Source organism: Triticum urartu, chromosome 3A (genome assembly GCF_056163025.1).
Source record: "Triticum urartu cultivar PI428250 chromosome 3A, HENAU_Tu73, whole genome shotgun sequence".
Taxonomy (NCBI): domain Eukaryota; kingdom Viridiplantae; phylum Streptophyta; class Magnoliopsida; order Poales; family Poaceae; genus Triticum; species Triticum urartu.
The window spans coordinates 206,501,998-206,572,998 of NC_141875.1; the positions used below are offsets into that span (position 1 = coordinate 206,501,998).

Sequence of the window (71,001 nt, forward strand, 5' to 3'; positions counted from 1 at the left end):
TCTTTCTTTAACTTAGCATGATCAATGTTGTGTGACTCCTCAAGAGCCGATGAAGACCACGCTCTTCCTCAAGAGCATTGGAAAGATCCAAGATCTCATCGGCATAGTCACGACTATGCCCCTCCATCTTGGAGATAGTATCTTCATGAGACTCGATCATGTCATTGGCTTCACCGAGTTGTTCCAAGAGGGCAATAAAATGCTTCTTGGATTTACCCTTGAGTTTACCCATAAAGGACTCAAGCTCATTTTCCTCCACATTAGATCCCCCACATTCATCAATGCAATCCGTCAAGGAAGGATTATTAATGATGGTAGTTTTGATGTTGGGAGTTACCTTGTGGGTGGCTTTAGCCATGAGACACTTGGCGGTGATGTTCTCATTGGGTGAGTCTAAGAGAGATACTCGTGGAGTTTTTGCAATGGCAACGGATGCCATGGCCACCGACTCACCATCTTCATCATCATCATCATCCTCATGGTACTCTTCTTGAACCACCAACGCCTTGTGAGGGATTTTCTTGGTGAAGTTGTTCTTGTTGGGGAAAGACTTGGCTTTGTCCTTTCGAATGAGCTTGCCACCATTGTCTTCCCTCTTCTCATACGGGCACTCCGCAACAAAGTGAGTCACATTGCCACAATTGTAGCAAGTCCTTACACGTTGCTTGCTCTTCGTGCCACTTGAGTTGTTCTTATTGAAGTTTGGCCTTGAGTTTTTCTTACTCCAAAATTGCCTTGAAGCAAGTGCCATGTGGTCATGATAGGCATACTTTGTATCTTCGGGGTTGCTTTCCTCTTCTTCCTCTTCTTCTTCCTCTTCACCGCAAACCTTGGCCTTTAATGCAAGGCTGGGCTTCTTTGCCCTTTGAGAGCGAAGCACCGCATTGTCGGCGGTCTTGTCCAAGATGTTCATAGCCACAAACTCATACAACACTTCACTTGAGGTCAAAGTGTGGAAGTCCGGCCTTTGACGAATGACGGAGGACATGGCCTTGTGGTAAGGCATCATTGCCTTGAGGAATTTGCGCTTGATCCAATTGTCATCCGTGTCCTTGCTCCCATGATCTCGGAGTGAGACCGCGAGTTTGGTTACTCTCCGATAAAGCTCGCGGGGTTCTTCATCTTCTTTCATAGCAAACTCATCGGCTTCATCTTGCACTACTTCATAGTTGGAGCGTTGAATGCTCGCGCTTCCCCGGTAGAGAGAGACAACACAAAGCCATGCATCTTTGGACAAGGCGAAGGGCCGAAGATGAGGAAGATCTTCGGGTGGAATTGCATCTTGTATGATGAAGAGAGCATTCTCATTGAATTGATTATCCGCGGCTTCTCGAGGAGTGAAGTTGCTTGGATTGTGCGGATGAAAACCTTCTTCAATAATTCTCCAAAGATTAGTGTTCACATGATTTAAATGACGCTTAAAGTGATAAACCCAAGAATCAAAGTCCTCATTTTTCACAATCTTAGGGGGGGACCGGCATGATTCAAATGAGTGGAAGGAACCGGTCCACCATAAGCAAGTGGTGGTTCCACATGAGCAAAGATGCCAGTGCCATTTTTACCACTAGAAGGAGCCTTTTCACTACTAGCTTCCCCCTTGTCGGAGATAGCATCCGTCACCTTGTTAGTGGGATCACCCACTTTCAACGGTGCGGTGGATAGTTTAAGCCCTTCAAGGAATTTAGTAAACATGCTTTCAACCTCGGTCGTCATGGAGGTTTTCAATGTCTCCAAGGCCACATTGAACTCCTCACGAGAGACCGAGGTTCCCCCATCGCCCGTAGATGAGATCGGATTCACACCGGAGTGTTCCTCCACACTGTCTACGGTATCAACCATAGTCTTTGGATGGTAAAGTCCTTAACAAAGAGACGAGGCTCTGATACCAATTGAAAGGATCGATATGGTTGACTAGAGGGGGGTGAATAGGCAACTAACAATTTTTTGCTTTTCTTTAACAATTTAAAATTTGCATCAAAGTAGGTTGTCTAGATATGCAACTAGGTGAGCAACCTACATGATGCAACAAAGATAGGAACACAAGCAAGCAAGAGATATATCACAAATAAGCTTGCACAAGTAAAGGCACGAGATAACCAAGAGTGGAGCCGGTGGAGACGAGGATGTGTTACCGAAGTTCCTTCCCTTTGAGGGGAAGTACGTCTCCGTTGGAGCGGTATGGAGGCACAATGCTCCCCAAGAAGCCACTAGGGCCACCGTATTCTCCTCACACCCTCACATAATGCGAGAAGCCGTGATTCCACTATTGGTGCCCTTGGAGGCGGCGACTGAACCTTTACAAACAAGGTTGGGACAATCTCCACAACTCAATTGGAGGCTCCCAACGACACCACGAAGCTTCACCACAATGTACTATGGCTCCGCGGTGACCTCAACCGTCTAGGGTGCTCAAACACCCAAGAGTAACAAGATCCGCAAGGGATTAGTGGGGGGAATCAAATTTCTCTTGGTGGAAGTGTAGATCGGGGCCTTCTCAACCACTCCCGAGCAAATCAACAAGTTTGATTGGCTAGGGAGTGAGATTGGGCGAAAATGGAGCTTAGGGTTGGAAGAGGTAGTCAACTAGAGGAAGAAGACACCCTTTTTATAGCTTAGGACAAAAATCCAACCGTTATCCACCTACCAGCCCGCGACCAACGGTACTACCGCCCCAGACCAGCGGTACTACCGCAGGGCCACGTGGTACTTCCGCTTGCTAATAAGCAGTACTACGGCAAGGCCATGCGGTACTATCGTGTGGGCCCGCGGTACTACCGCATCAGCAGCAGCAGCTAGGGCAGACCTGTAGCGCAAGAGCTGAGGGCGGTACTACCGCGGGCGTGGTACTACCGCTCCCCCTTGCGGTACTACTGCAAGGCAGGAAACCCCTAGCCTGGGAAGAGCGCGGATAAAGATACATCCGTGCCTACTTCCGCTGGTAAATGGAAGAAGCAAAAATTCAACACAATACTACTGCAAAGGAGCGGTACTACCACCTGGCAGCTGATCCAGGCCGCGTACGGTACTACCGCGCAATAAATGTGGTACTACCGCAGTGGGGCGGATGTAAAAAATTACATCCGCCCCTACTACCGCGAAGGAGCGGTACTTGGCCTGGCGGCCACGGTACTGCGGCTCCAGAGGAGCGGTACTACCATGGGCACCTGCGGTACTACCACGCCGAAGTGCGGTACTACCGCGGGTGCCTGCGGTACTACCGCTCAACAAGGAGCAGTACTACCGCAAGCTCACCAACAGCAGTCAGGACAAGGAAAAAAAGGATCAACGAAGGATGCCCCAAAGTGCAGGGGAAAGGAGGGGACAAGGAAGAAACCGTGTACGTGATGATTCCACCCAAACCTTTCCGATGCGGACCCCCTCTTAATAGTATGGCTTTCCTACGACTCAAATCCACCAAAAAGAAACGTAGAAAAGACGCTGTCTTCAACAGTCTTCGAGGGGCACCAAACCGTCTTGTGCCTAGCGATGAAACGTCTGGGAAACTCAAGGCACACGATTAGTCCGCAAAAGCATTGTCATCAATCATCAAAACACCTTAGGGATAAATATGCCCTTACAGAGAGGACGAAGAAGCCCGACTGTTGTCGTGGGGGTCGTTTCTCCTTCTTCTCCGGGTGCTAGACCTTTGTTATGCACTAGGGGAAGGAGTAACGACCATCACCGACGGTCGCAAATGTCAGAGAGGAATCAGTGAGGGAGAGTTCCACCATACATATATATATATATATATATATATATATATATATATATATATATATACAGACGGTCTATTCTGCTAATATTAGCAGAATAACTATTCTGCACACCACTTTGGCACTGCACGCTCAACAGAAGCGCACTGCATCATTTTGACGACGAGCACTGCAATAGAGACTAGTGAACTTCTCGTCGGAAAAAACTGCACGCGTTATTTTTTCGGTATTGTTTTCGCTCTAATTTTTTAATCGTTTATCGGAATGAGGCGTGTAATATACCATTGAAAAGCTATGGATTAGGCGCAACTTCGACATGTTGAACACTTTTCGAGATTCCACACGGTTTAAGAGCAGTTTTGAAAATAGTGCGGCGGATGACGAGTGGCAGCGAGCGTTTTTTCGTGTTTTTTCTAAACCGTTTGTTGGAATGAAGCAAATGATACGCCGCTGGGTAGATATCGTCGAGGCGCATCTTTTTCATATATAAATCTTTCTCTAATTCATTACGGTTTAAGAGCAGTTTCAAATTTACTAAATCGCGGAACTCTGTTTTTTAATTTTTTTGAAATTTTAGGTACTGTTTTTGCTCGAGTTTTCTAACCGTTTGTCGAAACGAGACATATGATACGCCGTTGGAAAGCTACGGACAAGGGCAACTTTCATATGTTGAAATGGTTTTGAGATTCCTTATGGATTTTAGTTAATTTTGAAAATCGTGCGGCTGACTTCGAGAGGCAGCGGCTGTTTTTTCGCAAAATTTTTACGAACCGCTGGTCGGGGTAATTCAAATCATACGCCGTTGGAAAGATATCGACGAGACGCAACTTTTTCATGTAGAACACTCTCTCTAATTCCTTACGGTTGAAGAGCAGTTTTGATTTTACCGAAAAGCGGGCACTCTGTTCTTCGGGAGACCAAAATCGTTGTATGTACTGCATCAGACAGAAGAACACACTGCTTCAGACGAAATACCGCACTGCATCAGATGGGCAAGTGCACTGCATGGTTTCTTTTTGTTTAGACGTATTTTTTCTCGAACGAGGAAAGAAGAACGCACCACTTTAGATGAAATACCGCACTTCATTTAGATGGGCAAGTGCACTGCATGGTTTCTTTTTGTTTAGACCTATTTTTCTCGGACGGGGAAAGAAGAACGCACTGCTTCAGACAAAATACCGCACTTCATTGGATAGACAAGTGCACTGCATGATTTTTTTTGTGGGACGCAAATTTTCCCAAACGAGGTGGAGTGCACTTCATGTCGAGTGTTGGCGAACCGCAATACAATGAAAAGTGAACCTCGAGACTATCGTAAACGGGCCGCGACACTACCGAAAGTGAACCGCTTGAGCTTTTTCCAAACTCAATATTTTTTATGTGCGTAGACCAGGCGAGTGGATTGCAGGGACTGAGCAAGTGAACCACATGTAATGAGAAGTGAGCTGCTTTCCGAGGTGTTTTTGTTTTCGGATTACCAAGTGAACCACAAGGGAGTTTTATAGTGAATTGCGTGAGAGGACAAAGTGAGCTTCAAAAACATACATATCCATTCATTTACACAGCCAAACTCACATTAGTGAATTGAACCCAGGAACAACCAACCGTATAGTCCACTCGACTCTTTTTCTGGGTTGTGCGTGCAGGTGGACATAACCGCATCACCAAAAGAGTTTAGAGGCGACACTAGGACTCCCTTTTCTCCCACCAAAGCAACAGAGCACTGAACGCGCCCCGCCATCGGACTGCAGTGCGGCCCGAGCGTGACTTCTTTTTACACAAAAACAAACAGAGCACAGCAAGTCAAAAATAAGATAACAGAGCTGCACGCGCCCCTCCAAACAGAGCACTGCAGTGCGGACTGAAGTGCACCCCCGAGTAGGAAACTTTGATGCAAACAAAACACCAACGAAGCACAAAGCGAACCTCTTCTTTGAGTAAACTGCACGGCCAGGGGAGACTGCAAAAAAAAAAGCAACGAACTATGGCGGCGAGCACCGAAATGAACTCGCCGGTGCCACCGGACTGCACGTCTGACCACGAGCCTCATGCCACCGGAATGCAAGCACGCTCGTCGGTGGACTGGACATCCAGCCGCACCGCACTGATGCCCAAAGCGAACTGAAGTTTTGTGCCCAAGTGAAATCTGAAAAAGCAAAAAAAATGAAGGGGAGGAGAGGACGCTGGAGGCCGGTGCTTGCGGTGCCAAATTGCATCGCGTTCCCCGGCGCACTGCAAGCCTGGGGCGCCTGGACTGCAAGGGGAGGAGGGCAGCTCGTCCGGGGGACATGGCCGATCTCGCTGATGATGCAACATAGACTCGTCGTACTGCATCAACCGTCAGGGACTGCTTTTGGACTACAGCAGGGGACAGCTTGCGGCGGAGCTAGGCATGGATCGGGGTGAGGAGAGGTGAGGCCTGGCGGCTGGCGGGGTCCTGGACGATGGGAGGGACCAGCAGGGAGAGATCGACGATGCAGAGGAGGGAAGCAACGAGGCATCCGTGGGCGGTTGTCGGGTCGAATCCATCGCCGGCGGCGTGGTGGGCCTCAGATCCCTCGTCGTGGAGACCGGTGATGGGCCAGTGCAGGGAGACCGGCGACGTTCGGACCCGTCATCGGGGGCGCTTGGTCCGACCGGGGAAGCAGAACGTGGGAGGCGGCTGGATCCGGCACGGTAGGCGGTGGCTGGCGGCGCTGGGGCCTCGTGGCGGCCAGATCTGGCGCAGGTGGCCGCGCGGGGGAGAGGGTGCGACGGCGCTGGTCGGGCGGGAGGTGGAGCAACATGGAAGTGGGCGACCTGGCATTGGGGTAGGGAGGGGCGGCCAGCCACGGGAGGCGCGTTGGGGGCAGTTTTAGGCCTGGATCCGCCACCGGGAGGTGCGCTGGGGGTGGTAGCCGGCCCGGATCGGCCGCCGGGCAGCGCGGTTGGGAGCAGAGAGGGAGAAGGAGGTGGAGTGGGGGAAGGTGGTGGGTGGGGTGGGGCAGTTGTTCTATTTTTTCTTTTTCGTGTGGTTCAGTTCGGGGTTTTTTGCAGTGCTGAAGTGTTAGTAGAATAAGGCTAGGTGTTATTAGAATAAGGTCTTAAGGGATGTTATTAGAATAGACCCACCCTATATATATACACATATATGAGAGGACGAAGAATCTCGACTGTTGTCATGGGGGTCGCTTCTCCTTCGTTCTCGTGTGCTAGACATTTTGGTGTAATGCACTCAGGGACAAAGTGAGGAGTGACCATCACCGAGAGTCGAATATATACACCACGTGAGCTGAGAGTTTTCAAGAAAAGACTCGACAGACCGATAGTCAACCCATGATGAATAATAATGATCTAATTTAGTTTTTTAGTACATATATTTAATTGTACAAGTTTAATCTTTGAATTATGAATGTAGGAAATGTCGTCATCAGACGATGAAAGTCTCCCGAGGGAGTCCAGCTAGTGCCACGACGATCGAGGTCTATGCGACATGCCTCACCTGGACAATGATCGGTCCTTCAGCATTAAGCTCGAGGAGACCTTCGATGTTGAAATGGTACGCAACGACGACAAGTGTTTTTTTGTAATTAAGCATGACTACAACTATTTCAACGTGTAATTTTCATCTTTTACAATTCGAGTAGCTTATCCCATGCCATGCAAGGCGCTATGTATTGAAGAGGACGGGTTTTGAAGACCATGAAAGTTTCGAAACAAAGAAAATTCACCTAAGGACTCATCATGATGTGGATTTTGAAGTAAAGCTGTACAATTCTGAGAGTGTAATCCATTTTGGTTGCAAAAAATGGGAAGCACTTTGCAAGATGTATGGTTTTGATGAGGGTATGCTTGTCACCATGGATCTTGGTGATCCTGAAATCGAGCAAGACAATATGGACATTTGGGTCCTTGTTGATACGCCTCCAATTCTACCGCTATGTGAGTTTCTCAAACATAGTTATTAGCTAATTTGTATTTTTTATTTCAAAATAGTTGACAGCTTATTTCCATTGATAGCTTATTTTCATTCTTCAAAGAATGTGTGGGAGATGGTAGACAAAACCCACTACACCGATGACTCCGAATAAACTTACAAGGAGAAAAATCATCTGGTCGGATTTTGTACTCACATTGAGAATTACAGTATCTACAATCAAACTCCTCAACATTATGGTCAATGCGTGTCACTAGTGCATGTGTTGAACTACGGTAACTACCATGGAGATACCCTGGTAAGATTTTTTACTATTACAACATCCGTGCATCTTTTGCATACTTCTAAAACTAGTATATCATTGCTAACTATATTAAGTTTCCAGGTGTGGTTGAATTGATAACTCAGCTGCTAATACTTGATAATATTCTTTGGCTTCCCTCGTGTCGAATCAATAAATTTGGGTTGAATACTCTACCCTCGAAAACTGTTGTGATCCCCTATACTTGTGGGTTATCAGTTAACTGATTAATTATAATTAGACTGGTCATAGTGGGGAGTAACTTAGACTAGTGTCTGACATATGACACTAGTCTAAGGCTAGTCATAGTGGGAGTAACTTAGCTAGTAACATAACACATCCCAAGACAAGTTTGCTTATGTGACACCTAGTTAATGAGGAGAGAGGTGTTTGGAGTAACATATTATGGTACCATCACATAGCGTTTTTCAAGAAATGTTGACTCTATAAGCTAATAAATGCAACCATATATAATATTACTTCTATGACACTTTGCATTATGAAGATAGTAACATAGACTAGTATCATATGCATGACACTAGTCTAAGTTACTCTCCACTATGACCAGCCTAAGTTACTACCTTCATAATGCAAAGTAACATAATAGTAGTATCATAAATGGCTTCATTTATTAGCTCGTAGACTCATCTTGTCTTGAAAATCGCTATGTTACAGTAACATATTATGTTACCATCTCTCATTAATTACTTGCCACATAAGCAGAATTTTCTTGAAGTGTGCTATGTTACTAGCTAAGTTACTCCCACTATGACTAGCCTTATATAATTGAGTAGATAGATAGTATCTAGATGTGATGTTGCTTAATTAGTTGATACTAGATGATCCACACAGCCGCACGCGCTTCCATGTTGTGTATTTAATAAATAAACATAAAAGATATAAAAAATAAGGTATAAATATGTCTCATGACATATCTAATGATATTTTAAATATAGATATTTTATCTATAAACTTGGTCAAAACTTATAAAGTTTGACTTTAAAATATATATATGCACTACATTATGGAGCGATTAAGTACTTAGGAGGTAAGAGGGGGCATCTTAACAGAGCTCTTGAAAGTATTGGTAATGATTTTATTCCTCATTTACTTGAAATTTCCCAAATCCTAGTTAGGTCAAGTGGATAACCGAAACCTTTATTCAAAAGAAATATGTAGTTTTAGCGAAATGTTATTGTAATTTCTCAACACATCTAGAAAATTTGGAACTTAAAAGGATGGAATTCAACATAAGAGTCGGTGATTTTCCTAGGAAAGTTTGCTTTGTCGGATTCATCTATGGGCTCCTCATCATCATCCATCTTGTCTTATCAGAGTTTTCTTGTTCCTTTGGTTCATCCTCTCTAGAGATCTCGTCCTTGTCATGATCATCATTCTCACCATCGCAATCCTCACTAAGTTGATCAAAACCCTCCACAGTAAAGAAAAGGATGTATAGCTTATTTTTCATCTAAACCAACCTTTCAAAAGGTATCTTAGCAGGATCTCTACATGCCACTTTCACCCTAATCACCTCGTAGAAGCTTTGGAAGACCCCCATTCCATTCAACATCAGTAAGAGTACTAAAACAGGAGGCCACTTGAGAAAAAACCTTCCAGGCACCCCACTTGGGGGGGGGTACCTTCAATTTGCACCCATGCTTAAGTGAGTTCTCCAAAAGGATCAACAAAACTGTCCATTCAGTAATCTTGATAGTAACACCTTCAATGGGAAAATCAATAAGACCATCCACTTTTTTTCCAAGGAGGGAATCTCATAAGGAAGGACTTGTTGTTTAGCTCTCTGATCTACCGTGGCCACTGTCTTTGTTTGAAAAAAAAACAATTCCGTTGCACTAAAAGGTGGGAAGCAGAAACCTCCCCTTTGACCACATTCAGGATAGCGTAGTTCTTGAAGTTCATCCAATTAGATTTTGTTTGCATAGGTATACAAATATGGTGTAATCCTAGTCCAGCTACTGCAATACCAAAATAAGCGGTTGTGGGGTGCAGACACACCCAAGCAGCACAATTGTTAATGTTGTAATTCCCAGAATAGATGAAGCACTTCTTCGGTTCAATACATTTGCCCACATAGTGACCCGACCCATCACAGTTAAAGCAGATCATATCCTTATATTGAGGATCTAGAACTTGTTCAACCAGAGCAGGAGGGACAACCTAAGTCGGAGGAGTAGGAGCTAGAGCGGGTGTGCCCCAGTAGGAATGGGGGCTCAGGTGTCGCCACACGAGGTGTAGCCTTAGGGGGTGCTCCAAGAACAGTTGCGATCTTCTTGCCAGTAGCCTGATGGCGCGCCTATCGCGCTCCAATCGACGGATGATCACGGTTCTCCATTGATGTCTCCACAACCTCCATAAAGGAAAGGGTTCCGGGGCCTAATCCCTCCTGAGATATACGGAATTTGACGAGAGTTGGATCAAATCGACCTATGTGATTGATAGGATGACACCCATCGACCGCGAAGCTTTTTGTCCAGAAGAGATCCTTCCTTAGCCCGAACAACCAACTAGGAAGAGTGAGACTAGGTTTTGGAGGTGGTGCTGCGAGGAAGGGATAACCCAGAGCTGCCCGAAGAAACCCACTATCTCCTCCTCGTCTGTACATGCGGCCAGAGGAGGTGTACTTCGAGCACACGCTTGGTTTCTGACCACATGTCCCTTGTGAATGACACTAGGAAGGGAGCGGGGAACAAGGTGACGTCACCAGCTTAAAAAATGGTGGAGCCGGCACAGAGCAAGGTGGATCTCCGGCGACAAGTGAACCTTACCGAAAAAGGAGAGGACAAGGAGATATGCACTGCGAATTGGTAGAATGCGGTAGCCAGTGTAGAGCCAGGCACCAGAGAGGGGGAGCAACCTTGAGATCGAACTATCCACAATTGAATGAGGTGCGACCACAAGATCAGATGAATCTCTATGGCAGAAACCATGAACACGAGGTGAAGCAACAGTAGAACGATGTGATTCGTGGAGGCGAGATGGAACTTTACCTAGGTCACCCACCCATGGTGGAGGGTCAAGGTTGTGGAAGCACAACCCGACGCTTGCGTGACGTGCTCGCAGTTCAGGGGCACAAATCCCCTAGGCCGCACGCTCACCGACAATTCAAAGCTTCACTAGCGAAGAGGGGGCGTACCCCCGGTGGCAGTGCTCCAGGTGGACGATTGGTGAGGGTCACCACCAACAACCGCGTGAGGTTGAGCCTTAACGAATTCCTAGTTTTGAAGTGACTCCACAACACCGCCTAGGTTGGATCTGGCGATTCTGCCTCTTGGATAGCTTAGAAGATCGGATCCAAATCCATGCAGTAGTCGTCATGGGTGAACCGCACCCTCTCCTCGAAAGTGGAGAAATGAATGATGTCAATGCAAACATCATCCGTGTCAACGGGTCAGGGAACTTGTCCCGCACCGCGCGCTCCATCTCCAGCCTCGCCTCCTGCGACGGTAGCCACCGAACCAGGTGGGTTTGGTGTTGGGGTAGGGCCCGCCACCATCGTCGCATGGTGCACCTTCCTTGCTCGATCTCTATGGCGACCGGATCCCCTCACCATGGGGTTCTTTAGAGACAAGCTCAGAGGTAAGCGGCACGGGGTTAGGAGCAATGGGAGGCGCAACAATGGGAGGGGGGGGGATTTTGACCCTGTTCGGAATTCCACCAGCTCCGCGAAATCTCGGGAGCTGTGGAGCTAGGAAACAGGCGCTCTGCGATTTTCAACTGTAACTCCACCTGATCCGGGAGTGGAGTTGTGGAGCGAAGGTACTCCGAACAGGGCCTTAGTGTGTTTAGGGGATAGGGTCCGTCGCCCAGCACCACGTTTCGGTGCGGTCAAGAGATCTCACACTTTCCATCGGTTGCGTACATTATTATTTTCCAAAAGCATATATAGGAAGACATTGGATATCACTCCCTCGTTTGCCTATGAACAAAACATTTCACAAAATGGGAACGTGTGATAAAACAATTTAACCATCGCTTGAAAGCCAAGGGTATTGTAATAGTCAACAAAGCAGCCCCGTCAACTTGTCTTTGTCTATGATCAACCACTCCCTCCGTTCCGAATTACTTGTCTCGGAAATAGATGTATCTAGAACTAAAATACGTCTAAATACATCTATTTCTACGACAAGTAATTCCGAACGGAGGGAGTAGTATCGTAGAACAATTATCTGCAGTGATTAACGTTTTCATTTGTAGGCTTGTGTGCCAAGTAATGTAATTAAATGCTTGCCCTGTCTCATAACTCGGGTCAAAAGGCTTGCATGCTTAACCGAGTACTCCCTCCGTTTTAAAATACTTGACTTTCATTTGTTCAAAAATGAATGTATCTATATACTAAAATATGTCTATATACATCTATATTTTGACAAATGAAAGTCATGTATTATGAAACGGAGGGAGTATATGTGAACATGAAGAAGAAAAATGGTAGGGCTTGATCTACTACAACTGGGAAATAGAGAAGCCAAATAAAACATACTATGGAATAGGAAGAGTAGATTAATAGCATTGCTCTGATGTGTTTGTTTCAAAACTATAAGATTGCTTACAAGCATAATGAGTTTGGTAAAAAGGACGTCTGAATACTATACATTAGCCACACTCTTATCAATCTTGTAGTAGCTGTTTAAGCTGTACTAATAAATCATTGGCAGATCATTTGCGAATCTCTAATCTGAAAGTCTGTTGGTTAACTTGTAAGAAATATGTAGGACCTATTCAAGCTTTGGCCGAGCTTTTTGCCTCCAGAGTAAGCACGGGTTGCTATATATGCTAGCTGCTATATATGATTTGAATATAGGAGTAACATAGGGAGGTGGAGGGGCAGAAAACAATTATGAATCAGAGTGATCCTAACACCTAGAGCAGAAATCACTTTTGTGTCTCCCACAGATTTTAAATTTAGAAGCACTGATGATAGGTCTGTGGTCTCTTTTGAGGCATGTAGCGTGCTCTTGCCATGGCTTAAGTTTTACCAGACAGACCCCTAGCGTGCGTGAAGACTTTAGACAGTGAGCCGGCTTGTTGCGTTTGTTGCTATCTCTGTGTCGAGAAACATGAGACCTGTTACTTTTCTTTTTTTGAAGTTACATGAGACTTGTTACTATTATAGTTCACTTGACCTTTTTGAACTTTAACCACGAATACGTGCTAAAAAAAGAAGTGTATGAACTAGGCATGTTTTCTTCTGGCTGTTGTATGACTTTGTAAGGTCTTGTGAGAATAATTAATAAAGTGGCCGCATGCATCGTCCAGATGCAGAGGCCGGGGGCATCCTCCTTTTATAAAAAAATGCATGTTTTCTTCGGATTTTTTTTCTTAGGCATAGTACAAGTGAAAAATAGTGGAGTGTAATAAATAAATGGAAGCAAAGGAGGCTCGACCCTTAATTTCAGCCGATTGGGCGCAGTTCACACATTTTGCAACTGCACGTACCAACCTCAACCTGCCACTGATCTGTGCGTGTGCGTGTGAGCCAGCCAGTCTCTGACTGAAACTGAAAGTAACCACCGCCACCACCACCACGGCACCACGCCACGATTTGAAGAAACGGAGGAGGCTGGTAGATATGCACGCTCGCACTGCTGGCCGGTGACTGAAGCTAGCTAGCATTGGAACAGCCAGCCAGGTCCTTCCGGGGACTAGACTGGTAACCTGCTCCCCGCGCCAAGCCGGAACGGAATGATCACGCATGCATGCCCGCCCTGACCCTGTCCTACAGAGTGAGTTGGTACATCATCGCGCGTGCATCCCCGGCCTTTGACTTCATCGCATCGGGAACGCATCATCAGTCGCAATCCATCGGTTGGCTGACTTGGGTTGGGAGGGCCACAACTGTGTAGCCAAATCCAAATCTGCTATAGTTATATGGGAACCCTACCCCGGTATACATATACAATCGCCACCAGCAACACACAGGGGCCTGCATTAATCAGTATAATGATGATTAACAATGCTTACTCTTGCGTATAACAAAAGTAGTATGGTTCATTTGGAAGCAAAGCCTCAACTTTGATCACCGCCTTTTTCTACTTACTTTGTCATCTTCATTTTACACGTGAAGACGAGTATTTGACAAAAAGCTACCACATTATGGATTGCCGTCCCACTAAACTACCGCATTTAAAAAAGTGACTGATAACTATTAAAAATTTCTAATTTTGTGACTAAAAACTATCACTTTCAGAAAATGGCCAGTTTAGACGATTTAAACACGTTTATGACATACAGGACCCACACGTTAGGGCTGACGTGGCGGCAAAGTCAACTCCATTTATTTTGACCGTTACTAATGAGTGGGGCCCACATGTCAGCATCAATCTTCCTCATCTTCCTCCTCCTCTCTCTCTTTGCCATTTCTTCAAACATCTCATATGCACCCGCCAGCCACCTCTGCAGCACTTCACTGCCGACGCTCGCCTCTCCCCTGCCTCAAGCCCGTCTGGATCCGGAGAACCCGAGCTGCCCAACCACTCCGAGGAAGAGGCCGTCGCCGGCACACGCGACTGCACGCACCTTCGCGGCGGCAAGCGCTGCGCGCACACGCTCGCGGCAACGGCGGCTGCATACACACTCGCGGCGGCGGCCGCCAGCCGGCCAGCACGCGGTGGCGGCGGCGGCTGCGGACGCACGCTCGCGGCGGCAGGCGCTGGGCGCACGGCTCCGCACACGCTCGCGGCACGCATGCAAGCCAGCAGTGCACGCGAGGGCTACGGCTAGCATGCAAGCTAGCGCAGCGCAGTGCACGCTCCTGTCCGCGGCCGAGCTGTTCAAGGAGGCCGTGGTCGCCGGCACGGCCGAGGCGGTTCCGCCCGCCGTGGTTGTGCCGCCGTCTCCAGTCCCCGACCAACGCCGGGAAGGTGCTGCGCCTAGGCGTCGCCATGGAGGAGTTCGGAGCTCAATCACGGGTGCACACAAGATGTTCGTGGAAATGCCAGAGAGATAGGGGAGGAAGAAGAAGATAGATGCTGACATGTGGGCCCCACATGTAATAACGGTAAACCTAACGGCCAAAATAAACGGAGTTGACTCCGTCGCCACGTCAGCCCTGACGTGTGGGTCATGTATGTCATAAATGTGTTTAAATCATCTAAATTGGTCATTTTCTGAAAGTGGTAGTTTTTAGTCACAAAATTAGAAAATTTTGGTAGTTATCAGTCACTTTTTTGAATATGGTAGTTCAGTGGGATGGCAACCCCTAATGTGATAGTTTTTTGTCAAATACTCCGTGAAGACAGTATGTATACGTAGAGTACCGTCTAGTGTAATGTGTTGCGCGTTGTAAAAATAAATAAATACGGTAAAACTGGACTGCCCATTTGTTGAAACTTCATAATTTGCACCTAATGAAATTTGATCAAATAGATGGTCAAACTGAGATTCGTTTTATAGGAGTACTAACATATAGAGAACATGTTCCCTGAAAAACATATAGAGGACATGTATACCCTTGGAATTATATACTAGTATGGAAATTGCGTTTGGCTCCCGGGCTCCATGGATACTGGTTTTTGAGAAATACAAAAAATCTATTTTTTAGGTTTAAAAAAATTCTGGAACAAAATGCACACATACCTAGAGATGTATACTCCCTCTGTTCCTAAATATAAGTCTTTCTAAAGATTTCAAAAGGGATTATATACAGAGCAAAACGAGTGTATCTACACTAAAATATGTCTGTACACATCCGTATGTAGTCCTTATATATTGAAATATCTAAAAAGACTTATATCTAGAAATGGAGGGAGTACTTGTCTGTAAAGTTTCATGGTGAATTTCGTTTTTGTGCGAGCTACACAAAAATAACAAAATCATATATTTCTAGCACTTGCGCTATTCACTATGTATAAAACAACAACATTTTTTTTTGTACATCTCACATCAAATCGCGTTTCTAGCACATGTGCTATTCATTTTTGAATTTTTAAAAATTTGGGGCTTCCTCGAAGCCCGAGAACCAAAAATCCTCCCTGCTGCTTGTCACTTGTTACTTTTATTAGTGTGCATGTGTGTCTGCCTGTTGTCAAGCAAGAAAGTTAAAAGGCAATATGGATATACCCTGGGTGTACGAAAGTATAATCATGAGCCCCGGATACACGAATTGTGATGATTCTACGATAAGAGCGAAAACAAGCGTGCGTTGAATGATGATTATACTTATACGTATCCCAGTAGTATGTGTTGGATGATGGCTCCTCCACAGGAACGCACCATGCATGCAAAGTTGGTGTCCGGCGGTATATATCGTAATCTGTAAGCTTGATCACACATATGATATGTGGTATATATCGTCACTCACGTCACGTGTTGCTCGAGGCCTAAACATGGTTGGCCCGGGGGTTAAAGCGAGGCATGTGATGAAATGACAGATGAGCATATTGCAATTATCGAAGCTGCATTCACGAAAGTTTAATCTTCCATGGAGCCCCAGACAAGGCATGCACACTGGCAGAGTAGTAGTAGTAGCACTCTGTACTCTTTAGGCCTTGGCTTGGGGCCAAGTTTGGAGCTCTTCCATTGGAGTTGCTTGATGGAAGAATTATTGAGGAAGCAGTTGAAAACAGGTGCCCATCTAACGGGATTGCCTAACCACCCTGCCGCCAGCTCCATCTCACCATCCGTCCTCTCCTCTCCTCTCTCTCGAAACCACCCTTCTTCTTCCCTAGACGCGCCCCCATCCCATCCCCCTGCTATATAAACCCACTCCGTGTTCACCTCTTCGCACCACCCACAACACGGGAAGCAGCTCTCTGATCTTCTGTCACTTGCAACCGTAGTGTGCAGAGCAAAGTAGTTTCCTCACATTCATCCATCAATGGCGACCTCCATGGTTTGCCTGGTTGCGCTCTGCCTCGTGTCTCCGTTGCTCCTCGCCGGCGCCGTGGTCGGCAACCCGGGTTACGGCGGCCTGTTCCCGCAGTTCTACGACCACTCGTGCCCCAAGGCCAAGGAGATGGTGCACTCCATCGTGGCGCAGGCCGTGGCCAGGGAGACCAGGATGGCCGCCTCCCTCGTCAGGCTGCATTTCCATGACTGCTTCGTCAAGGTACCTCCATACTCTGCTCTCTCTCACAAAGCTACGAGGATATATACTTGGTGAACATACTCCATGCAAATGCGCTAGAGCAAATTTGCTGCCTCAGATTATTTACACTACGTTCGCCACAATAATTAAGATGTGCATTTTATGTGCTACTAGCGCTCTTACCTCTTCGAACATATAACTCAACGTGCAAAATGTTCTATTTCAGCTTTAAAGCTTTTGCTATAATTGCACCTTGGTATCAGGAAAAAGCATCACTACATATGAACTCTAGGAGCATGGAGGAATCTCTAGTTTTCTAGGCAAACTGTTTAACCAGTGATGGGATGAGATAGCCTACCTGCATTGCCCATGTGAGCGCTGCTTTTGTGTTTGTCTGGGTGGCGGCATGATCGAGTCAGTAGTCAGTACCGTGATTGATTAACCCGAATAACGCTGATATCCATGCAACGTATAGCACGTTAACTCGACGCATGTGCCTTCTCCCTACTCCTATGTGCTACTGTTAGCTAATCTTTTTCATGTGTGCGCCTAACCACTCCACGTAATCTAAATAAACTTTTCTGGTATCTTGCTGTGATTGCAGGGGTGCGACGCGTCCGTGCTGCTTGACAACAGCACCAACATCATCAGCGAGAAGGGGTCCAACCCCAACAAGAACTCTCTCAGGGGCTTCGAGGTCGTCGACCAGATCAAGGCCGCCCTCGAGGCCGCCTGCCCCGGCACCGTCTCCTGCGCCGACATCCTCGCCCTCGCCGCCCGCGACTCCACCATCCTCGTATGTCACCGTTTCCTAAACACCACCAGCAACAGTTCTATTCCCGCCTCTTAATTTGACATGGAAATGAACCTGCATGCATGCAGGTTGGTGGGCCTTTCTGGGACGTGCCGCTCGGGCGGAGGGACTCTCTTGGCGCCAGCATCCAGGGCTCCAACCAAGGCATCCCGGCACCCAACAACACCCTCCCCACCATCATCACCAAGTTCAAGCGCCTGGGCCTCAACGTCGTGGACGTCGTCGCGCTCTCCGGCGGCCACACCATCGGCCTCTCCCGCTGCACCAGCTTCCGGCAGAGGCTGTACAACCAGTCGGGCAACGGCCTCGCCGACGGCACGCTGGACGTGTCCTACGCGGCACAGCTGAGGCAGGGGTGCCCGCGCTCTGGTGGCGATGACAACCTCTTCCCGCTCGACATCGTCAGCTCCACCAAGTTCGACAACTACTACTTCAAGAACATCCTGGCCGGCAGGGGCCTCCTGAGCTCCGACGAGGTGCTGCTGACCAAGAGCGCCGAGACGGCGGCGCTGGTGAAGGCGTACGCCAACGACGTGCACCTCTTCTTCCAGCACTTCGCGCAGTCCATGGTGAACATGGGCAACATCACCCCGCTCACCGGGTCGCAGGGGGAGATCAGGAAGAACTGCAGGAGGCTCAACAACTTCCACTAATTAAGTTGCTGAAAAATGCTAGCTGCTTCATTTGTGTGTTGCCTTGATTTTTCTTTCCTTTCTTTGTAATAAGCAAGTGTGGTTGTGTGCTTTGGAATTCCAGAAGATTGTGCCTTGTGATCGAGCCCCAACTTCATAATTGATCATGCATACATCTTGTCTGGATAACAAGAATCGATCGGATCTTAACCTAAGGTGCATTTTTTTTTCACATGCATTGTTGTGTCAGGGAATATATACCTACCGACTACCGTGGCAGTTGGAGATTCACGTTACTGTTGGGAGTAATTTTGATGGTGGTGGCAGTGAGCGAGCACCTCGCATGGGTCATGTGGAATCTGGCTCACCGTCCACGTACGGCCGGAACGAGAAATGCCAAGCATATGTGTCATCATGGTTAGTAAAACTACTACTGCGGCAGGCTAATAATTAGTTCGTTTGTTTGCTGGTTAGGTGGGTAACATGCATGCATGTGGGCCGTAGTACGTGGATGCGCAGCCCGGCCGGCCGGCCGGTCTTCCTAGGTCGGTCAAGGTAGCAATCAAAGAAACTAGTGCTGAGGTGAATCATGGCGTGCCGACCACACACAGGAAAGCCCCACCACTTCATTCATATCGACTGATCGGACCCACATGATACTCTTTTGCATGCAGAAAGGAAAAAGGAGTACCATGCATTTAACAAGCACTAGATACTCCCTCCCTTTTTATTTAGTCCATGTATTAGTTTTGGTCAAAGTTAAGCTTTGAAAATTTTAATCAAGTTTATAAACAAAAATATTAACATATACAATAACAAATCAATACCATTAGATTCATTATTGAATGTACTTTCATATCATATAGATTTGTTATGGTAAATATTTATATTTTTTTTCATAAACTTGATCAAATTTTACGAAGTTTGACTTCAGTCAAACTTAATATGCAGACTAAATAAAAACGAAGAAAGTAGATAGATAGCCAACTTATTGCAAGGGTGAGCAATCATGCCTTCTCATGCATCAAAAAAGGAGAGCAACCTAGGTAGCTACTGGAAGAAAGCATACTTTGTTCGTCTCTACTACTAGAGGTCAATGGCCTGCCCGGCCTTATCTACTGTGCAACAAAAGCAGAAAGGGTAAATAGTGATGTGCGTGCGGAAATAAACATGTAATCATTTGTGTAACAGGCGTGTGCAGGGTCGACCCACCAACATTCTCATCATTGCATTGCGCGCACCTCCGGAGCAAAGGGAACTCACGAACTGGTCTCAACCTTTTCAACTGAACTGGACATCATTGCTTACGCGAAGTAGCATGATCGTGTTTTTTTTTGCGGGGAGCATGATCGTGTTTAGCCCTACTTAAGATTTACTTACATACAACGGTTTGACTTGGAACAACTTTGTCAAGGAATTAATCTAAACTAAACACAAGGTACTACGTCATACTCCCTCCATCCATCGGGGGTTTGGAAGATTGGCGCCGTATTCACTACACCACGACACTGCATTTCTTACAGACGTGTGTTGGAAAAAGTCAGTTTTGCCGACCGACTGTTTGTTTATAAAACTTTTATCAAACCGTTGGTTGGTATTACTCACATATAACAACCAACTGTCGGTCAGGAATGCTGAAATGTATAGCGTCAAACTGTTGGATGGTAATAGTTGCACTCGTATCACACAGTCGGTCGGCAAATGTTCCCGACCGACCGTGGGCCGCCAACTGGCCACCCAAAATATCAGTGCGCGCGCGCACCTGCGAAACTTAGCGCGAAGCCCATCCAAAATTTTCATGCCGCGCCACCACAGCCCACCTCCTAAAACATCATCCGCTCAAGAGGAAAAAAAAACACAACACCGCTATCTCTCTGTCCTCTCTCCCTTATCTGTTTCTCTTCCGATCTGAGCGGCGGCGGCGACGCTCGCATCCGGCGACGGTTCCACCACTCCGCCCATCTCTTCCTCCCACCACTCCGTCCATCTCTTCCTCCCACCACTCCATCACCATCCCCACATCGCTACTGATTTCCCATGTTGAGGTGGTCCTGCGGCGCCGATGCCCTCACCCAGCTGCCGGTGGCGGCGCTTTTTGTTCGTGCCCAAGCGCTCGGTGAGGTCACCTCTCACCTCCCTCCTATGGTGCCACCGCCCCAAGCCCCCAACCCATACGCAGCTCCCTCTTCCCCACTCCCATTGTTGCAGATCTGAGCGGGACAAGGTCCCTTCGGCCCTGGTGGTTCGGAACGAGGTGTGCGGCCTCTGCTCCCTTAACTTCTGGAGACTAGGGGCGCGGTGGCTGGTGCCCCATCTCTCTTAGCCATCCACAGCGGCAACAACATCAGTAAGCTCTCTCTCTCTCTCTCTCTGTGTGTGTGTGTGTGTGTGCAGATTTAACCTTCAATAGCCCCAATGGCTGGTGCCCTCACCTCTCTGCATATTGATCTCTTTCAAAACAAATCTGTGCTGCTTTGATACATGGAATAAAAATGATTTTGAAGCACTAAAAGTTCAAACCCTAGCCATCGATTATTATCATTCTCTATTTATATCATGTGATTGTTAGCAGACTAAATTGGATAATGTTTTTTTGCAGGGTCAAACAAACTTTCATAGGTTTGGTGGATGTTTGGGCAATTACTCAACTACTAACAAAAGGCCACTGGATGATTTTTATACCTGCATCACATCAAGTGGATTTGGATAGGTGAGTATTTATTTTTCACATCTTAAGTTTTGTTATACTATTTGCTGGTTTCTTGCATTATTTTTGCTTACTCTCACTTCCGATGTGTAACTGAGATTATGTCAGGTTGCTTGTTTTTTTTCTTATCTGGCTATTTTCTCATGAATGATATGCCAAATCTTATTCTTTGGGCATGCAACTGATGGAACCTAGATCAGGGGCGGAGTATGGATTTAGACATAAGGGAGGCGAGGAAGATAATAATCGTTTGAGAGACACAACACAAGAATATAGTCCCTAAAGTAGAACTGATATGATTGCATTGCAACATATGTCTGGTAATATATAAAAAAAACTACATTTCTACCGGTTGCATATCAACAGGATTGGGGTTGGAATTATCATCTACAACGGTTGCTTGTCAGGTGGATTTGCATTTTCTGTAACGTTTGAGCTAGAAGCAATGGGCTTGAAAACCAAATATGTTAGGCTGGGGAAAAATGAATATGTTTCTGCTGTATCCTTTCTCTTCATACATACTGTTTCAAACGTTAAACGAGGAGTAAAATTAGAATCCTATATTGTAATTTTACCATCACTGTCTTCAACGGAATTGTATTAATTCACAAATATTATTTACCAGTGATGTACCTAGATTCTTTGAAGTTGATCTTGTGATGCATGATGCCGGTGCAGCACACAAGCTGGCATGGTCTTCATCGTGGATTCAATCTCCACACGAGTGGAGTGGCCTCTGCCTTGTGCCGCAGCTGCGGACGGGCAGAGGAGACGACGACGTAGGGCACACGGAGCTAGCAACCCTAGAAGCCATGATGCCCGCGAACAAAATTACCTGAAGGATAGGAAACAGACTACCTGATCTCACGGATGCATGTAGTCTTTTTTTTCTGATGCGTACAACAAGCGATCAGGGCATCAAGGGATGCTTTCTCACATTGGGCGTTTGGGCTGGAAAATTCGTGATAGGCCATTAGTGTCAAACACTAAAAGAAACCAGGTTTGCACTTTACGTATACGTACAGTTCATATCAGTACCAGGTAACGAAAACTCATAGGGGGGCGAGGCGATGGGGGGTGTCTGACCCCTGCTCGCACCCCCCGCCTCCGCCTCTGACCTAGACTTGATTATTGTTTTATCATTGTGGTAGGTGACTAGCTAAAATAAATTTTGCATAATAAATATTAGCCATTAAAGATGACCAGCTCCATGATTAATAAGTGAGGCTGCTTACTTTGTTAAGTTTGAGGATTGGTAATAAAATAGGTACTTATCCTGGAACCACTAAAATCCAAGATACATGATTTTGGTGGTTCCAGGGTAAGTACCTATTTTGTTATTTCAGCATTATACATGATTAATGCTTTGAAGGTAAGTGTAATAAACACATGATTGCTGTACATGAATCCATGATTATTTTCTTTGGGAGATACTATATTTTTCTTTGTAAGTGTAATGATTACATCCATTTATGTGCAATAACATTGCAGAATATTCGATAGAGAACTCAGCAATCAAACCTACGTACATGTTAACATGTGAGGGTGCAACCGAATAGCTGTACATGAATCTGGAACAAGAGGAAGAACCGAGGATTCTTCAAGAAGCTGCTTCTATTCGTGCACAACGGCGTCGTAGTCAGGTAAGAGGTAGATAGATCTTTTCTGGTCGCTCGTCTATACATCATCCTTTCATTAGTCATTTTTGATTAGCGGATGAAAGCACAAGCATGATTGTACTTTTCTTAGAATGAAGAAAAGAAATAAACCATCAGACTGAGACTGACGTACATTCATACTACTATCTCGTGGTCCATTTCTGTTGCAAATAACTTCTCCCATGATTTGAACAATAATTTTTCAGGCTGAGATGGAAATTTTACGCTCACCGGATTACATTTTCACATACTAAGATAGGTTACAATTGAATGTCGAACAGTTAGTTGGACATTTTGCATCAGTCCTGATACCACTTAGAAGATAGAACAAGTCTATATCTCTGGAGATTTTCTGATGTTTTAAGTGTGTACCTAACCAATTGAATATTATAGATGCATTTGTTACTTCTACTTGACACCATTGACACTCTGAAGTTTGCAGGGTTCAATTGACACATGGTGTGTAAGCATTTGCCTATCTACCTAAAGGGTATGCTGGAGGGTTGCCAACATCAATGTGCTATGTGCTGCAGAAATGGATTTTCAAAAACCTCTAGCACATGGTGTCCTAGGAATTCCTGGATATGTCGACCTGCTAGCTCATTATCAGGTTTTGATGCATCTATTAATCATATGATAAAAGAACCAGAACATGGATAAATTTTGTATAGTGTAGTTGTAGTATCTAGCTTGGCTGCTTTTAGAGGTCTGAGCTATAGAAGTTACCGCGGTAAATAAAGTCTAAAGTATTCTGTAAACGCCTACATATTTTTGCCCCATTATGTTTAATCTTTGGTGAGAAATACAATTACGCTCCATAAAATGAGCTAATGTCGGAGAAGGTCGCTCTCAGTTTTAGTTTAAAACCATTCGTTATGTTGCCAACTACTTTCTAAATTTTAATGCGGTCACAGTAAAGTCATCTAATGGACAGCTCCTTGTATAATTTAACTTGTTGATATTCACAGAAGCCTTCTTGTTATCAATGAATATAGTGTCTAGAAATAAGGACACTTTAACTAGTGCTTAGTATGCCCCTTTACATGGTTACCTGAACTTGAATGGAGTGCCTTTCTTAGTAGGTGTTTGGTACTAGCTTGCCTTGTGAAGTAATAGTTGTTCTCAATGCTATGCTTTATACAAATTTTTATGGTGCCATTGTCTTTATGAATGTAATCACAACTTTACATTATGTAGGAAAAATAGGCAAGGAGACGAGGAAACATGAAGACGGTGGTTTGTGTAAATGGGATATTTTGTGTAATGGTGACTGAATCGTTGGAGATGCACTTTATATATCATTTTGTAAACTCGCTGACAAAATGAACCATATTGTAATGGATGAAGTATTTACATCTGAAATTAATTAATGTGTTATTGTTTGGTTATGGTTTATTATTGTTAGGGCATGCATGTTATTGTTATGAAACATGAAACTTGATTTATATTTTGTTGGTAACGCAAATGTAAGCTATTGAGGGCTATTGGATGTTTGTGGGCAAAACGAAAAAACCATCTCATAGTCTGTCGAAGAAAGCTAATGCATGGGCCAACAAAAAGTTGGTCGGGAAAACAAACCCTGTCACACAGTCGGTCAGGAAAGCCTCCTGGAAGGCCTAATAGACTGTTGGTTGGGAAAACAAATTCTGTCAAACAGTTGGTTGGGAAAGCTTCATGGCAAGCCCAATAGACTGTTGGTCGGGAAAGGACCATGGCAGGCCCAACAGAATGTCGGTCGGGAAAAGTGCCCCATAGCCAACAAGCGACCGGTCGGCAAAGATATGTCGGTCGGGAAAGGCTTTCCCCGTCTGGACTTTCCCCAACAGACAAGATCGGTCGGCAATAGTTTTTCCCAACCGACTGTCTGTCATGGGAAGTTGTTTTTCCAACGAACCTGACTGTCGCAGATGTAGTGTTGTGGTGTAGTGATTTAAGTCTTTAGTAACTAAATATGTGTAGGAAGCCACCAAAAGTATATGTTTAGAAACTTTGTTCGACGACGAATCCAATGATATACTCCCTCCGTCTCATAATATAAGACGTTTCTTCCACCGACGTATGACAAAACGTTTCACTGGTCAAACTGAAGACCCCGCTCTCACCTTACAAACCCGAGGTAGTATACTTGAGACCTAGACTGTGTACTCAGGTAATTTTTTGTACGAAGCATGCATGCATCTAACTAAAGGGAAGGGCTCAGTTGAATAACGATCGCCTCCAGCCCCAGGCTAGATTAGATGGAACCAACAGCTCGCAGATGAGGATTGAGAGCCTTGACCTAAAAAGTGAAATGAAGATCGAAAAGAACAAAAAAACTAAATACTAGCTACTCCTACTCCAGGTCCCATATAATTGATGTGCACTCATCGAACTCAAAGTCAAGTGGTTACGCAGATTCCATGTGCAGTAACTAGCTGCTGGCATGGGCAGGTGAAAAGGCCGTACAGACACATCCAGATGGAACCGGACGAATCGGCGGTTAGTTAGAGTTGGTACACTGCCATTGTATTTTTCTTCTTTAGCCGTGGGATGCACTCCACTAGTTCTAGCTCTATTGGCTTACAATATCATAACTACTCACTGATTTATACTCTACGTACTTTGTCTTCTTGGGAATCTGTGTTATGTATGGGCAATTTGATTATTGTGATCAGTGTACAGATGCATGGTGCATGATGTGGAGTAGATAGATAGATAAACAGGTGCGATTGATGCATACTTAATACGACTATATATGTCCCTTGTACCTAGCCTTATAGAGTTTTGCCAGAACTGATGGGTTAGATGAATGTATGGGGTGTTTAGTTGTTGTATAAAAACGTGTGAGATGATTGAGCAATGTACATGCAGACGTGGGCGATTTTCTATTTTACTGGTACGAGTTGGATCCCTTTTCCGACTTTTATTTTTCAGATCACGATGAAATAGTGCTTTTGAGGGTGCTCATTTTAACAAGCCCTCTAATTGTGCCATGGAAAAACAGCAGACAAGGAGACCATGCGCCGCCAAAAAAAAGGTAAAGACCGGTAGTTCATTTTTTTTTCTTTTCATTTTGCCAAAACCAGTGGTGTATACTTAATGCGATCCCCCTGGTGTTGCTGGTATGCCAAATGCTCTAGCAGTTGGTAGTTTTCATCAAATTGTAGTAGTAGATGTCTATGGATGCGTTTATTTCTCTTTGGTATCCCATATGCCAGTAGTAGGTATATATGTGATTGTGTTACCAGCTCTTGCTACGGTACGTTGGATTCTGATGTATGAAAGCAGAGAGAATGAAAAATCACTTCAATTTTGTTCCTATAAAAACTAGTGCAAGCTTGATGAACTGTTATGTGTTTATAGATTTAACTGGAGTCCCAAAAACATAACAAGTTGTATGAACTTTCAAACACATGTTTGATGTGCATGTACAAAAAGTAGTTCGATATTATTTCCGAGGGTGATTAGGCAAGCTCCAAGATGTCCAGGAAGATTCAAGGAAATTCCAAAACGTTTCATAATTATTTCAGCAAGCCTCGGCATGCCGCATGCCGCAAGTAAAAGTAAGTATGCCACACGTGTATCCGATTGTCATGGAAATCAAACATAAGAGATGAGTATATTACTACACATAGTGACAGTAGGATATAACCAAACGACAGGGCCTAATTTATTGCCAAATTGAAGTGTGACTAAGGTTTGTTCTAAGCTGCGGAATAACCGGACTCGTAATACACTACGTATATCTTTCCTTTTTCTCCAAATTTACATTTTTTTTTACTTTTATCTTCCTTTTTACGCAATGAAACTTGGCATAGCAGACACGCAGCCACGGTGTCAAATATTCACACAGCGCATTGCTTAAAGTGCTGGTTTCCAGAATCACAAAGCTCCTTAGTCGAGCCAACTACACTTCACAAAAAGAAAAAGGAAAGCATGGAAATAAATTTTAACCATGTCTTGGAAGCTAAGGGCCTTCTCTCATATTCAACAAAGCAGTGATCAACTTGGCTACCAGTATAACCTACTGTTATGATAACGATGATTAGCAAGGCATTTATTCTAATGTATCTGATTAAATACTTGCCCTTTTTCATAACACAGGTCAAAAGTCCTCTATGCTTAACTGAGTATGTTTAACATCAAGAAAAGTAGATTTCACCTACTAAAACTGTCAAGTAACATCATAGGGAAGCCAAATATAATAATGAGGAAAAACAGAGTACTTTGAAAGGGCTTTGCTTAATAATGTTCTCTTTCTACAAAAGCTTGCTTAAGCAGACCAGGGTTGGTAAAGGGAAGATCAGACAATACATTAAGGCACTCTCTAATCAACCATTCGTTGCAAAGTCCTTTATTCAGGGAACAAGTTGTAAGAAATCATTGGCCAATTACATTGGAAAATCTGTGTTGGTTAACTTCTAAGAAACATGTGGGACCTGTTCAAGATTTGCCTTTTACTTCTACAGTAAGCATGATTGGTGTGGAGTTGAGAGTTGATTGCAGGAGGAGAATGGGGGGGGGGGGGGGGGGGGGATAGGAAACAATTATGACTCAGGATCCTCCTAACAGCAGAAGTCAAATGAGCAGGCACTCTTATATCGCTTTAGTTTCCTCCCAAGGTTTTTTAGCAGTAGGGATACATGCCAAGGGGAGGAATCCCATGTTCAACATCGACACAAACAATGTAAACTGCTGCTAGATATGAACTTAAAAACTCCTAGCTCATATGAATTTTCTTTATGCTCATTCTGTCTGTGTTAGTTTAGCTAGGATATTAATTTGCAAAAAAGAAAAGAAAAAAAAAAGAAGAAAGAATATATGACAGTGCTAGGTCACAAATTGGTCTCCACATTTGTGTACTTTTCTTTCTAAACCAGAAAACGGTTCCCACACACACACGTAGCATAAGCATACCTGCAAGTCATATGCAAAGTCCCTGAAACTCTGACTCTCTGGCAGTAACAACCACGCTGTTGTTTTCTTCAAGAAACGGCCACTGCTATGTGCTGTGCAGAGAAACAAGGCTGCTGGGCCCAGTGACAAAACTTAGGAACAGTTGAAAGTACTTCCAGGAACCTGCTCCCGGCATCAATCAATGTAGGCCATGCAAGTACCTAACGCAGATTCATCACGCATCCTGTGCCTCCAAAGTTGGTGCAATATCGCACATCCCCTTTGACCTGATCGGCATCCATGCACGTGTGTTAGCTAGGGAAATAAGCCCCAGGCTGTACAGAAGGCAACATGTCACACACGTTCTCTCGCCTTGGCCATTAGATGAGCCATCGAAAAGTTTCAGTAAGGTGAGAAAAGTCACCTAATTCAGCATGATTCTACGATAAGACACAACAATAATGTCCTAATGATCTTAGACATTACCCTTCATCTAGAAAACCTGTATTTCTTTTAAGGCACCACGCTGCTGTAGCGGCATACTTTTATCCACAAAGGCATGGGATACGAATCCCTGTTCCCATGATGACCAATATAAAAAAACATCCCTGCATACAGTGTTAGCGTTAATCAATACCTTCTTACCTGTAACGATACTTATGTATAACAAAAGTACCAGTATTAATTAGGAAGCAAACCTCTCGCTTTTGGTTACGCCATTTTGTGTACTTTGGCAGCTTGGTTTCACATATGATATATGATGTATTGCCATGTGTATGGAGAGGTTCCTAGAGACTTACGGTTTGTTAGGGGTGGGCCTACCGTGATACAGAAGGTTAAAGTGAGACATCAGACCGATTACTGATCTATTGTAAGATTGTACATGCCTTGGTAAGGTAATTCAAACCAGTCACTGTAACATTCCGATTCAATCACTGTAACATTCCAACTCACGAAGGGTGAAACTAAAAAAAAGGCAGCCTGGTGCACATAGCTCCCGTTTACGCAGGGTCCGGGGAAGGGTCCGATCACTTCGGGTCTTTTGTACGCAGCATTTCCCTACATTTCTGCAAGAGGCTGTTTTCAAGATTCGAACCCGTGACCTCATGGTCACAAGGCAACAGCTTTACCTCCAAGGCATGGTCACGAAGGGTGAAATTACATGATCACAAATTTATGTGATTAGTTCACAAAGCTATTGTGTATGGATATGTTTGTTGAAGACATTCTGTACTCGCAACTTTGCAGAACTTTCATAGGAATGGTTGTTCTTCAAGTGGTGATGGCAATATTGATGTTTCATCAGTGTTACAGTGTGCATTTGTATTTGACTCGTTGATAAAATATTTACTGAGTTTAAACTTTTCTAAGAATCTCCATCTACACTTGTCTACCAAATCACCAAAGCTTAAAGTTTGAGTAACTACAACACTAGAAATGAAGACCGAAACATGACATAGGGCATATCACCTTTGGAAGAAAATCAGATGATTTAAACCTTGGAGTTACTCCCTCCATTCCTAAATATAAGTCGAGATTCCAATATAGACTACATACAGAGTAAAATGAGTGAATCTACACTCTAAAGTAGGTGAGGTCTATATACATCCGTATGTAGTTTGTATTGAAATCTCTAAAAGGACTTATATTTCGGAACGGAGGGAGTACTTGATAGAAGAGTTATTGTCGAAGCAGTTGACAATGCCTGGTAGCTCACTTATTTTATACGCATCGTCTAACAACCCAGCTGCCCTGCAGCATCTCACAGTTCTTTCCCAGAAACCACCCTTCTTTCTCTTCCCTACATGCGCCTCATCCTCCTACTATATAAACCACCCCATTCTGCACCTCATAACCCACAAGAAGAGAAGTAGAAACAAACAAATAACAAGTCTCTTCTATTACTTGTAACAAAGTGCAGCTAAGGACACTTACATGGCGACTTCCATGAGTTGCCTGCTGGTGCTATGCCTTGTCTGTCCCCTCCTTGCTGGTGTCGTACGTGCCAACCCATGGTACGGCTTGTTCCCACAGTTTTACGATCACTCTTGCCCGAAGGCAAAGGAGATTGTGCAATCCATCGTGGCGCAGGCTGTTGCCCAGGAGACCAGGATGGCAGCATCCTTGGTCAGGCTGCATTTCCATGACTGCTTTGTCAAGGTCTCCGTTTCATCTTTCCTGTAGTATCCTTTACATTTTTCTACACCGCTACAATGATACTTGCTGAACATGGTTCCTGCAATGTAGTACAGAAAATTACTATTTCATTGTGAGTCTGTGACTAATAGTAATAGGATAAGCTATGCATTTTATTTCTAATCTTACAGCAGTTCCAATGCTCAACTAAATGCCTAAAGTGTTATTTTTGCTATATTTGTCCTTCATATGGGGAACCTTGTCCTCAGGAACATGGAAGAATCTGTAGTTCCTAGGCTAAACTTTTAGTTTTACCAATGATAAGATAGCCTGCCTACAATGCCATACGACCACTACTTATTGTCTTGATGACATGATCGAGTCCGTACCATGATTGCTTTTCCCTGAAAAGATGGCGATTGCTTAATTCAAGTGCACAATAATTGGCACTCTCCATGCAATGCTCATCCTTCACAAAATGCATGTACCTGATCCAATGAAACTACTATTTCGTTGCATGTGCCGAATCTGTATAGTACCAGCAACTTTTTCTGACTTTTTTTTCCTTCTGTGCATAGGGGTGCGACGCATCCGTGCTACTGGACAACAGCAGCAGCATAGTCAGCGAGAAGGGGTCCAACCCCAATCTGAACTCCCTCCGGGGGTTCGAGGTCGTCGACCAGATCAAGGTCGCCCTTGAGACAGCCTGCCCCGGTACTGTCTCCTGTGCCGATATCCTCGCCCTCGCCGCCCGTGACTCTACTGTCCTTGTATGTGCACACCAAAACTAATTCTTTCCCAGATAGCACGAGTTAAACAATGCAGCCAGTATTAGTGATTCTTTGGGACCCAAATCAACCTGCAGGTTGGTGGCCCTTACTGGGACGTGCCACTCGGCCGCAGGGACTCTCTGGGTGCAAGCATCCAGGGATCAAACAATGACATCCCTGCCCCCAACAACACCCTACCCACCATCATCACCAAGTTCAATCGCCTCGGTCTCAACATCGTCGATGTCGTCGCCCTCTCAGGTGGCCACACCATCGGCTTGTCCCGCTGCACCAGCTTCCGGCAGAGGCTGTACAACCAGTCGGGCAACGGCCTGGCCGACAGCACACTGGATATGTCCTACGCTGCGCAACTAAGGCAGGGGTGCCCCCGCTCCGGTGGCGACAACAATCTCTTCCCACTCGACGTCGTCAGCTCGACCAAGTTTGACAACTTCTACTTCAAGAACATCCTTGCCGGTAGGGGTCTCCTCAGCTCTGACGAGGTCCTGCTTACCAAGAGCGCGGAAACAGCAGCACTTGTGAAGGCGTACGCGAATGATGTGCATCTCTTCTTCCAGCACTTTGCACAGTCAATGGTGAACATGGGCAACATCATGCCACTGACCGGGTCACAGGGGGAGATCAGGAAAGACTGCAGGAGGCTCAACAACTATCACTGAGTTGCTGAAGCTCCTGTAAGTGCTGAATTGTGTGTGAAGTTGGTGCCATATTTTGTTTGAATAAGCAAGTGTGGTTGTAATTTTCGAAATCGCTTGATCATTTGTGTCATGTAATTGCATTATGAAATGTGTGTAATAATAATTCAATATATAAGATGAGTTCACTTGTTTGATAAGCTGGTTATTTGACATAACTTACCAAGTTCTGACTTCCAAATTTCACTCATGGTAGACATCCACCTATTGTTCAACAGCTCTCGTGGTACTCCAGTTGTGCTGACTTCAAGATTTATCATCTGTCAAAATAAAATGGATCAAAAAGAATTAGTCTTTCAAGATACATATAAATTATTGATTCAATCTTGTTATGCCTCCAAGAAATATCTCGGACGGTTATGGAACCACTAAAACTAAATATGACTTGACCAAGTTTGCGCTGATGACCACTAGGATACACCACATCGTATTGCTGTGCCATACTAGGTTCATAAAACAAGTAAACCTCCTAATTTCTAAATGAAGAAAATCAGGTACATGTGATTCTTTTCAGCACAAGTTGTGCAGCTGTGTTATCTTTTGATGACAGCTGGAGAAAGCAGGATGCCAATCAAATTGGAACAAGAGCAAGTGAGGAGAAGTGCCCAAAAAAGAGGAGTCCAGTCACCTGCCTTGCTCATCGGAAGAGCAAGCAAGGAATTATCACACAGTAAACTAGTCGTGCCAAGTTTCACCATAGTAATCAGAGATGCAAATCATGATTGCAAAAATAAATTCAAGGATCTGTGATGTTGATATTTCATCAAACAGATAGGTATAGGGCAACTTGCATTGCAAACCCTCAGTTCATGCTTTCATACTACACTAGTACTGTTAGAACTCATGGACGAGAGGTGTAATCATTACCGCACAGGATACTTGGTTCCAGCAGAGAGGAATTTATTTGTAGGCTCTGTGCTTGAAGTCACTCATTAGCTGAGAACCACCAGCTCAACATCCAGAGAAGCTGGGAGCAAACTAAGGCATTTCATAAACTGGTTGCTTCAGGGAATTAGTTTTTTGAGCTTCTTGTGTCAGGGTTCACGATATTTCTTTACAACACCCAAAATGACACGTAGGTTTCTTGAAAATCATTTTTTAATCATGTTTATCTGAAACCAGTAAGTTCCCAGATAGTTGTGGCTAACCTCACCCAATTGAATTAGAAGTTTTTTGAAAGAGTAAAAACCATCTAATAAACGGCCGCATAAATCTAAGTATAGAGCAAGGGTGATTGTGTTCAGTTGATATGTACAAGGTGCCATTTCCAGAAATTTGTAGAGGGGCAAATGGAAAGGTAGACTAGCCGCTTTAACATGTATTTACAGAATCTGTATGTGAAGCAGGAGACAAGTGCATCATTACATTGTCAAAGATTTCGAAGGAAATATATCCGAATAGGGCTAGAAAGTGAAAATAACAAGACAATGAGGGAACAAAGAGCATATAGTTAAACTAATTACCTGCAGGTCCATTGCTCTTACAAGCTTTCTATTTGCACCATTTTCTCTCGCGTGGTGTTATTTTATCACCAAGCCCTGGTAGCTCTACTAGTAGTTTACTACCCTCAGTTGATCTGATTAGTCGTTTAAGTGCATTTCTTGCGCAAAGAACTGCCACTGGTTTCCTCCTTTCTCATGCCCTCCCAGTGTACAAGATCTTCTGTTGCCAACTGCCAGGATGGTCAATGATGTCAACAAATATTTGCTTCACCTACAAAACACAGAATGCATATTAACAAAATTCTCAAGGATGCATTATGAAGCCTCGGTTATATCTGCAAGAACATGGTGTACTTACGAGAGTAGCTTTGCTTACAGAAGATGATACAATGGGCCAGAAGAACTTCCCTAACAGATTGCACCGGTCACCAAACTTAACCAGAATTCTGAATCATTGCTTCAATTGCCTTATTGGCCTTAACCAGCTCCCCTTTTGAGCAAAGGGAAGCAATAGCAGGATAATATGTGTCAAAGTCGTCATAGAAAGACTTCCCTAGCAAATTGCCATTGTCAATATCAGTATTATCAGTTGTTGTGCATAAACTATCAGTTCTCTCTGTCATGGGTTGCAATGTGCCTCGGGAACTTCCGTGGAGGCAATTGCTAGAAACATCAAAATCGGCTGAACTTAGAACTTGTTCTGAATCTGTTCTAGGATCACAAGCATCATCAGTTCTCTGCAGCTTCTTGAACTGACCAAGTGTATTAGAAATATTAGAATCTGAAGAGGATACAGACATGAGTCTCACCTCACTTAGGATAGTCACAACCTCATCGATCTTCCCTTCCTCACATGCAGAAGACAGAAGAGCAACAAGAGATTCTGTTTCAACCTCATATCCTACGTTGTTTATTAGCTCAACAACTTGTTTGGACTGAAACATCTCCCTCAAGATGCCCCTGGACTCTTCCATCCTTCCTTTTGCATAGAGCCCTTTGACCAGGCTCATAAATCCAACAAAATCTGGGACCATCTCCTTACAATGGTATTCATTAAAGAAGCCTAATGCAGCTTCAGTGTCACCTTTCATACAATGCCCACTAATAACTGCACCAAGTGTAAAAGCATCCGGATGTAGACAAAGCTTCTCAAAATGAGACATAAGCTCAAGCGCTTTTTCAGCTAAACCATAGTTACAGTAACCAGTTATCAGCATGTTGTAAACACGGGTAGTGGGTCTGATACCTTTGCTGGACATTTTCTGAAACAATTCATATGCATCATCTAAGAAACCTTCTCTGCACAAAGCACATATAAGTATAGTGTAAGTTATCATTGTTGGAGGAATGTTGCTTCTTTCTAAGTAATCAAAGAGCCTGAATGCTTCAGTAAAGCATCCGTGCTGGCACAAACCACTGAGAACAGAGTTGTGGATGATAATGGTTGGATGAATCCCTTCTATTTTCATGCTTTCACACAAGTCTAATGCCTTCTCAAGATAACCACCTTTGCAAAGGCCCTCCACTACTATAGAGTACATGGCAAGATCCACAGAAAACCCACTTTGTTCAGCTTCCTTGAGAAAATTATATGCATCCATAATTTCACCTTCTTTCTTTAGTGCAAAGACAGCTCCTCTTAGAACACTGATAGGAATGCTGCCGCTGTTCATGTTACTTGAAAACCGAATAGCTTCACCAACACCCTTCTTGCTGAGGTGACAAGACAGCATATTAATCATTCTAGGTTCATGCAGGCCATGAATCTTAATGAACTCACTTAACAATGGTTCTATGACCTGTTCATTTCCATTGCGGAGTAAGCTCTTGAGTAGCCTGTAGAATGTGTTGCTTGATACAGCAAAGGCTTGTGTTCTGAGTATCTTGTAAACATATAATGCTGCCTGGCAACAATCCCTGCTGCTTAAGAAATCAGAAGCATAATTGCAAACAGATGAAAACAAGTCCATTTCTAGTTCTTCCATCTTATGAATGAAATTTAGCACACCTTGTTCACCACCTTCTTTGAAATTTGCATGAATCAACTTCCTGTAAGTACAGGAATCAGGCCTTAGTTTTTTATGAATGAGATCATAGAACACTTGATCAGCAATGGTGACCTTTCCTCCATTACATAGTGCTCCGATCAGGCCATTGTGAACAACAGTACTGGAGAATGATGTATCTTTCCTGTACTCATCAAACAACTCAACTGCCCTGTCAAAATCCCCAAGTTTACACATCATGTTTATGAGTGTATGATAGGTGACGGTATTAGGGCTTAAGCCCATATCACGCATTCTATGAAACAAGCTGCAGGCATCATCCACCTTGTTGATCACAAATAATGCTTTGATAAGTACATTGCATGTGACAACGTCAAGTGCAATCCCACTACTCTCAAGCCTAGCCTTTATCGCCACAACACCGGTCGTATCCTCTTGCTTAATGTAACCGTGTAACAGCGTGCTATATGTGAAATTATCAGCAGTAACACCTTCAGACATTTCCACGGCCTTGGTAGTTTCACCAGCCTTACACAAACCATTTATTACTGCATTGTATGTCACTGTCCCAGCTTTTACCCCCTTGCTCTCCATCTCTCCAAGCAAAGAGATAGCCTTATCCAAATCCCCCCTTTTGCACAAACTATCGATTAAAATTGAATATACATACTCATCCACCACTACACCTGTCTGTTCAAGTTTCCTCACTATGGAAAAGGCATCCTCTAGCCTATTCCTCTTGCAGAAACCACCAACAAGTGATGTATAAGTGATCAAATTCGGCTTAGCACCCCGTTGCTCCATCTCATCTATGAACCCCTTCACTTTCTCCACGCTACCTTCTCTACACATCCCATCAATAACAATAGTGTAATTAACCACATCAGCTGCAACACCCTTGTCTAACATCAGCCGATGCTCCCGGAACCCTTCCATCAACAGGCCACTGCTCATGTATCCATGAACCAAGCTGCTATAGAACATCGCATCACCCACCATATCCTTCTGTTCCATCTCCCTTATCAGCTCAGCCACGTCACCAATTCTCCCCTGCCTCCCAAGCAAATTCACAACCGCAGTCAGTGTCACCAGGCCTGGCTCAAACCCTCTGACCTCCTTCCTCACTCTATCGTAGAACTCCAAGCCGGCCTCGACCTTGCTGGCCTTGGAGAAGCCAGAAATGATCACACTACAAACACGGTCGTCCACCTGACACCCCCTCGCTGTCATTATATCGAACACCTTGAGCGCCCCGGCCATGTCCCCACGCGCACACAACTCCGATATAATCACACCATAGGTGGACGGGGAAAGGACAGCTCCGTGATCCTCTACACCAGCGGAGAGCAGCTCCAGCGCAAGGCGAGGGTTGCCACGCTGGGCGCAGGCCCGGCGGAGCAGCGCGTCCCAGAGGCGACGGGATGAGGGGGGCGGCCCGGCGAGAGTGAGACGCCGAGCGGCGTCATGGGGGAGGTCGGAGTCGAGCAGCGCGGAGGCTGCAAGGAGGTGGGTGCGGGCGGTGGGGCGCAGGGAGTTGGCGAGCGCCTGAGAGGCGAGGGCGCCGACGAGACGATGCCTGCGGCGGCGGAGGAGCGCGGCGAGAATTCGGTCCACATGCTGCTCGGTGATCGCGCGTCCGAGCTTAACGAGCGTCGGCAACGGTAGCGGTGGGGGTTCGCCGCCGGGGAAGCCCATGGCGGTCGGCGGTTGGCTGCTGCCGCGGTGTGAGTGCGAGTGGGGGGGAGGAGAGGAACGTTCAAGCGCCGCAGTGAAGCGGCATTTGGCGGTGTCGTTAGGGCTGGGCTGTATCCGAGCTCACTTGTATTTGAGACATGGTATAGGCCCATGAGCTTGGTTTACCAGATCTCTTTGGGCCTCATTTTCCAACAATGGGCCGACTCTAAGTAAATGGCCACAAAGTTTAGCCAGTCCACCATGAGACAACTCCCGCATCTACTCGAGCAGAGGAGGAATTATGATGCAGCAGTCGCAGGCGACGGTGGCGGTGGCCGCACCGGCGGCGGCGGCGCGCGCGCACGAGCCAGCGGGCGGCGACGCGCCGCCGAAGCAGGTGGCGCAGGCGATGGAGCGGCTGGGCCGCGCGGGCAGGATCATCGCGGACATCCGGCTCGGCGCGGACCGCCTCCTCGAGGCGCTCTTCGTCGCCGCCAGCGCGCCGCCGGACAGCGCCCAGCAGCACATCGAGAGGAACGAGGAAGTCGTAGCTAAGGAGGAGGTCTCCATGCACCGCCACTTCGACGACCTCCGCGCCCTCGGCAGGTACTCGACTCCGCCCGCGCCCACTTTCTTCCATCTTGATCTGGGAGCTTCTTGTGAGCTCCCTTGGGTGGTTGTATCGTTTGGTTTGGGAAACAAGTTTCCGCTGGGATGGTTCCTGAAGCGTGTGGACAACAGCCACTATCCCATGTTCTGCCGGTATGCCTAGGGGAGACCGTATGCCTATGCCCTAAATCTAAGTCAGGACATTGTTGAGATAGTGGATATTAGTAGTACATGTTTAGATTATGTTGGGGAAATTGGTGCCCGTGATTCTGGCTAAGCTAATTTGAGTTGCGTAGCTGACTTTGCAAGAAAATTGTAACTCTTGAGGTAATTTGGTTAGACAGAGTTACTGTCAGCTAGATTCTGATCTTCTTTTGTTCTGCTTGGCCTAGTTTGTCCTCAACAAGGAACATATTTCGTGTAAAATATCCATGAGAAAATTTGATAACTTCGAACAAATGTATTGAGAGGTTTAAAATGAGATTGCGCTCTGATTTTGACAGAATCTCAGTAATGTTCCTTGCTAAGCCCCTCAGGTAGTCAGGTCTATGTTTTGCTTAATCACTCGACTTTGATCTAGATGTTTTAGGTGTTTGTGGCCTTTTCTGGAGACATAGCGTGATCTATTAAATTGGGATAATTCTAATTCTGTATAACACATGTTTTATACCTGGCTGTTTTGTTTAACTGCTGTGGCTAGAACTAGCATTTAGCAGCTATTGCTTCAGTATGACCCACGGCCATAATTTTACGCTAGAAATTCTCCCTACAAACATATTTCATCAGAGCAACATTTATCTTGTTCAGCGAGCCCTGTAATATTTGTATTGGATAGGAAATTGTGAACAGTTTGATAGTCTGCTTTGTGGTACTGCCTGTACGGCGCATGAACAGCTGTAGCAATATAATCTACTTATCCACTGCACATCAAAGATGTGCGAGTTGTCAATCTTTATGAAGCTGTGAAGTTACTTGTTAATTAATTATAGTTTTACATATATGAGTTAAGTTTTGAGAAAACACTGAAGTTACTAGATAAGGCTAATAAGCCGTGTGATTTGACTTATGGGTGATGAAAGCTATAAAGGTATCTGGAACCAATGTGAATAAAGTTCAGCAGCATACTTGAAAGTTATGAGTTAGTCACACTATTCTCCTACTGAACTGAAGTAAACATTTATATTCATAAAGACATCATAGGTTATGTGCATCCATACCAAAATTTCTTTGATTCTTTTGAACTTTTCAAGAGTAATCCCACATTTTTTTTCATTAACAGTTGGGGAATAGTCATTTAAAGGTTCAACTATATCCGAAGTATCATGTGTTCCTTTTTTAACATTTATTTTATGGTGATTAATTCATTTTATTTATTTTTTTCTGTTAGCAAGGCAATTGGAAGAGTCCGGGGTTCTAAATGGGGCCCTTAAAGCTCGAGGAAATTCATGGGGCTTGCACATGCCACTTGTGTGCCCAGATGGTGCTGTTGTGGCCTATGCTTGGAAGCGTCAATTGGCAGGCCAAGCTGGTGCATCAGCTGTTGACAGAACTAGGTGAAATTCATTACTTCCATGATGTTTGCCTTACTCTTGATTTGCTATTGATGTGCAGCATTTTTTTCCGGGAAAATGTAGAAAAACGTCTGTCTCAATGTGTTCAGATTAAAAGAAGTATATGTACAAGCCTTAAGAAACCCACTGGGAACACAATGTCTGTGGAACCAAGAATGAGGTTACGATGTCACCCGAACTGTACTTATACTTTGATAGTGTTTAATAGATGATGGACACCTGGTCTCTACGCACTTTTGTGTTGTTTCCACATCCACCAAGAGGTGAGCTGGATCAGCAATCATGTACCACCGGAGGTGATACCATAGATCTTATCTAGGAGAGTGGCATGCGACACTTTCACCAACCATCAGTGCGCTAAAAGATAAAGAAATGTAAGAGTGTTTAGATCACTACTTTAGTGATCTAAATGCTCTTATATTTCTTTACAGGGGGAGTAACTGACAAGCCCACCTTGATGCTAGGCGACGCCCTGTCACCTAGCCAGTTTATCCCACCCAGGTGGGCCCCTAGCCTGCTTGCCTATTCAGCAATTAGGTGCTAGGCACTGTTTTACAGACCGACTAGCGCCTAACGCCTTGGTGAACATGGCCAACCATACAATCAATTGAATGTATATTCAATGTTTTTTGTATAGTGTTACTCTCTAAAATACGATGATAATTTCTGGATCTCTCACTCCCTCCCTCCCTTTATATGTGGTTATGCGCGCACTGATTTATGCCTAAATGGAGAAATTGCTCTCCCGATGTTATTTCTTACTTTTTTCATGCATACAATTTCTAAGTGCTATATACCTAAAAACTTGGGAGGAAGCTTTTGGTTTGGGATTCATCTTGTTTCAATGTTGTTTTCAGGTTAGCTCTCAAGGCCTTCACTGACCAGAAAAGAAGATTCTTTCCTCATCTAGAAGACGAAGTTCTTAACCATCTCCATGATGGTGAATCTGGTATTGCTAAAAGGCCAAGGATGCCTGCGGGCAATGGAGAGCTGGAAGAAAAAACTTTGTCCGAGATACTTAAGAATCTAGAAAATGAAGTACCCAACATGAAAATATCCACGTATCGTCGTTTAGATTGGTCAAAAAGAGCTTCAGCATTAGCATCTCTGATGGATGATGACTTTGTGGATCCATCTAAGGAGTTGAACCTGCAAAATATGGGAAAATCGAGACCTGGTTCTGTGACGACTCCGATAGATCAGGTTGCAGTAATTGAGTTGCTGGTTCCTTCAATATTTAGAGTTGTAGTGTCATTGCATCCTGCAGGATCTGTTGATCCTGATGCTGTGGCATTCTTCTCTCCAACTGAGGTAAGAATGTCTTCCAAAAGCTGACTTCATTCATGATTCATCACAATTTTGAACTTTGCATAAGCAGACAAGCACTGGTGCAAAAAGTGTGTGTTCACTACCGTCTCCAGTCCAGAAATAACTTATGTATTGGACTTGGACAGAGTCTTAAGATATAACTTTAACCACAAACTTTTACTATAGTACAGGCATAAAACCCAAGAAAGATGTAATATTTTGGAAATACTTTCCGAGACAAATATGTACATATTATTTTTCAAGTTTCCGATATATGTTAAATGGTTTGGCAGTCAAAGTTATAAATTTTTGACCGAAGGTATGTCCAAAACACCGCTTCTTTGTGAACTGGAACGAGTACCCAATACCATATAAGTAGTTGCTTATGTAGCAAGATCACTTTCTGTGTCTTAGCATGTTCCCATTGATACACTTAATAGGCAAAGTGAGCATTCTTGTTGATAATGAGTGGGCAAGATATTATTTCTGACAGATGCAGTTATCCTCTGTTAGGGAGGAAGCTACCTTCATGCGAGAGGCTTGTCGGTGCATCACGTCTTTAAGCATGTGACGGTAAATGCTTCTTTTATGATCTTTGAGCTGATTATTTGTTCCCATAAGAGGCATTCGAATTGAAGCATGGGTGTACTGTTGTGATTATGTAGGAGCATGCTGACAAGGCATTGCAGTACTTCATCAGTGTGGAACCCAGTAAAGCACTTTCTATTTTATTGGTGAGTTGCAGCAAATTTTAGTCATTGAGATAAATATACTGCACGGCAGTAATCCAGTTATTACCAAAACTTATCGCTAGAAATCCATTGCAACAATTCTACCTTGCTTGTGTTTAAGTACTAACAGATGCAAACCTTTTGCAGCGTTGGATTGCTGATTATCAGACTCTATTTACAAAACTTTGCAGGTAATCCTCCTTAGATATGCAACTTGATTTGCATCATATCATCATCAACCATTTCTCCTGTACAGACAAGTAACACTGCATTATTTGTCATGCAGTAAATGCCGACGGCTTCTGCTCATGGACAAGTCTTTGGCTTTGCTTCTACCCCCGGTTCATCGCCCCTACCAGCAGATCTCGAGCATTGGTTCAGATCATCAGGAAGCCTATCACATTGGATGTTCTTCCTATGATGCCTGACGCTTCTACGCACTCTGGACTTCTAGCTAGGATGTTTCTAACACCATCACCCGACTGTATCTGTGCTATACCAGCCTAATCTGTAGGACGATGAAAATGTTGAAGTGAATTTTTAAGAACTAAAGGCTTGGTGATCGAGGAGTTACTCTGTTTACATTTTCACCTTACCTGTGTAAAACCTGTGTATCTCATGAGCAGAAATTGTGGTAAACAGATGTTGCAAATTTTGATAATTGTTATGTACTGAGCTTTAACTGCTCTGTGAAACTATGCGGGCATACATTGTTGATTTGTTTGTCGCTGCCTGAGAAATAATTATAAAATATTATGCATATGTATACAAGAAACTTCAAATTGGCGGATTACATGTACCGTGAAACACTGGAATAATTATCTGGAAAAAAGGAGTAACTGTGCTTGACATCTCAAACTGTTTATTCATATTTCTATAAATAGTCTTCATCAGTAGCAATGTTAAATTGTTACAACCTGCACCGAAATAATAGGAGTGGCAAACCAGGTGATTGTACTCCTGACTTAACCTAATTACATTGTTATAGATAACCAGTTTGTCAAATATTTACAGTACACACCTCTCAAGTAAGTTCTCATGAAAGCTCTTTGCAAGCTCCACTGCAGGTTAGTGGCTATTCAAAAAGCTCTCCTTGGGTGTTTCCCCATATCGCAAAGCTATACTATTATGTACAAATTTTACTACAGGACAAGCTGTGTTGCCAAAATGTATTAGATAGGCAACAGCCATCAGTTCAAGAGCTCTCCTGGAACGACTGCGACCGAGAAAACGCTGCGGGGTTCGCCTGTAAAGCACGGGCAGGGCGTGCATCTGCTGGCTGGCCCTTGCTCTCACCCTTGAACTGGAAAGGCTTGAAGACGCCAGGGTCTCCAGGTTTGATGCCAAGAGTTGCCCATATGGAACTCTTCGCTGCCTCATCGGGGTCATCGATGCGGAGCGTCTTGGGAACCCATAGTGATTTCTCCTCCTTGTCATCTTTCTGTGGATTGGGGTCCCTGGAATGCTTCCCCAGAGTAGGAGACCCATTGCCTGAACAGCTGCTGTTGCTTGACCCAGACGGCGATATGCACCCGTTGGTCCCGACCCATGGTGTGTTCCATGCCGCGGCTGGCCAGCTTGGTAAGCAACCCCAGAGTGCAGGTGGAACAATAGGATATGGAAACGGGGGTGCAGGAAGCCTTGAGCCTGGCATCATGGGAGAGTTCATCCATGGCGCCGAACTAGTGCTGCAGCTTTCTGATGGAGAAGCAGACTCGGGCATACTTCCACCCGGCACCATTACAGGAAGGTTGTTCCACCCCATGCTCCATGGGTACATGAAAGGAGGTCCAAGGTAATACTGAGGCACCGGACCAACCCCATTACAGTAAACAGGCGCTCCGTTCTGACCAGGCGGGACTGCGTTTGCAGGTAACCCATTGTTTGATGTGGTAGTCGATGCGCATGAGTTATCTTCCCTGGTTTCATCTCTTGGTACAGATCCAGCATTGGTCACATTCTGCTCTTCAATGTTCAGCACCGATACCATCGATTCACAAAGTGGCACCTCAGGCCCAAACTTGAGAACTGTTTCATTTCTACTGGCTGATTGTGTCGGGATGGAAGGTAGAGATGCAAGGACTTCTGGGTTCACTGTGTCAGAGATGTCTACTCTAGACCCCAGCAGACAATCAGGGGCCATCAACAACTGACGGTAGTGCAGCGCTGAATTCTTGCTTTTGCGCCTCCCAGCACCGACAGGTACATTCCTCATACTCCCCCCTGCAGTCCAATACCTTTGGCAATTCTTACAGAAGTGCCTTGGTTGATTAACATTGTAGTTGTTGTAATAGCAGAACTTTGTATCCATGCTGTTGCACCGAGGGCAAGGTATAATTTTATCTGGCTTCTTGAGCACCCTATCCTGGCCTGATTCGTCATTTGATTTCTTCTCATTTTCCTCCTTCGGGTCTGATGCCACCTTCTCTTCAGCATTGCTTATCTGGGCCTGGTCGTCTTTCTTATGGTCCAAGGTAGATGAACTGGCTGTTTCTGCATTTTGTTTGGCTTGTGGTGCATCAACCTCCATTTCGTCATCTTTTCTCTCCCTTAGTTCATCACCTTTCATTCCACCATCTTCTTTCTCTTCTGGAGCGTCCACCTTCATTTCACTATCGCCTTTGTCTTTTGTTTCTTTGTGTTGTTCCTATAAAATTGCAACACGAGGTACTGTTAAAAGAGTACTTCAACTCAAACAAAACAGAAGTTACTATATTTAACATCTTGCAGAGGTGAGAACATTATGTTTCTGCAGATGCACCAATAGGTCAAAAACATGATCATAAATCAAATCAACTATAGTCTTCATAGGGGACAATATTGGCTAACAAAAGATCCGAGATATTGCCATATTGGTTATGTTACCACTCCACACATAGAAAACTTGGAAGCATTGCGTCCTCAAATACTAACCAAAACTAGCATAGCATGCGCATTTAACCACGGTAAGACAGCGTTAAGAAAACCACAGAAATTCATCACGGGGTTCAAGTTCGGCTGCTTGAACACAAAATCGAAATTCGATCAGCTTAGCGCAGCGGCAATAGACACTTGTAAGTTGGGCCAAAAAAGAGCAAATAAAAGATGTACTGTACGACATATGGTGACATATGATATGACATACGATTTTGCGTGCCCTGCTTTAACAAGATCAAGGTATTCTGGGTCAGGTGTTCAAAACAGAAGCCCCCCCAGGTGACCACTCGTGAACAAATGAAGATGAGAAGCCCCTTGAAGGACCACCCCATGCTCAAAACAAGCTGAATTCTGCATGGATGGCTTACTCTGCACTCCTAATAACCACTTCTGAGGAAGCAGCATGACAACACCCTACCAACTCTGTTGTGTCCTCACCCAGCCATCTATATGTAGGCAACATGTGGTATGTCTTCTTCTGTTCATGCACCAAATGGAAGTGATAACTAACTTTTCAATTTACTCCAGTTATGGTAATAATTCCGTGTTCAACTTCATTTTGTCTAACGAAATAAGGTGTAACAAAAATGAGAAGAAGAGGAAAGGCAAATGATATACAAAAATGGTTTGCTGGTTCCCAGGCGACCGAGAAATTACTATTTCTAAGCTACTTCAAAACAAATGTTCGATTGGGTCATCAAGATTTGTTCAAGTACAAAACTATGACAGTAGTATCTTGATCGGAAGGCTATTACCGTTGACTCAGAGATTAGTAACTCCGAGGAGTCCCATACAGTATAATATAAAAATGAATAGACGATTGTTAATCCCCATTAATCAGCATCTCGCTCACAGCATGGTAGTACAATTATTGTTGTACCTCCGGACCCCACAGCTAGGAGACCTTTCGCTGCAGCTTTTTTGGAAACAAAGATAGAGCCCAAATAGGAGAAACCGACGTCCAGCTGTGCCTGGCCAAAGAGATTACCCCTCCTGTACTTTTGGACCTATCCATTCTGAGATCCAGACGAAACCCGGTCTATTTTATCATCCTGCGGGTCACCTGATCAGCATGCACATCCTCGCCGTTTATCTAAACCTCGAGTCCACTCTATAAAATTCTAAACCTCGAATCCACCCACCCTCGTTCTCCAATTCGATCGCCGGATTCTAAACATTTTGTAGTAATTTTTATTTTTATTACAAGTAAGTATTTTGCAATATGCAGACTCTAAACATGATGGGATGAAGGTGCGCCTCCTTGATTTCGCACGGAAACCGAGGAACATGCATATTGAAATTGTCGATCAAACAAAAGCCCTCCTTGAGCTAACCTTATTATTATCAGCCTCTGGCTCGGCCTCTGACTCCTGCGGCGGCGGCGGCGGCGGGTGCTCGGAGCCGGCCGTCGCCTCCGCTTCCGGCGGCCCGGGCGCAGCGTCAGGAACCAACGGGATCACCCGCCCGAAGAGCTTTATGCCAGAATCCATCTGATCCGACATCGTCGATCCCACCCGCGGACCCGGCAAGGATCGATCGCGGGCTGCCGCTGCCTCTGCTATTGTCACTGCAAGTTGAGCGAAGTTGCGAGAGAGCAAACACCGAGCTGGTGGAGGGAGAGATGAGGGGAAGGGGGGCTAATGGATATAGCTGCTACTCTACATGGGGAATATGGGATTGAAGTATCAAGCCGAAGGGGCAAAAATAAAAGGTACTAGGGTGAATTTCACACTGGGGACTTCTTTTATTAAGAAATGGGTTTAATGCACGCGTGTCCTCTACCAGTATAATAATTGCACAAGCATCCCAGTGAAATGATGCTAGTAAGTAGTATTCCCAGTACACCAGTAATTCATGGGTCCTTTTTTTACCTAAAAAAATCATGGGATGTTTTGCGAATGGATACATTTACGGCAATAACATAGGAACTTTGCTTCGGTATATTATCCCATAAAAGTTAAACGATTTTGATGAGATTAAATATGGAGATTACAAGGTATTGTACCATTTAATGAAAAAGGATAATATAGTCTCAGGCTAGTAGTAATATCACTAGTAACATCATGTTTTTCAAGATAATTTTGCTTATGTGATGCACATATTTAATGATGAGAGAGGTGATGGTGGTAACTTAGCTAGTTACTGTAACATCACACATACCAAGACAATATGAGTCTATAGGCTAATAAATGAACCATAACATGACAACACACATATGTTACTACCCATTGTGAAGGTAGTAACTTAGCCTAGTAAAATATGATGTTACTAGTTTAAGTTACTCCCCATTATGGCTAGTCTAATAGTGGGAGTAACTGTACTCCCTTCATTTTTATTTAGTCCGCATATTAGCTTTGGTCAAAGTCAAACTTTGTAAACTTTGACTAAGTTTATAAACAAAAATATTAACATATACAATAAAAGATCAATACCACTAGATTCATTATTGAATGTACTTTCACATCATATAGATTTGTTATGGTAAATGTTTATATATTTTTTTATAAACTTGGTCAAACTTTGCAAAGTTTGACTTCGGTCAAACCTAATATGCAGACTAAATAAAAACGGAGGGAGCAGTAATATAGCGCAGTTCAAGAAAATTTTGCTTATGTGGCATGTAGTTAATAAGGAGAGAGGTGTTTAGAGAAACATAATATGTTACTGTAACATAGCGTTTCCCGAGAAAGAATGAGTCTACAAGATAATAAATGAAACCATCTATAACACTACTACTCCCTCCTTTTCGATTTATAGGGCTTATCTCAAAATTTTAGTTTTTCCATTTTATAAGGCTCAATTTGGTTGTTTCCCATCACATGTTCAGACTTCAAGGTGCATTAAATCATTGCATGCAAGTATTAAGAGAAAACTGGCCAACGCATGCACTTTATGCATGCATGCATTGCAATTAATGCATTTGTAAACACAATTTTTTGACGAAAATAAGAGCATTAATTGGGTGCTTTTGCAAACTACAAAAAATATTCCACCACTCATCATGTCCTTTGGTTGGTAAGATTTTTGAATTGAGCCTTATAAACCGGAAAGGAGGGAGTACTATGTTACTTTGCACTATAAAAGTAGTAATTTAGACTAGTGTTATATGTATGCGAAAATGCATAGGCGCATCTGCGGGCTCATCCTCCCTATATCTCACCATTGAGTAAGCATAGGGATCTGTACCGCTATATTAGTCTGCGTGTATTTCTCAAATTTAATTAAACGTATGCTTTCTTTTAGGAGAGGTATTTTTCTATAATCTTACTTATCCCTGACAAAGAATAAATACATCAACGTGTGAACACATTTACATGTGAACGATTGCACACTTGGGCTGGACATCTCACAATGCCCCACATGCATGTAAATTTTAAGAGCTCTACGTTTTGAATCATATAAACACATCTAATAAATGCAGCTTGTGGAGTACCAAGTTCCTAGAAAATTTCTTTCAATGCTAATTCCTAGACAATTGTGTAGGTAAATCCGAGAGATTTTTCAACATATTTCATATTGTTTTTTTCTTAAGTGAAAAACTGAGAACTTCATGATAATAGTTCTAGAAACTTATTCATAATAATCTCAGTTTTTTTTGAAAATCTAAGGAATTATTCTCTTCTGGAAAGCTGAGGATTTAATAATAAAATTCTAAGAAAGGTGCAATTAATCGTCAAAATCAAAACAAATGTATCCCGTCACATAGACACAAACGAAATTGCTACAGGCCATCGGTGGAAGAGAAAGTTTCTTTCTTTACATTTTTACAGTGCTTCATCATGGTTCTTTTTATTAAATGGACGTGTACTAAAAGTCTTTGCCATTCATTGCTTGGTTGAAATCTTTGCTATGTTTGTTAGACACAGTACCTCGAATTGAATGACTATGGAGAGCATCTACTGCTGCCATATACACAAGCACGATGTATTGCGCTCTCGCTGCCACTTAAACTAAAACCTGCACCGATCCCCAAACGAACAACTAGTGGCTTTAATTCAAGGGGTGTGCGTCGCCGTGTGCTCTCCGTCCGTGTCCCATATGCATGACATTAGTATAAGTTACTCCCCACTATGACCAGCCTTATGTATCCAAATCAATCTACTCAATGTGTTTGGTCTACAGGCTAATATGGCGATAGCCTTTTTAAATAACTCTAAGATTCATGCAAACTTTTCAGGGGGTGTAGTAGTATCATAATATTTTTTGCAAAAATAAGATCATAATCTTCTACTAAAACATTTGTCTCGTTAGCATGTTAAAGACCACGTTTTATGTTCAAAACAAGAACGGTTTAAGGCATCTCTAGTTATCCACAGAGACATTTGGACGTGTCCGCTGACATCCTCATTTATCAAAAAATTGTGGTTCTTTGTGAGATGCCTCATTGGTTAATGCTGTGGCGATGATTAAGTCCAGGTACTGGTTAGTGGGTTCACTCGGTAAAAGAGGCATGCATTGAGAAGCACAGGGTAAAGTGGATGTGTCAAAATTTAGAGGGGGGCTCGGTTTCCGAAACTAGCATATCTTCAATGATGCAATGCTTGCTAAGAAAGCGTGGAGGCCAAGCTCAATGTTGATTGGGCTTTCACCCAGGCGGATGGCACTGGAGGTGGTGGCATGATCCGGCGTGACTCCAGCGGCTCAGTCAACTTCACATCGTGCGGGTACTTAAGGGTGTGTACGAGTGTGTTGGAGGCGGAGCTCGAGGCAATTAGGGAAGGTATTGAGCTGGCCTTATAACTGAGCACTCAACCTTTATAGTAGAGTCCGATTGTGTTGTTGTGGTAAATATGATCAAAGAGGTTGCTTGGAGGGGGTCGTGAACACACATATTATCTCATGTGAGGAGAGAGAAAAATGTTGTAAGCCATGCCCTTGGGCAAATGGATCACTCTAGCCCCAAGACTGAGGTTTGGCTTCGAGTAGGACCTGATGAAATTAGTGAAGTTTGTCTAGAGAATTGTATTGACTCTATTTGATGAATGAATCTATCATTCCCCACAACAAAGCAAGTATGGAGGCCGTTGGAGCAGCCAAACAGCTTGTGTGCTTGAGTTATAAAGGGGCGATACTACTTCAATGGAGAGTTTTTACAAGCCAGATGTCCTCAAAGTTCCTCCTCACATGGAAGGCGATTATACAAGGGAATAAAATGTTGTTGGAGGGCTTGATTAGGTGTGTTGGGGATTGTTTGACGACGTAAATATGGCATGACAAGTCAAATCTCGGATGAACTGGTGGAACTAGTGGGGGACCTCATTTACGCCATAACATGGGAGCAAGATGTGGATCTCATTCAATCGGCCTTCATTCCTCCAAATGCGGAGGCAACCTTATGTATGCCATGACAGAGAGTAATGGCGAGTGATTTTTGGCCTGGGCATGGGAGCAATTGGGTGTGGTCAGGTCGGCATACCAATGATGGTGGAGGAAAGTTTTTGAGTGAAGGTTTACCATGTTGTTCTGGGATTCGCCCCGTGATTTTATGATCTCATTGCATGTGGTCATGCCAGGTTATTCTGGGATTCACCCCGTGATTTCTTTGATATGAAGTGCCAAAGTTACACCCATTGACACGGGCTAGGGATTTTCTCGACCTATCGTTCATTAGCAAGAAGGACGAAGTGATGATAACATCTGTCATGTGGCCTATATGGGGGAATCAAAACAAACATGCTCCTGGAGAGATTGGATACCAGTCGCTGTGTTCTATGCAATTGACAAACTTGTAAAGTCCCTGGATGTTACTCCAGCACTTTTAGGTGGGGAGTATATGTTGGAACAGAGATGGATGATGATTGCTAGGTTATGGCCTAACTAGTTTTTTTGTGAAGGACGATTACCCCCGGCCTTTGATGCACATAGCCATATGGCCTAACTAGTTAGACCCCAAGTGCAATGGTTTGTACTAAACAACAATATTCCCCTCACTAAGAAACTAAGGTATCAATATGTGGAGGTACAAGGTTCTTACATCAATGATAAGCTTTGCAACATAAATTAAACTTCCCTTGTGCCCACTTCAATAACTAATAATTCACTCTTAGACCGAGATACCCTTTGCATCATCCAAGTCTTAAGTATAAAATGGATAATTATTACCTTAGGCAAGATGACATAGTGTTGTGTTGCAATATTTCATTGGAAGCATCGTACAAAGATTTATCCTTAGTGGCAATAATACAGTGCATTCCTTTTCCATTTTTTGTCGTCATGGTAGTTTACTTGCAAAATTCAAAACCAACTAATGCACACATTTCCCACTGTTATCCATCTAATTAACCAAGAAAAAGAAAATAACCAAAGAAAATTATGCGTATATAAATAAAACATAGGGCATCAACACAATTTGAACATAAAGAAATAATTCATCACATGATCGCCATCACTGTTAAGGTTTACATTAGATGGACGATAATTGGGTAGGGAAGCTCAAATAACCATTGTATTAAACTACAAAGAGGAGAGATTACATCTTGGCTACTATCGTCAACCCATAGTTCACAAGATGGACTATTGAAAATGATGGAGGTTAATGAAGATGGCGATGAATCCCACTCTGTCAGACTACGAAATCAGGGCTGAAACAAAGATCGTTTCGGAAAGCGAAGTGGCGGCAGAGAAAAACTAGTTGATAGATATGACGGAAATCGGGAGGAGTATATAAAGCATGTTGCAATGGGAGAGCACCTAGGGTGCCCTAGGGCTCATACACCCACCCTAGGGCCAAGGGCGCCTACACAAGGTATTTGGGCCCACTGGGCTTCCCTTGCCGTGGATCTTGGTTGTAATCCTCCCTCGGACATCCTAAGTGCGTCTGAATTTTTTTCCAGTTTTTTTCTAAGATACGTAGATATTTTATTGTCCAAAATATAAAAATAGCGAAAAATAGAAACTAGCACTCGACACTAAATTAATATGTTAGTTCTAAAAAGAACTTTAAAAACATTACATAAATGATGCATAATAGGAAAAACATACAAAAATTGAACATATGGAGGATGGCTAGTTAAAAATCAACATGTTGGAGATGTATCAAGAAGAACATATGGAGGATGGTTAGTTAAAAATCAACACTGACATGGTATTGATCCCTAAATTGAGATGTGCAGGAGCAGAAGTTGTGGTGTGTTATCATAAGGGTGTCACCATCTATGGAAGGGGCCCAAGTATTGTTCTTTCTACGACCCATTCACCATTAAGCTACTAGCCTCTTGAGATGCTATGCACATGGCAATGGAAATTGGTTTGCAATATCTTGTGCTTGAAAATGATCGTTAGGTGATTCAGTCGTTGTGTGGAAGCGCGGGATGGACACTCGACAAGATGAAAAGTTTTCAGAGATATGATTTCGTGTCTCTCACATTTCTAGGGTCTAATCTAACCCTTGCTAGAAGAAGCGCCAATATACTTGCGCATTGGTGCTCGGGGGCAATTAATATAGATGTAACTTATTTTTTCTTTGATGTATCCCCTGATTACCTGGTTGAGGTTATTCAGTTAGATATGAATCATCTAGATGAATAAACTTTGTCCTGATGATGGTTATAGGAAATTGAAATACCCAAGTTGTTCACCCCACGAGAGAGAAGGGGGAGAGAAAGGAGAGAGACAACATAAAGAGGGGAAATGGTTGGGGTGAGGCAGAGCAGACGTTGTCGCTGACATGTCCAAACTTCCTCATTTATTTCCCACCTATGGGATGGGTCTGGAGGAGTTCATACATTTGAGATAATTTGGGAGCCCATTGGATTCCCTCTATTCGAACGGTGTTCGGACTATCCAGACAGATAAATTGAGGCATCGTAGGGGATGGCCTTGGAGATGCCCCTTACAAACTTGGGAACACTGGATAGAGTGTACTGGACACCTTAGGTATTTAGGGAGGGGGAGTAAATGGCATTGGGAAATTTAAGAGGGCATGGAGTTGGGCTCGTAGAAGAAAAGAATAGTGCAGATACTCAGGGCATCTCCAACGGAAACAGACACATTATCTGTCCGCGGACCACGTCTGGACGGTCCTGCGGACGTGATACATGAGGGAGCCATCCAACCATTATTCCCAAAATTCCTAATTTGTCCGATTGGGGGGGGAGAGAGAGAAGGGAGAGGGATCAAGTGGTTGCTTTTGGTTGGGGTATGTGTGTCCGGTGTGCAGATGGGAAGAGAGAGGGAAAAAGAGGAGGACCACGGGGTTGTCTTTCCCAAGACTCCCGCATAGCCCCCCCAAGGTTGTTGCCAGGATATCCAAAAAAAGACATGCGGACTGGTTCACAGACATTTAGAGTCCCTGCTGAATGGCAAAAGGAGGCAAAAGTGATGCGAACACCATAGTTTGGACATCTACGATAGTTTTGAGGATCTCCTTTCGAGATGCCCTTAACTAACTCACCTTTAAACGAGGTTTAACCCTCATATATTTTTAGATGCTTAATTTCGGAGGCATGGAATCTGATTGCATGAATAGTTTGTTTTCATGAGGGGGAATTGCATGAATTTGAGACCATATTTTTAACACAAATTTATTATTATTAGATCCCACTAAAAATGTTCCTTTTGTTGGTTCTACATATATAGCGTATCTAGCATTACAATGGATTATCACGGTCTCATATTTTAATCCTTATATTTACATGTTTTTATTTTTGTTTCACATGGTTCGCCAATTTTTTAAACTATTTTTCATAGTTGATTTTAAAATAAACATCACAATTGCAAACTGAGCTTTAGCGGAAAAAACTGTATTTTCTTGCAGATTAAAAACATAATTAATCAGTTTCTAGACTATTATGGGCATCAAGACCTACTTCAGCATCTTAGTTATGCCCCTCGTACTCATCTAAGGCAGTGTCATATGCAAACAAGCATGTACGAAGTTTAAAGTTGCACATCTTGAGCTTGGGGTCCACATCCATGCATAATCATGTTTATTTGGACTTGTGGCATTTTCTAAAAAATGAAAGACTTCTTAGGAGGATGGACAACTTAGTTCATCTAGATGGTGGTAACATTACTTTTTTAACTTAGTTTGTTCTTCGATTGATTATTTTAGTTACTAATAGAGAATGATAAGGTGGTGATAAAAAGGAGACAAAAGTGGCTTGGCTGATATTGCCACCAGTTAAAGATATTTATTTATGCCTATATAAGAGACATAATTTAGTTTTTATATTTTTAGTAAGAAGTTTTAATTTTTTAATCCAACCTTTCATAAAAAAATCAATATGCTTGTTATCTCCTAATTGATTGGTCTATAATTTGATCCTTGATACATGCATATTTTACATGTTATATTTAATAAAAAATATTTTTTCTCTTAATTAGTGATGTTATTTGAATTTTCAGGGTAGTGGCTCTTTTATTTAACATGTGAAAGAATTTTGATTATTTACGGATATACGGAGGCTTAAAATTTCTCTTGCTTGTAATAATTTTAGAGTCAATTCCAGTTTTATCTCTACTCTGACATTTTTGACAATAATTACCCCATTTTACAACTTCTCATCTGGGTTACTTCCTTTAGCGACAATTTGCCAGTTTTACCTCATTTAGCAAATGTTTTTCAGCTTGTTACCCAATTACATTTTTAGAGTGATCTACCAGGTGAGTCACAGCTACCAGGTACACATGGCATGCCACATCATGGTTGTACTCATTGTATTTTTTTCTCGTGCTTGAACTTGTTTGCATCTATAAGTCGGACCCCTCCCACACACTCATTGTTTAGCGTTACCATCTCCATGATGTGGTGAGTGTACACCCAGCAACCATACAATGGAAATGTGTTTGATTAAGCCATTCAACTCGTTGGTGCATATAACAAAATGCCAGAAGAAAACTCATGGCATGGCACATCACGAGTACCCTGTGGAAGAAAAACACATGTTAGACCACCCTCAAAAATATAAAAGGAATACAAGTAGCGAAAATTTCTCTAAATGTGGTAATCTGGATGAACAAGTGCTAAATGAGGTAATTAATGTAATGTCACAATAGAGAGTAATAACTAAAATTCACTCTAATTTTTAAATGTATAGGACTTGTTATAAATCATGCATAAACCATGTTTTTTATAGTTTCTGTCCACATGCGTGATGTTGGATGTAACAAAACAGTCAAGAAGATTGTTGTTTCATGGTTGAACAATGTTCAACATGTTTTACATGTACACATTTACTTGTGTAATACTCCCTCCGTCCGAAAAAACTTGTCCCAATCTTGTCTCTCAGATGGATATTTTAATATGAACTAGGAACGGACTGAAATGAGTGACCAAGCATCCAAAACATGTCTATGTATATATCCAATTTAGAAAAAAGTTTAAATATTTCATAATTGAGAAAAAAGGGAGTACAAAACAATATGTGGATTTCTTTTGTTTGAGTGGACAAGTGCAAACAGCATGCGATTTTGAGCTGTGAGCTGAACTCATGTCGATGTGGTATGGGCACAGAGGTGGACATACGAGCAAAAGCATTCATGTTAGTGTACAGAGATTGCAACATTTGGCCAAGTAGCACAGATACAGGTCACATGGAAATGTAATTTATCCTCCCCATGCGTGTTTGTTGCCTAGCTGAAAGCACGGTCGCCGGCATGAAAGAAATCTGGCTGGTTTAGCTTTGCATGCCATGCAATTGATATCCTGACAAGTTTTTTCTTATATCCTTTATTTAAATGTTGTAATATCTCACTTCATCTTACCTCAGACTCCACAAGTGGAACTCTATCCTTTCTCTTCCCCTTGAGTGGAGGAGTAGTGTTGCTGAAAATTATCTCATCTGAGGCTGCCGTATCTTTAGGAACACCACTTCCTTCTGCATTTTGTACCTGCGAGCAAACAGGAGCTGCAAGTTCAGGACAAGAAGAAGGAACAAAGAAATTCATGTAAGATGACTCCTCTGCTCCCTCTCTGATTATTTGCCACATAGGTGATTTGAGGAAAGTTGTAGCCCATTCAAACTTATCAGGGTTCAATAAAGTGGAGCAAATAAAATCCAGCCATTCAAGTGGTACCTGAACTTCTGTAGATCCTTCCATCTGTTTGGAGAAGTGAAGTTCCCAAGCAACCCAGCATGCAGGTTTCTGTCCCACTGAATCTGCAGATGTGTCAGGATCTGAATTCTTAGCTAAAATTTTCCTTTGATAGTGAAGCTTGGGGTGCAGAACAATCTGAGGATGAAAGAGAATGATAATTGTTACTTGCAGTAACTAGCAATGATTTGGAGTTGACTGCATCTTTGTCCTCTAACATTTCAATTTTTTCATCTATTGTATCACTGTGAGCAGCTACTGCCTCCAGAGCAAGTTGATATTCAGAAGATGTAGCAAGTTGAATGATAGGATCATCTCCTTATGCTAAATTAAGATTGAAGAAAGAGACTTATTCCTCATTATGGACAATTGGTAAAAGTCCATCACTTGGCTGATTGGGAACATTAGCATGCTCATTTAAAGGCTCAATATCATTGGGCACATCCAACATTATATCATTGAGATCTTGGTTTAAATCAAATTCTGCATGTTGACCTTGAGGCAAGAGGTTAAATAAGTCCACATGACCACCAAGTACTGGAGATTCCTGTAGGTGCACATGTGCATGCTGTCCCTGGGCTTGCTGGGCTGGGACAGGCCCCAGGCACAGGTTAAGATCTGGAAGCCCATGATGCACATATTGGGCCCGGTCCACTTGATTCAAAACAGCATTTCCCTCCACGTTCTGATTCGAAACATCATTTCCCTCCACATTAAAAATTTGACTACACCTTACTGCAAGGTGGACCCAAAGGTGTGTTCTGAAGAGAATCTTCTCAAGAAGAAAGCAAAGAAGGGAGGGAAGCAACCTGCTTGGAAGGATTAAAAATGGAGACCACCAAGAGGAAAAGGATCTAGAAGAAAAGGATCACAAGACCCTACTTTTGGATAGATAATGTGTGGCAATGTATTGGCCTAAGTTATGTTATCAGAACTGTATTTTGTGAACTGTATGAAATGTGCCCACTCAGGATATCTTGGTTTGTGAGACACAGTTATTTGATGGTTTGCGTGCCTACCTTTAATCACATGTATGATTCCCAAAAGTTGTGGAATGTAGTTGGAACAACTTTGCAATGTTTAAATCCTGGAATATCTTAAATTGGAATGTGAGGGGCATCAACTCAAGTGAAAAATGGCTTGCCATCTCCAACAAAATTGATGAAGCAAATAGTTCTGTGATTTTCTTACAAGAAACAAAACGGGAATCTTTTGACAGTAATTACATCAAAAAGTTTTTCCCTAAAAGGATAAACAAATTTGATTATTTGCCTTCAGTGGGTGCCTTAGGAGGACTGCCAGTAGCTTCAAATGATAGCATGTTTCAGGGTGAGTGCCTTTATAAAAATGATTTCTCAATCTCAATGAGATTCACTTCAGTGCACACTGGAGCTGCTTGGATCTTGACAAACATCTATGGACCTTGTGATAACGAGGGCACGCAAAATTTCCTATCTTGGTTTAAGAATATTCAGATGCACATAGACACAGACTGGATCATCACAGGAGATTTTAATTATATTAGATATCTCTCAAACAGAAACATGGGAAATGGAGACAATCATAATATGATGCAGTTTAATGAAGCTATCGGTAACTTAGCCTTGGTGGAAATTCCTTTAAAAGGAAGAAGTTACACATGGAGCAATATTCAGCAGGCCCCACTTCTTGAAAAGATTGACTGGGTCTTCACCTCAGAAAGCTGGTCCACAACTTACCCCAACACCATGGCTCTTCCATTATCCAAGCCAGTATCAGATCATTCTCCTTTTTTCATTTCTGTTGGTACTGAAATCCCAAAAGCTCGGATTTTTAGATTTGAGAATTTCTGGCTTCAACATCATAACTTCAAAGAAACAGTGCAAAGAATTTGGTGTGAGCCTCTGCAAGAAAGTGATAGTGCTAAAAATTGATCACTACAAAATTCAAGAGACTCAGGAAAGGTTTGAAAATTTGGAGCAAAAATGTTTCCAATCTAGCTGGAGTCATACAGGCCACTAATGCAATGATCTTGATGTGGGACCTTTTTGAGGAATATACAATACTCACATATATGGAAAATAACAGCAGAGAGATGCTCAAAGAACACCTTCTAAAACGGCTATCTTTTCAGAGAATTTATTGCAAGCAAAGGGCAACAATGAAATGGGTAAAGTTTGGAGATGAAAATTCCAAGTTCTTTCAAGACAAGGCCACTGTCAAATACAGGCATAATTATATTTAAATGATAGAAGACAACAATGGCAATGAGCACACTAAACATTTTTCGAAGGTTGTCATTCTATGGAATTCCTTCAAAGAAAGGCCAGGCAGGATTGATAAAACTTTTGATCCTCTTAACCTGCTTAGTCTAATCACAAGATTTGAAGCATTAGAAGACCTTGAATGCCCTTTCACCAAAAAAGAAATAGATGAGGTTGTCAAGCACCTGCCATCAGGTAAAGCACCTAGACCAGATGGTTTCAATGGGGACTTCATCAAAGCATGCTGGGATATCATAGCTGAGGATTTTTATCATCTAATTAAGGATTTCTATGAGGGGAAATTTTCTCTTCAAAGCATAAATGCCTCCTTCATAACTTTGATCCCCAAGAAAGATAATCCAGTTTGTGCTAGTGACTTTAGACCAATTTCTCTCTTGAATGGTACAATCAAGATTATTACAAAACTGCTAGCTAACAGACTGCAGACTGTTATACTTAATCTAGTTCACACAAAACAGTATGGATTTATCAAGAGCAGAACCATTCCTAATTGTCTAGGGTGGGCCTTTTAATATTTACACCATTGTCATCAATCCAAAAAACCAATAGTGGTGCTCAAGCTGGACTTTGAAAAGGCTTTTGATCTGATTGACCATAAAACCATTTTGGCAATACTTAGAGCAAGAGGTTTTGGGGACAGATGGATAAACTGGATCAACATGATTCTATCATCTGGGTCTTCCTCTGTTCTGCTAAATGGAGTCCCTGGCAAATTTTTGAAATGCAAAAAAGGAGTCAGGCAGGGAGATCCCCTACCCCCCCTCTTATTTGTTTTAGCAGCAGATCTTCTGCAATCAATTCTAAATGAGGCCATGAAACAACAGTTAATACAAACTCCCATTGGAAGCCAAGCTTGCCCTGATTTCCAAGTCATTCAATATGCTGATGATACAATTCTAGTTCTGCCTACAGATGCACAGCAACTATCTCAAGTCAAAAATCTTATCTTACAACTGAGTTCACAGGGATTAAGGTCAACTATGACAAATCTTTCATGGTGCCTATTAATGTTCCACCCCAACACATGCCTAATCTACTCAACAGTCTAGGATGCAAGCAAGGAAGTTCCCCTTTCACATATTTGGGGCTGCCCCTAAGAACTTCCAAGCCAAAGATTGAGGATTTCATCCCCATGATGCAAAGGATAGAAAGAAGGTTAACTGGATGCTCCACTATGCTTTCTTATGATGGCAATATGCTATTGATCAAATCTGTTTTTGCTTCACTGCCTATCTTCTTTATGTGCACTCTGGCACTTCCCATGGGGGTCATAGATCAAATCAACAAATATTTAAGAAACTTCCTTTGGAGAAAATTTGGAATAGAAGATAGAGGTACAGCTTTAATAGCATGGACCGAGGTTTGTCAGCCAAAAAAGTATGGAGGACTGGGAATCCTAGATATTGCTATTCACAACAAAGCTTTGCTCATGAAAAATATTTATAAATTCCCCAACAAGGAGGACATTCCCTGGATCAAACTTTTATGGGAGAAGTATCATCACACAGAACCACCCATGGGGAAATCAGAAGGATCTTTTTGGTGGAAGGCACATATTCCATTACTGCATCAATTTAAAGCAATCAGCAAATATGCAGTTGGATCAGGACAATCGGTTCTTTTTTGGAAGGATGATTGGTTGGATCAACCTCTATAGCAAGATGTTCCTGAACTTCATTCATATGCCAATAATGAAAATCAACCATTGCAAAACTTTTTGGAAGTTCAAAACTGGTCTGAAAATTTCAACCTCCCAATGTCAGTGCAAGCTTATGATCAATTTCAACAGCTTCAAACTTTTAACCTTGAAGTGCATCCAGACACTAAGGATACTTGGACAATTCAGGGTCAAAAAGGCAAATACACAACTATCCACATTTACCATCTATTGCTTGAACGAAAGGATGAACACCCTATTTTCAGCCTGATATGGAATAGCTCTAGCAGATTAAAACCAATGTTGGGGATATCGCTTATCGGGAACTTATCGGTCGACCCATGATAAGAGGTAAATCGGCAAGTTTATCGGCATATCGACCGATTTATCGCCATATCAGCTGATTTATCGGCCAGACAACGATAAGCGATAAATCGGCCGATTTATCGGAATATCGGAAGATATCTTGAACAGTATTTAAAACACAAAAAAATTCTGGCTAGTGGTACATTGCAGAATTAATACCAGAGCACCTCTTCGGAGAAAAGGTATGCATCTAGATGATCCGTATTGTCCAGTCTACAATCAAAAGGCCGAGGAAACAAACATGCATTTACTTTAGGACTGTAATTTTGCACAAGAATGTTGGAACTCTCTGATTCCAAATAGACTAAGAGGTACTTCCAGATATGAGGATACCATTCTGGCCATCAAGCACATAACAAAACAATTTGCAGCAGAGATTATCATTTTGGGCTGTTGGAACATCTGGATTCAGAGAAATGGAAAAGTTTTCCGTGCACAACAACCAACCTTGCAAGCATGAAGATATTATCTCAAGCAAGACATTCTCCTTCTTAAACACAATATTAAGAATAAGCATTCTGCTGGTTTCTCATAGTGGATAACAAATAACATATAAAGTGATGATCTTTATTCCTAAAACCGGGATAGGATAGTTTTTTCTTCCCTCTTTAGGGCCTCTTGCAGGTCCTTTGTAAATTGTACTTTACTTTATTATTAATAGAAAATACCATAGAACTATTGTTCTACGGTTTGGGTTTCAAAAATAAAAGAAATCTCGCTACATGCACATCATCTCGATCAATTCTATGATATGCATGCACGTACCGGGTTCCAAGGAAGCACACGTGTATCAGTAGCAATCGTGTCGTCAAACTGCAGTGGCTAAATTTGTAGGGCCGTCTTCAACTCGCTTCAGTGCTTCTAGTTGTTGCTAGGGGTCTAAGGATCTAAATATAATTTTTATTATTTATAGTGTTCATTTTACTTCCATGATTGAAAATGAATATATTGGAAGCTTTCCCGCAAAAAATTGCAGCAGCTAAATTTGTAGGGACTCTTTAGTCACATTCATCAAAAGTAGCCCCGGACCGCTGGTGATGTACGCTGAGGGCTTCACCAGCGTGACCCCTGTCTCCAATGTTGCTCGTCATGGTGATCGGCATGCTGAATTTCTCCATGAACGAAGGAGTCTTGGCGCCACTTCACCACCCGGCACAATGCTTTGGCTATCTTGCTTTTGTGGTCATCTTCTGGCACCCCGACCATTCCGAGCTTAGGGCATCTCCTACGTCGACCCTCAAACCGCCCGCATACGTTCAGACCGTGCGGTCTAGACCACGTAAGCTATCGGTTTGTGGCGCAGTTCGAACCATGATTTTCCCACAAACCAAAATGAAAGGCCAGGGGTTTTGCGGGAGTCTAGAAACGCTAAACACTGCATTCTGACCCCCCTGGTCAACCCAAAAGGAAGGCGGAGCCAGCGCTTTTGTAGCAACCCGCACAGTTTTTGCGCCAAAGACCACCCCACTCTCTTCTTCCATCCCCCGTCGCTCTCCAGCCAATTCCCGCTCTTTTCTCCACCCTCTCCCTCCTTTCGTCGTCGACGCATCGAACCAGAGGAGAACATATCGAAGATGAAGGTGGTAAAGATGTCGGGGGATCCGAGCATCACACTCGCCCGGAAGATCAGCTCGGCTACGTGGCAACATCGTCGCGTGAAGGCGAAGGCCTCAAAGGAGGAGAAGCTCAAGAAATAGATGGCCGCCGATGGGCGTGGTGGTGGCATCGATCGTTGTGGTCGTGGAGGATGTGGCTGACGTCGTGACAGAGAGCGAGGTGCCCAGACGGGTGCGCCCATAGTATAGACGGTGCTGTGGCCGGAGCATTACAAGCCTTCGTACTTCTACGCCGCCAAGCAGCTCAGAACCCCTGCCGGGAAGGTGCCTTACATTGTGAATGTAAACGCGGAGCCGCTCTTCTCCAAGTATTCTTCACCGCAGCTCGAGGAAAAGATGTTGAAGATCGACACCAAGATGTTGTCTTGAATGTGGCCTCTATGGTTGCCAACACAAGAATGATCGTGCAATCCGTTCGCTACCAGATGTCGCAGCGACAGAAGAATGACTTGATACCGGCGGACAATGAGGATGCAGAGGCAGACTATATTTGAATTTCAAATTGCCCTTTCCATGTCATCAGGCATGCAACCCGGTGTTGGTGTGATCCGGCGCGCTGTGTGGATCGAACTATATTTGAATTTCAAATTGCCCTTTACTGGCAGACATATACATGATAGCATTGGATGGTCACCTCCCGCATCCGTGTCCACGTACTGGTTCCTCCTTGTCCGCAGGAAAATGGCAGAGGGAATTTGTGGGTCGCCGTTAGAGATGCCCTTACAACTATCCAAGAAATCCTTCATTCTTTTGGGGTGGCCTCGTGCTTGCATCACTACAAAAAAAATACACTTTCGTGATGATACGTGTTTGTCACAGTAGGTCACGTTTTCTGTCATGCATGTACATCCATGCCATTTTGTGACAGAATCAAGATAGTCATACTTGTGCTGTCGTAGAAGTGTTCCATGACATTACCAAAATTATCATCACGGAAGTGTCCACTTCCATGACGATAAATCGCGCGTCACAGAAGTGCTTTCGTCAAGGGTGACCGACACGTGGCATCCACCGTAACGGAACACCGTTAAGCTACCGGGTCCGGTTTTGGATCCGATAACCCGTTAACAGCCCCGACCAATAGGGATTTTCCACGTGTAAAATCATCATTGGCTGGAGGAAACACGTGCCGGCTCACCGTTTGGACAGATGTCATCCACTCATTGGACCCAAAGCGCCTATGATACGTCGACACGTGGCACGGCCCAACAGAGGCCCATTCCTGTGAAAAGGCTGCCCCGTTTGACTTGGTCAAAAGGTGGCGGGCCGGCCCATGTCAAGCCTGTTAACGGCCTGTTCGCATATAGCCCATTTACAGCCCGCTAACCCAGGGCCCGTTTACGGCCTATCCGAATTAGGCCCAGTAGCGTCATCTGGGCCGTCCAATATAATTCCAGCCCGTTTTAACTTCCGGCCCATGTATGGCCCATGACGTCTTTTGGCCCATATGAGGTCCTTAGTAACCCTTGGCCCATTAACGACCCGTGGTAAAACTGGCCTGTAATGAACAGTGTATCACTTTATACCCATTAACGGCCCATTATTCCGTTGGGCCATTTCCAGCCCATGTTATCTTTCGGCCTTCTCAGGGCCCATTTATTCTTGGGCTCATTTCCAACATTCGGTTACTTACGACCTGTTACTGTCATTTTCTACTTGTGGGCCAAATTCAGCCCGTGCTTACAGTCGACCCTTAATACGTTGGGTTGTTTTCATAGCGTCATCAAATACGGCCGATTAACGACGGCCCATTATGGTCGGCCCATGAGCGGACGATTTCAACTCTAGCCCGTTTACGGCCATAAAGCGGTATGTTATTGGCCCATGTTTGGGCAATCGATCATACGGCCCGTATAAGGCCCATTGATGATACGTCCTGTAGAAGGCCCATTGATGATACGTCCTGTAGAAGGCCCATTGTTTCTACGCCCCATAGAAGGCCCATTGTTTCTACGTCCCGTAGAAGGCCCAATGTCACTACAGTAAATATGTAGCCCATGGCTATTGTGGCTTAGTTTTAAAAAATAGGTTATTGCGGCCACTAGCAAACCGCGGAAAAAGAACATCACTGACTACAAGCAAACAAATAAACAAGACAACAAGGAAATAAATAAGCAAGCAACTTACGTTAGGCCATCACGGCTATTACACATATTACATCCACTGGGCATCAAAGTTCGCCACCAGTGCAAATATAGGGAACAAAGCAGCATATCATATACACTGGTTGTCAAAGTTGGCGACCAGTGCAAATAAATGCCGAAGCAAAACAAGTCCAGAACTGAAACCACTTCAGAAGATCTCAAGAAACAATATCCTGGGTACCCATAATGCTGGTAAGATGCTTAGCAAGCTTATTAACTTTCTCTTGTTTGGCGCTTAAATCCTCCAGCGCTTGCTGTTGCACTAGAAAGTATGCATCTGAATTCTGCAGGGACTTCCTCAGTCCTTCAGCTTCCTGTCGCAACACATCTGATCGATGTCTTTCAACTTGAAGCTGAGACTCAAGAAGACAAACTGATTCAGGCAGCGAGTTCGAAGAGCTTGTGCCGGCAGTAGTGGCCAGTAACTCGAACACTACATCAAGACAGGACTTCTGGGTTCTCTCACTGTCGTCAAGGTAGTTTTTATCATCTTTCTTGGAGACTAACAGGGATGTCTCACTATCTTGAACCTTATCTGCATTACTTCCTTCACCATTGCATAACGGGGTATTGTTCTCCAATATTTTGTCCGCATTCTAAAAGAGAAACAAGCAGACACATCACAGGTTTACCATGTTGTATATGAAACTCATTTTGGTAAATCAGTTCAGTAGTAAAGTGCACAGGATAACAACATGAAACAAACATATATCTATGTACCATGGTCACTTTATGGTCTATATCATTCTAGTTTTTGTTGCCAAATCAAGATAGAGACACAGTTCAAATAATATTTGTTCAAGACAAAGCAGAATAGACAGAATATAAGTGTGGGAAACTATAGAGACACTTGTAATGTGCATGACATGAGAACATAACAGTTTATTCAATTGAAACTGAAATCAATATAGAGCAAGTTACAACAGCAAACCAGTTAAAGAAACAAGTTTAAAACATACCTGTTGTGCCATTGGAGTTTCAATTCCATCCTTCAAATTTGAAAATAGTTGGTCAGAGTAAATACAGTGATGCAAGAGCAAAGGAGTATGAACCATAGCTACAGAACCTGACCTGAGAACAATTCTTATTCTCCTTTAAGCGTTGAGTTGGGATTCGAAGTGGTGGTCCTCGTGCTTGGGGCACTACAGTTCCCTTACTAACTGCTCGTGTTTGGGTGCTCTGTGGTGGAGACGGTGTTGTGTCAACTGGAACTGGGTTACTATCTACTGGGGTTGGGTTAGAAGGGGTGTAGCTGGTTCTCTGTCCAACTGGGTAGGGGTACAATCTGCAACAATCCGAGTTATGTGTGGTGGGGCTGGTTCTTGGGCAAGTACAACCGTGGTTCTATCTGCATCAAGGGGTAGCACTATCTTTTCTGAAGACCGTGTTGTTACTCCCTTAGATAGTGCCATCACCCTCTCCAATTCAAATGGCTGATAAACAAGAAAAGTAATTGAATGTACAGACATTGTATGATAGACAGGTGCAATGGATAGTTGGGAATAAAAGAGGGCATGAAATAATTCACATTTATGTTTTCTAACCAAACAGGATAGCATGACACAATTTCACATATATGATGGCTAACTAAACATGATAACATGATACAATTTCACATTATGATGGCTAACTAAAAAAGATGGAAAGACATAGTTCAAAATATGATGACTATGTAAACAGGATGACATGATATAACTATATAATGTGTTTATTGAATAGGTTGGCATGCCATAATTCACATACATGCCGCCTATGGAAACATGATAGCATGATATAATTCCCGGATAGAATGACATAATTAAAAATATGATGACTGTAAACACTAAACAGGATGAGATGATATAACTATATGATGTCTTTATTAAATGGGTTGCCATGCCATAATTCAGATAGATGTTGTGTATGTAAACATGATGGCATGATATAATTCAAATATATGATTTATATAGTAAGCAAGTAAGCAGATGGCAATCCATATATGATGTAAAAACTAAGCAATGCAAGACAACATGCATGACATGGGTAATATAACCCTGCCAAGTTTGAGCATAGACCTCAGGGGGGAAATAGAACTGGTCATCAGTCTCTGAATCCTCCTCTGAGGAGCTCTCTGTATCCAGCAAGATGTTTGCTTTAGCAGGTAGCATCGTCTGCTCTGAATACCTTGTTTTCACTCCAGATACTTCCATCACCGCTTCAAATGGCTGATGCACAGGAAGGGTAGTTGAATATACAAACGTTGTCGACAAATGGAACACGTAATACAAAAAAAATGATAGCATGATATAATTCACATACATGATGATTGGCTCAACAACATGGCATTGCATAATTCACATATATAATGCCTTTGCAACAAGATATCATTGCATAATTCACATATATAATGTCTTGCAACAAGATGGAAATGCATAATTCACATATATGGTAATTAGACACTAAACAGGTGGCATTCACACAAAGCATGTCTAAACTAATCAAATGACATCGCAATGCAAGACACCATACGCACGATATGAGCAACATAACCCTGCCAAGTTAATTAGAGCATACACCACGGGGGGGGGGGGATAGGACTGGTCATCCGTCTCTGAATCCTCCTCTGAGGAGCTATCCGTAACCAGCGAGATATGCGCTTCGTCAGATAGCATAGTCTGCTCTGAAGACCTTGTTTTCACTCCAGAATTTTCCATCACCGTGTCAAATGGCTGATGCACACGAAGAGTAGTTGAATGCACTAACATTGTTGACAAATGTAATACGTAACGAAAAAAGGATGGTCTGATATAATTCACATATAAGATGACTAGCTAAGCAGGATGGCATTGCAAAATTCACATATATGATGCCTGGCTAAACAAGATGGCATTGCATAATTCACATAAACGATGAATAAATTAAACAGATGGCATTCACACAAAGCATGTCTAAACTAAGCAGTTGACATATTTGATGTATAAAGTAAGCAATGCAAGGCACCATATGCAGGATATAACCAACATCAGCATGCCAAGTTAGAGCGAAGACCTCATGGGGTAAATAGGAGTGGTCTTCTGCTTCTGAATCCCCCTCAGAACAGTTATCTTCCTCTTGATTACGATCCGAAATGGGTGGAGGGGGCTGCCTTTGCGCCCACCATGGAGCGACGTCTGCATGAAATTTTATTGCCAGGCAAGGCTCGTCTCTTTTGCTCTACACGTTCAGTTCCATTATGTACAATAACTGACATGCATAGGAATAAAACATAGTGAGATTATGTAAGGAGTGCATGCACAAATCCAGAGTGATGGTAGCAAACTGTAGATAGACCCAAAACCAATGATAGCAGGCAGATAATAGCTTTAGTTAAAAAATACAGATAATGGCTCCGTTAATGTTTGTTTGCACCCAACATGAAACTCATAGTAGACACCCGAGATTAACCAGATAGTAGACATATAGTACTGATTGATGCCCCAATATGTACCCCACAACCATTTAAAAACTCAATTTTCAGCATAAGTTTGGACCTGACTCGGAGTCTAATAGGTGAACACGACGATAAAGTAGCATGTCATCATATTAAGCGATGCATAACGTAAGCAGACACGGAAGAGTGCGACCTCTCTTGCGGACCCGTGTAGTCCTCAGGGTCATCTGCTCAGTTGATGATGGTAATGCAGTTATCGTGGCTGCCGGCGGCGGGGAAGAAAATCTGAGGCGACGAAAGACAGTTTGAAGAGAGGATCCCTGCTGTGGTGAACCCTTCCGTCGTTGGAGCAGCTGATGTGGGGTGGAACACAGCACCGCAGGAGCAGGACAAACCACACAAGGTTTTCTTTGACACATATATGTAATAGAAGTAATTGTGTAAGGGCTTGTTTGAATTTGAGGATTCTAACAATGCAGGGATAGGAAATAGATAGGAATATGATAGGAATGCACGTGCAAAACAGAGAATTTAAAAACATAGGATTTCTGCCAATTTGGGTGTTTGGTTCACAAGAATTGGAAGATCACAGGATACAAAGAAGCATGGTGAGATTAAGTCAAACCATAAGAAAATGTACTGCTATAATGCTATTATGCTACTATCTCTTAGTCTTATGCTTTATGAATAGGAATTTGAAAAGGAGGACAAGGGGAAACTAAAATTCCTACGGTTTTTCTTTCAAGGAGACACTAAAGGAACAAATCCTACAGTTTTCCTTTGCTCCATTCCTTTGCACCAAATTCATGAAAAGTAGTACCATATGAAACTTTCCAATTCCTATGTTTTTCATTCACTTTTCCTTTCAAGCACTGGCAATTCCAATAGGCAGGCTTGAGCAAGGAAAATCCTACACTAAATTTTTTTTTTGTGCTATTTCTATCACTTTGGACCCAGGCCACTGCCCTACTAGCTCAACTCCCAGGGCCATCGACAAATGCACAGCTCAAACGCGCAGAGATAAATAATGATGGCGTTCAAGAGAGTCCATCACGGATAGCTAAGTTGCCTGGTACCTCACTGCTTGTCATATAGTAGGATAAAATGATCATATTTCCCATTACTCTGTGTGCTCAGTGGACAATGTATATAACATGTAGAGTAAAAAAGATATGCAACAAGTGTACAACCTCTTTGGCGAAGCCATGTCGATCTCAGCGTGATTGGGTTGGCCGGTGAGGATGCTCCGGCTGACTTGGCTGTCGGAGGAGGGGAAGAAGATCTTAGGCGTCTGGAGATGGAGCCTGGGGTACTGCTCCGCTGTGATGGAGGGTTTCGTCATTGGAGCAGCTCCGGTGAGTTGTACGACGCTGAGGCTGAAGCAGGATAAGAGGGACAATGTTAACCTGAGTGGAATTCTAATAACATCTCCAATAGATGACGTAAAATACATAACCACAAAGTGCTAGATGTATACATCAGCCACTCATCTCTGAACTTAACTATCGAAACTGAATTTAACTGTCGAAACTGAACTTAACTGTCGAAACTGAATTTTGCTGCCGAAACTGAATTTTACTGTCGAAACTAAATGCACTAGAGGTGAGGCTACACGTCAGTCGACTGACTTTTTCATCTCTGGTCAGTCGATTTTGCAGCCGTTGGATATGAAATCAAGGGCCCGCAGTTCATCTTCAACCTCCACCCCCGTGAGCCGCCTGCCACCACCGGCCAAACAGCCGCCCCCGCCGCCCGCGGCCGGTGGTGCGCCGCCCCGCCCGCCCCGAAAACACTCCCCACCGCGGTCCGCCGCCGCCCCGGCCATCCCTGTAGGGCCCCCCGTGCCGAGCTTTTTCTCCGGTGATCCCCACGCCACCGCCTCACCACCGCTGGCGACCACCGCCCCCACCCTGAACCCTAAGATAGATAGTGGGGTACCTCTCCAGTGAGCCCCCCTCCCCGCTGCGGCTGGTTCTTCCTTAACTCCGGCGAGCCCCCCCCACCCCCTGAAAATTGACTGACCCAAAAGTCGATTCAGTCGACTAAAGTGTAGCTAAATTGGAGCAGCATTGCAAGCAAGAGCAAGAGCGAGAGTAGCAGCACGAGCAAGAGCAAGAGCAGACCAGGCAGGGGACCGAGAGCAAGAGCAAAGCAGCAGCGTGAGCGAGAGCTAAAGCAGCAACAGCTCCTACTGATGTGGACGCCGCCGCCGAGGGAGCGACGCCATGGAGGAAGTGGACGGCGACGCCGCCGTGGATAGAGCCGCACCGTGTCGGCTCGGGACCGAGCGCGGGCAGCACCGTAAGATCGAATCAAGAAGAAAATGCGGCGATTAGTGTACAACCTCTTGGTGGCGCCGATTAGGCCGCAACTTCATCTAAGGAAACGGTGATGATGATGCTCTTCCGGTGGTGCAGGTGAAGACGGCGGCGTGGGAATGGAGGTGGCTCGAAGGATGAGGGGAACATCGGGGAAGCTCCTTGGAGGTGGAGGATGGGGTGGTTGAACCGGCGGGACGACCAGATCGATGACAGATCCTCATCCGGTACGGTGGATGAAGGACTTCGAGCTGTTGTTGTGGACGTCGTCGTCAGGGAAGAGGCTCCGGCTGGGTGGCGAACGGAGGAGGGTGTGGGGCTTCGCGGGTTTTCCCGGCCTCGGTGTACGAATGGGTGGGCGGATGGTATGGGAGTGGGGAACCATGTCTTAGGGATGCGCTTGTCCGAAATGTGGGGTAAGTTACAAAAGTACCCCCACCGATTTGAGGCGGTTCTTTCGGTTCGGGGGTATCACGGGCATTTCACGTGTCGAGATTTCACAGGAGGTGGGACTTTTCGCGCGCGTTGTAATTTTGGAGTAACAAGGCGTGGGTTGAGATGGAGGGAGTTGTCGGAGCACAACGAGACAAAAATATATCTTAAATATTTCGGGCTAACATGGCGCGGGTTGAAATTTCCGGACAAGCCTAATGTGTATTGTACCAAATCAATTTGCACTACAAATGTCATTCAAAACTTTGAATTCATGTTATGTTCAATTAAAATATTTCGCTACGTGTATAATGCATGCAACCTAGTACTCAAATGAACGTTTTAGTGCATTCCAAACGTATATACTACCGCTTCAATATGAACTAAATTTGAATTCATTTCTCTATTTGAATAAGATCTACAATAATGATTGTTGTGAATTCAAAGCATTTGAATTCATTTATCTGTTTTAATAAGATCTACAATCGTCATTATTGTTAAGTTAAACCATCATTTGTGTACTATCTTCACAGCGCACCACATGATTAGTCTCGAGTTACATATGAACTATGTGTACTATATGAACTCGAACTCGATTTTTTGAATGCACTTTATGTTGATTTCAAATCATAGTACATTTCAAGCTCTAGCTAGATCTTCAAAAACTAAACTATGTCTCATATGTATAATGTGTTTATCACATTATGTATGGTGCCCCGCCCCCTACGCCTACAAGTATTTAGATGTGAGTTGCAAACAACACACATTACCACAAATTCAAATAAAATGTGAGAATGTTCGATATATAGTATTGTTTAGATTGTTCGATATTTAGTTGTAAGCTCCAAACGCCACACATTACCACAAATTCAAATAAAATGTGAGATTGTTCGATGTATAGTATGGTTTAGATTGTTCGACATTTAGCTGTGAGTTGCAAAAGCCATGCATTATCACATTATGGTATAACATGTGCAAAACCACAACACGCGTATCACCTCTATATTCATGCATGCATATGTTTAAAACACTATGATCTTTTGTTCAAATATATGAATCCACTTTCATATCAAATTATGATCTTTGTTAGTCTCTTACAACCACACAATCCTCTAACCTTTGTAGCTACCACTAACTTTCTCTCGTGCATGCACACGCCCTCCTCGCCCTCCCCTCCCTCAGCATTCTATCCATCATGCACATTCATTTTTTTTCTTTAGGTCGTTCTCCCACAGTCTCCACAACTCCTTTCCGACACACCGATCGATAAACCTCTCCAGCGATGTCTGCCTACAACATACACACACACACCTTCAATCTCCTCCTTTATGTGTCCTTGCCTCGTGTCTCTCATACGGTCCCACACACGTGTAAACTCTCGCCCCTCTTTTCATCGATCTCACAACCTCACACTCCTCCCCCTATCTAGCTAGTAGCTGGGCCTCTCACACCACCTCCTAGCTCCATTCTATCTATCTATCTGTCTCGCCGGGCCTTATTTGCCTCTAACAAATGGACGTACACCGACCGATCTCCCGCTATACATATAGCTAGCTAGGTCCTTATAACTCGTTTTTCCCCACGTGTTGATTGATCTACCTCATTAGTTGTGTCTCTCCCTTCCTCCGACAAACAACAATTGATCTACAGATCTAGTTAGGTTTGCTTACCAAACACATGGTTCCCCTTCATTATCCATGGATGTGTCCCGACAGATCTATCATGCACAGGCACACACAGAAACACATCCCCACTCTTATTGATAATATTGCAGTTCCACCCTCATTTTGTCTAGTAGGCCTCTCCCATCATATTCGAGAAGCAACTCCATCACCCATCCAGCACTCTACCCCTCTTCCTCCCTCTCTCTCTCTCCTCTCTCTCTGTCCCATCCTATTTCCCGTCCTTTAGTTATGTATGGACGTCGACCGATCTCCCTCAAGACATACCTGGGTCTCTCCTTCTCAACACATATACAAGTCATTCTACCTCTATAGTTAGGCCTCTGCCTACCCCTCCCCCCACCCCCTCGCGCACACACACACACACACTAATACATCGAGCGCTCTAGTCATGTCTCCCTGCCACACACAAACTTGACCTGTGCCGTCTGACATTCCGGTAGCTAGGTCAGTCGCCCTATATCTTTGACTTGCACACACACAATTTCGATGGCTCTCTTCATCGATCTCGCATCCACCCAATTGATCCTCTCTTCGA

General features: G+C 43.6%; 5 protein-coding genes and 1 long non-coding RNA gene across 17 annotated transcripts; 4 read left to right on the top strand and 2 right to left on the bottom strand.

Annotated features, from left to right (window-relative positions):
• Window positions 1-16,563: 16,563 nt before the first annotated feature.
• On the top strand, window positions 16,564-18,567 carry LOC125543621 (peroxidase 49). The gene is made up of 3 exons (XM_048707032.2): window positions 16,564-16,997; window positions 17,581-17,772; window positions 17,859-18,567. Exons 1-3 carry the CDS (start codon window positions 16,767-16,769, stop codon window positions 18,441-18,443), a joined length of 1,008 nt encoding a protein of 335 aa, XP_048562989.1. The 5' UTR covers window positions 16,564-16,766; the 3' UTR covers window positions 18,444-18,567.
• Window positions 18,568-20,266: 1,699 nt separating this feature from the next.
• LOC125543622 (uncharacterized) lies at window positions 20,267-24,165 on the top strand. 5 transcript variants are annotated; one of them, XR_015618584.1, is made up of 6 exons: window positions 20,267-20,769; window positions 21,022-21,132; window positions 21,808-22,129; window positions 22,621-22,772; window positions 23,230-23,397; window positions 23,985-24,165. It is a non-coding gene; the product is annotated as an uncharacterized LOC125543622 (long non-coding RNA). The 5 variants fall into 5 exon arrangements; XR_015618583.1 differs by having other exon boundaries at window positions 21,755-22,772; XR_015618582.1 differs by having other exon boundaries at window positions 21,808-22,772.
• A 3,294-nt stretch (window positions 24,166-27,459) lies between these two features.
• Window positions 27,460-36,569, bottom strand: LOC125543623 (Pentatricopeptide repeat (PPR) superfamily protein). 7 transcript variants are annotated; one of them, XM_087546805.1, is made up of 7 exons: window positions 33,085-36,569; window positions 32,748-32,997; window positions 31,448-31,544; window positions 29,598-29,898; window positions 28,149-28,270; window positions 27,884-27,949; window positions 27,460-27,793 (listed from the first exon to the last, which is right to left on the bottom strand). In XM_087546805.1, exon 1 carries the CDS (start codon window positions 36,425-36,427, stop codon window positions 33,161-33,163), a length of 3,267 nt encoding a protein of 1,088 aa, XP_087402931.1. In that variant the 5' UTR covers window positions 36,428-36,569; the 3' UTR covers window positions 27,460-27,793; window positions 27,884-27,949; window positions 28,149-28,270; window positions 29,598-29,898; window positions 31,448-31,544; window positions 32,748-32,997; window positions 33,085-33,160. The 7 variants fall into 7 exon arrangements, with proteins under 7 accessions (XP_087402931.1, XP_087402929.1, XP_087402930.1 ...); XM_087546803.1 differs by adding an exon at window positions 28,361-28,450 and having other exon boundaries at window positions 27,460-27,949; XM_087546804.1 differs by adding an exon at window positions 28,361-28,480 and having other exon boundaries at window positions 27,460-27,949.
• Window positions 29,503-31,424, top strand: LOC125543626 (peroxidase 49). The gene is made up of 3 exons (XM_048707039.2): window positions 29,503-29,822; window positions 30,377-30,568; window positions 30,664-31,424. Exons 1-3 carry the CDS (start codon window positions 29,598-29,600, stop codon window positions 31,246-31,248), a joined length of 1,002 nt encoding a protein of 333 aa, XP_048562996.1. The 5' UTR covers window positions 29,503-29,597; the 3' UTR covers window positions 31,249-31,424.
• Window positions 36,570-36,668: 99 nt separating the features above from the next.
• Window positions 36,669-41,320, top strand: LOC125543625 (mediator of RNA polymerase II transcription subunit). Of its 2 annotated transcripts, none has more exons than XR_007298623.2 (7): window positions 36,669-37,012; window positions 38,407-38,568; window positions 39,444-39,897; window positions 40,388-40,467; window positions 40,560-40,628; window positions 40,773-40,816; window positions 40,912-41,054. XR_007298623.2 is itself a non-coding variant. In XM_048707036.2 (7 exons), the coding sequence occupies exons 1-7, from the start codon at window positions 36,708-36,710 to the stop codon at window positions 41,051-41,053; spliced, it is 1,236 nt and encodes a 411-aa protein (XP_048562993.1). In that variant the 5' UTR covers window positions 36,671-36,707; the 3' UTR covers window positions 41,054-41,320. The 2 variants fall into 2 exon arrangements, 1 of the variants encoding a protein (XP_048562993.1); XM_048707036.2 differs by having other exon boundaries at window positions 36,671-37,012; window positions 40,408-40,467; window positions 40,912-41,320.
• Window positions 41,321-41,461: 141 nt separating this feature from the next.
• LOC125543624 (cyclic dof factor 2) lies at window positions 41,462-45,251 on the bottom strand. The gene is made up of 2 exons (XM_048707035.2): window positions 44,876-45,251; window positions 41,462-43,272 (listed from the first exon to the last, which is right to left on the bottom strand). Exons 1-2 carry the CDS (start codon window positions 45,041-45,043, stop codon window positions 41,821-41,823), a joined length of 1,620 nt encoding a protein of 539 aa, XP_048562992.1. The 5' UTR covers window positions 45,044-45,251; the 3' UTR covers window positions 41,462-41,820.
• Window positions 45,252-71,001: the final 25,750 nt, after the last annotated feature.

Excerpts from the sequence above, each read along its gene's own strand:
- LOC125543626 (XM_048707039.2), top strand. The coding sequence starts at position 29,598 with ATGGCGACTTCCATGAGTTGCCTGCTGGTGCTATGCCTTGTCTGTCCC. Across the intron at positions 29,823-30,376 it reads TCCATGACTGCTTTGTCAAG|GGGTGCGACGCATCCGTGCT; the intron begins GTCTCCGTTTCA and ends TTCTGTGCATAG. Across the intron at positions 30,569-30,663 it reads CCCGTGACTCTACTGTCCTT|GTTGGTGGCCCTTACTGGGA; the intron begins GTATGTGCACAC and ends ATCAACCTGCAG.
- LOC125543624 (XM_048707035.2), bottom strand. The coding sequence starts at position 45,043 with ATGTCGGATCAGATGGATTCTGGCATAAAGCTCTTCGGGCGGGTGATC. Across the intron at positions 43,273-44,875 it reads CAGAGGCTGATAATAATAAG|GAACAACACAAAGAAACAAA; the intron begins GTTAGCTCAAGG and ends GCAATTTTATAG.
- LOC125543625 (XM_048707036.2), top strand. The coding sequence starts at position 36,708 with ATGATGCAGCAGTCGCAGGCGACGGTGGCGGTGGCCGCACCGGCGGCG. Across the intron at positions 37,013-38,406 it reads GACCTCCGCGCCCTCGGCAG|GCAATTGGAAGAGTCCGGGG; the intron begins GTACTCGACTCC and ends TCTGTTAGCAAG. Across the intron at positions 40,817-40,911 it reads CTATTTACAAAACTTTGCAG|TAAATGCCGACGGCTTCTGC; the intron begins GTAATCCTCCTT and ends TTTGTCATGCAG.
- LOC125543623 (XM_087546806.1), bottom strand. The coding sequence starts at position 36,427 with ATGGGCTTCCCCGGCGGCGAACCCCCACCGCTACCGTTGCCGACGCTC.
- LOC125543621 (XM_048707032.2), top strand. The coding sequence starts at position 16,767 with ATGGCGACCTCCATGGTTTGCCTGGTTGCGCTCTGCCTCGTGTCTCCG. Across the intron at positions 16,998-17,580 it reads TCCATGACTGCTTCGTCAAG|GGGTGCGACGCGTCCGTGCT; the intron begins GTACCTCCATAC and ends CTGTGATTGCAG. Across the intron at positions 17,773-17,858 it reads CCCGCGACTCCACCATCCTC|GTTGGTGGGCCTTTCTGGGA; the intron begins GTATGTCACCGT and ends GCATGCATGCAG.